The following is a 72,089-nucleotide window of genomic DNA, read 5'->3' on the forward strand; positions in this document are numbered from 1 at the left end:
CGATTCAAAGAGTGGACCTTGTAGCACGTACCTCGAGATCAGAATAGTGAGACTGATGCACTTGCAAACTTAGGCTCTTCAGTCGAGTATGATAAGCTCCAATCGAGGGCAGTCGTACAGCTCACGAGATCGGTAGTAGAGAAAGACTCTACAAGCCTAACTTGGGATTGGAGGAATAAATACATAGAATATTTGAGGACCGATAAAGTACACACAGATCCTAAAGAGTCGAGGGCCCTACGCACAAAGGCAACTCGATTCTGCTTGACTGAAGATAAAACCTTGTTCAGAAGAATGTTCAATGGCCCACTAGCTATATGTATGGGACCGGGAGATACCGAGTACGTTCTGAGGGAAGTCCACGAAGGCACCTCCGGTAACCACTCAGGTGCCGAATCATTGGTTCGAAAGGTAATCAGAGCCGGCTATTACTGGATCGATATGCAAAAAGATGCGAAGGAGTTCATACAAAAATGTGATAAATGTCAAAGGCATGCTCCGATGACTTATCAACCCGGAGAACTATTGCATTTGATCTTGTCGCCATGGCCATTCATGAAGTGGGAATAGACATTGTTGGCCCTCTTCCATGGGCACCAGGTAAAGCTCAATTTATCTTATTTATGACTAACTATTTTTATAAGTGGGTTGAAGCCTAGGCATACGAGAAAGTCATGGAGAAAGAGGTCATTAACTTCATTTGGGACCACATCATATGTCGGTTCGGGATGCCATCCGAAATCATATATGACAACGAGAAATAATTTATTGGCAGCAAAGTGACCAAGTTTCTCGAAGATCGTAAGATCAAAAGGATCTTGTCCACACCATACCACCCCAGTGGGAACGCACAAGCCGAATCGACCAACAAAACCATAATCCAAAACCTTAAGAAAAGGTTGACTGACGCTAAGGGAAAATGGAAAGAGATCCTACCCGAAGTTCTTTCGGCATATCGCACAACTTTGAAGTCCAGTATCGGGGCTACCCTGTTCTCATTGGTTTATGGCACCGATGCTCTAATATCGGTCGAAGTCAGTGAGCCGAGTATTAGATTCCGATATGCAATAAAGTAATCAAATGACGAGGTCATGAATACAAGCCTGGAGCTATCGCATGAAAGGCGTGCTGCCGCCCTTGTTCGATTGGCAGCCCAAAAGCAATGGATCAAGAGGTATTACAATCGAAGGGCCAACCTTCGATACTTCAATGTCGGGGGCTTAGTACTAAGGAAGGTCACACTAAGCACCCGAAACTCAAACGAAGAAAAATTGGGTCCGAACTGGGAAGGACCATACCATATTCTCGAGGTTATAGGGAAAGGATCCTATAAGCTCGAAATGAACATAACTCACCTAAAATGATATTACTGCTAAAGTACGACCCTAATTCATTTATTTTTATTTTTGGACTAACACTTGCTGGTGGTCGACAAGGAGCAGCACAAAGTTTTTAGGTCTGAAAGCACGTGTTGCACTCTTTTTCCCTTGAACCGTTTTTGTCCCAATTGGGTTTTTCTGTAAGGTTTTTAATGAGGCAACAGTGGATTGTGTTAACTTAGAATCAAAGGTCGATCACAAATCGGTGTTGAAGACAACTAACAGTATCCGAGGTTCCTCTACAATCAACCTCGAATACTGGGGGGCATTACCCTAGGATAACGACTTTTGCAAGGAAATTACTTCGTAATAGAAGGGTCTCGATAGGTAAGATTCGTTGTAAGGGCCAAACGGTCAAATGTACCATGCCCACATAGGTTGCTCGAGCCCTGGCATAAAACATGTATTCATGTATAACTGTTTTTCACAAGAATAAAGAGAAGTAGTTTCCTTGCAATTATCTTGTGTCTTAGAAATATTTCCTCCTTACAATTGCATACTTTCTCTCTCTTAAGGAAACGAACTCAAGGGCCGATTATAACCAGAGTTCGAATGATCACTCCCTCACTCGGGGACTGCCGTCAGAAAAATAAACTCGAACAGATCAAACTATTAAACATCAGGGGCATAAGACCTCTAACGCAACCCCCGAATTTTAAAGGCCACGGCCATACCCACTCGGGGACTATTATCTTAGGCAAGGCTGGATAACTCGGGAAAGCAAGCTCACTAGGCTATACCCAAATTAAAAGGCTATGGCAATATTAGGCCTTCGAAATTTTTATAACCAATTTTAAAGGCTACCACAGGCAAACTATAATTTGAGTTACTTACTTAGGAAGAAGGTTCTCGGTAACACCGAACCTCCAAGATGACTCAAAAATAAAAATAATGTAAAGGCAGGGTTTGTTCAAACTTACACAACCTAAGCTATTTTATGCTAAGGCATTTCGACCTTTGTGAATAAAAGTAATAAAGCAGAGGAAAAATTTAAAAGCCAAAAGGGAAAAGAAAGCCTTGTATATATTTACCCAATAATCTTTTTATATAGGACAGAATGGCTTAATTCAAAAATTTACAATAGCCGAAACGGCCTCAAAAATATGTAAAAAAAAGAAAAACATATAAAGGCCTAAGTGGCCTGGTCTTCATCGGAGGCAGCATCTCCGCCCTCGGTATCTTCCCCACCTTTAGACTCATTTAAACTCTCGGAATCTTCCTCAGGAAAGGCTAGCTTCCGGGCCCTGTCTTCTTCTACTTTGGCATTCTCGATTTCAGCCAGTATATCGAAGTCCTGAGCATGAACTCTCTCGAGAGCTTCCCTTCGAGCTTGCCACCTTGCAAGATCTACCATGCTCTTGGCCTACACCTGGATGGCCTCGACGTCGACCTTGAATTGGGACACTTTAGCATTGGCTTTGATATTGGCCACGGCCACCTCAGATTTGGCCACCTCGAGTTCATTGGCTAAGTTTGCCTTATCAGAAATAGACAAGTCCAATTGGGATTGAAGCTCCTCGATTTTCTTAACCTGCACCGAGGCCTTCTCCTTTGCAGCTTGGAGCTGGGTCTCGGCCGACTCCAGTTGTGCTTAGGAAGCTTCCCTTTTCGAGGCTAAGATGTCCATATTTTTCTTGAACTCCTCAGCCTCAGCTTGAATTATATCTACATGTTCCTGAATCTCCTCGATCTGTTCAAGCCTTTGTCAGACCTGTAGGATCGGATCGTTAGTCACTATCTTCAATTCGTCTTCACTATCGTGAAGCACTCAAAATACCTGCTCGGCCATCTCGGTATGCTCATTCCGAGCTGTTACTAAATAGGCCTGAAGCTTCTCACTGAGAAGCTTGTAGGTGTCACTCTTCTCAGTGAGGTCCCGAACCTCAGCCTCGTGGTGAGTTAATTCCTCCCGGTATCGGAGTAAAGTCTCACGATGCAGCACCAAAGCCAGCAAGCATAAGGGAAGGTGTTATTGTTATTTACAACTTTAAATTTAGAATAAATGAGAAAACATATACACAAAGTTACCCGATTTAATGCTTGTTGGGATTCATTGAATAGGCAGGGGGTTCCATCTTGTCCATCACTACCTGATCTTCTTCGGTTACCAAGCACCGAATGTATCTAGCAACCCCCACGGGGGTAGAGAAAACCCGGGCATCCTCGGGGATAGAGAAAGCTATTGACCATCTTCGGTGGAATCGACGCTCGGGGCCAGGAACTGGTTCACCAATTTTGGGCTCGAGGAAGACTCACTGGCTCTCGGCAATGGTACCTTCTTTGGCACCGGCAAGTCTCCAAACCCAGTGACATCCTTGAAGTCAGTGGACTCAAATCCGTCCAAGAACTGGTCGATATCAGTCGCCTCCTAAGGCCCCTCATAAGAACGGCTTTCTAACATACCGGCATCGCGGATCATGGCGTCTTAAATCTAAGGGGACCCGTTAATGTCGATCGACCCAAGCTCGTCTCTCGGGATACCTTCCTCTATTCGAGAAGCGTCGCCCCAGTCGCTCTCTCAACCCCCTTAGATGGGGGCAGAGTGGCCTCAACCCCTTATGGTTCGGGAGCTTCGGCTAAGACTCCCTTATTGACCTCCTCATATTGGGACGGTCTGATTTTGGCATCTTCCAGTTCAGAGGACCCTTGCATCACAACACCTGCTTGCACACGGACCACCAACTAGGATTTCTATTTTTCTTTGAACTCGTCCCTTAATCAACGGATTGAGTCCGAGGATAGAGCGTCGGTGCTTCCCTTAAGATTGCACGACCTCTTCTTCGATTTCTTCTTTTCCGAGTTTGAGGAACTCAGGGCCCTTTTCCTCTTCTTCTCAATAAGAATTCAACTATACGAGGAGGGAATTAAACATTATTACATCAGAAGAGAAAACTTGCCATGATTACGGGCCTCCTATCGACCCTTTGATAATTCCATCCAAGCACGCTCGGAATATGGTCTTTATGACACAAGGCCCTCGACCCATTCCTTGAGTTCAGGAACTACGTCCGGCACCTGGCCCACAGCTGCAACACCAAAAATATCGATAAGGAAGAAGATAAGAGGTGAAACAAGATTGAACATTCAAGGCGAAGTACTTATGATTCGTGTTCCATTTCTCAGTAGATGGCATGTCTTAGGCATGGATCAGGTTCGAAGTCTTTATTCGAACAAATCAGCCTATCCAACCTCGGTCTCGAGCCTCATGTATACTCGAGAACGGGGCCTTGCTGGCCCGGAGAGCAAGTTTGATCAGCTTTCCTCGATAGAGTCGGGGAATGTAGAGGCACATAAGGTGATCGAGGGTAAAGGGACATCCCTCGATTTTGCTTAAGAAAAATCGGAGGAGAATCACTATTCTCAGAAGGAGGGGTGGATCTAACCAAGAGTCACATCATACCTCTTACGAAAGGCAATGATGATAGGGTCTAAGGGACCCAATTGAAGGGATAAGTGTAAACACTTAGAAAACCCTCCACGTGGGTAGTGATCAATTCCTCGGGCGAAGGAACGACCACATGCTTATTGACTCAGTTACATTCCTCTTTAACTTTGGTGAGGAGACCGTCGGTGATTGTGCATATGTACCTCGAGACCGGCTCACATCGGCCCGGTACCGAGGAGGTCACCCTGCCGGAATGAATTCCTCTAGGTGAGGTTCTGTCGCAACTGCCGGCAGGTCATGATGATGAAGCGGCCTCCTTTTGCGGTATGGTGTTAAACGTTTTCACCATTGAAGAACAAAAGAAAAGAGAATTAAGATGGTATGCGGTTAGATGAAAGTTCAAGGAATTTGGGTGCAAGAGTTTCAAAGCAAAGGGATTTTTGAAGAAAAAACTAGAAGATCGTTATGGGTCATGAATCAAACTGTTGTACGAATTCTCCAGTAACAGCAATGTGTTCGTTACCTTAGCCTAAACATCATTGACATGTTTATAGATCTCCTCTTGAAGAGGAAGACATAGTTTCAAATTGGGAACATGAATACCAAATTTGACATGCCAGCAAGATTTGTTTATTCTCTGTGTGATGATCTCGCTAAGAAATAAGGAAATTAAACAACTAAATTGAAGAAGTAAAGGAAAGTTTGGGACAATTTTCTGTTTATATTAATAAAAAGAAGAAGTGGAACTACAATGGAAAACTAAATTTAACTATTTCCTAAATTGGACTCCATAGCTGTAGAAATCTGCAAAATGAAGAAGGAAGAAGAAGAAGAAATTAGAAGAGAATCGAGAGAGAGAGAAAAGAGAGATTGAGTGAGGAAAGAGAAGAGAGAGAAAAAACCCCGAGGATCGCTGCCTTCTCTTTCTGCTGAAGGTGGTTATAACAAACTCCTTCAACTGACGTGGCTCGATCTCGGCCCTTACAGCTCATTAACTCCAATTTAATCTCAGTCATTCGTGTAAAATTCTGTTATTCCTTTTTACATTTTCTGTTATTGCTTAATCTTCAGCTTCTCCATTTCGAACCCAGCTTGCACCATTCATTTGTAATGATTAATGGATCATTACATACCCTACCTCTTCAAATAATCCTTGTCCTCAAGGATTGGAGTCGAAGTATGGAAACTTAGCTTTGATGAACTGATAATCCTCCCAGGTGGCATCTTCTGGAGGTAGATTTCACCATTGCACTAATACTCTCACCACAACAGAATTGTTCCTCTTTATTAGCTGCCTCTGTAGAATTGCCACTGACTTTACCAAGAATTGGCCATCTTCACCAGTGATAGGTAAAGTGGTCTGCACCACCACTCTATTTCCTACCTTCTTCTTCAGTAGAGAGATGTGGAACACAGTGTGGACCTTAGATTTAGGAGGAAGGTCCAATTTGTAAGCCACCATACCAACTCTAGCAAGAACCTTATAGGGCCCATAATACTTAGAGCTCAGCTTTAGGTTCTTTCTCAATGCAAGGGAGGTCTGCCTATAAGGTTGCAGTTTCAAATAGACCATATCACCCACTTGGAACTCCCTATCTGATCTTCTCTTGTCTGCATAGTATTTCATTCTCTCTTGTGCCTTAGTGAGGTTGTCCTTCAACAGTTGTTGTATCTGCTGCCTTCACATCATTGTATCTTCAACAGCTTGCACTACAGTGTCCAATAAGGGCCCTAGGGACAGTTGAGGGGGAGTATAACCATACAAAGCTTCAAAGGGGGTGAATTGCAGGCTGGTGTGGAAGTTGGTGTTGTACCACCATTCTGCAGCAGTCAGCCATTGCTTCCATTATGTTGGTCTACTAGCAGTCATGCATCTGAGATAATTCTCTAAACATCTGTTGACTCTTTTAGTTTAGCCATCACTCTGAGGGTGGTAAGCAGTGTTGTAGTGTAGCTGGGTTCCTAATAGCTTGAATGAGGATTGCCAAAAGTGGCTTAGGAATACCTTATCTCTGTCAGTTACTATAGACTCAGGAGTGCCATGTAAACAATGTATCCTTTTTCAAAAATATCTTAGCTACTGTTGTTGTTGTAAAGGATGTGCAAGTGCTATGAAATGTGCATATTTTGTTATTCTATCAACCACTACAAGGATCACTTCTATGAAATCCGTACTAATATGGCTCCAAACCTGGTTAGGAATGGGCAGGGGCTGCAACAGCCCTGGGTAGACCATGTTGTCATCCTTGGTTTTGAGGCAAACATCACAGCTAGCCACATAATCAATGACCATTTGTTTCATCCTAGGCCAATAGAACACCTGTGATAGTCTTCTAAGAGTCCTAAGCTGTCCTGAGTGTCCACCTATAGGAGAATCATGAAAGGTGGATATCAGTTGAGTTCTGAGCTCACCATTAGTACCAATATAGATTTTTTCCTTTTTCCTGAGTATGCTGGAAGTGTAATGCCAGATGCTAGGTCCTTGTTGAGTCATAACTGCTTGACTGATTACTTCTGCAGCTTTAGGATCTCCTTCATAACTGTGTGTTATCTACTACATCCAAGAAGGAACTGAGACACTGATAGCCTGTAAGGTTCCTTGAGGTTGTCTTTGTGGCATTCGGAATCCTGTTGTTGCCTAGAAAGAGCATCAGCTACCCTATTTTCAGCCCCTTTCTTGTACTGTACTTCATTGTCCAACCCAAGTAATTTGGTCAATCCTTTCTGTTGTATAACAGTAGTCACCCTTTGTTCCAGAAGATATTTCAAGTTGTGGTGTTTAGTTCTTACCACAAAATGCTTGTACTGTAAATAATATCTCCACTTGTCAACTGCATTCAACAATGCCATATACTCCTTCTCATAGATTGACTTACCCTTGTGCCTTTGAGCCAAAACCTTGCTAAAATAAGCTATTGGTCTACCATCCTGCAATAGTATAGCTCCAATGCCAATTTAACTAGCATCTGTCTCAACTATGAACTCCTTAGTGTAGTCAGGTAAGGCCAGCACTGGTGTAGAAGTCATAGCTTTCTTGAGGGCTCTAAAGGCTAGGTCAGCTTCATCATTCCATTTAAAAGCATCCTTTTTTAGTAAGTCAGTTAAAGGTCTATAAATGATTCCATAGTTAGCAACATACTTCCTATAGTACCCAGCCAATCCTAAGAATCCCCTCAGTTCTCTTAGGGAGTTAGGTCTAGACCACTCAACCATAGCTTGTATTTTAGATGGATCAGTAGACACCCCTTCTGCAGTTATGATATGTCCCAAATACTCAACTTTAGATTGACCAAATGAACATTTAGACTTTTTAACAAATAAGGAATATTTTCTTAGGGTATCAAAGACAGCAATCAAATGAGTCATATGATCTCTTTCAGATAAACTGTAAACAAGGATGTCATCAAAGAAGACCAAAACAAACTTTCGAAGGAAAGGTTGAAAAACCTGGATCATCAAAACTTGAAAGGTAGTTGGTGCATTTGTTAATCCAAATGGCATCACCTTGAACTCATAATGGCCCAAATGAGTTCTGAATGTTGTCTTATACACATCTTCTAGCCTCATTCTGATATGATGATAACCAACCCTCAAATCCACCTTGGAAAAAATCACAGATCCACTTAGTTCATCTAAGAGGTCATCCACAATAGGTATAGGATATTTGTCCTTTACTGTGATGTCATTCAACCCTCTATAATCTACACAGAACCTCCAAGTCCTCAGACTGAATGGCATGGCCCCAGGTTTCAAAGGGATGGTGTGATCTAAGGTCCTGATAGGGGGCAGAGTTTTGGGTTCTGCAAACACATCAGAGTATTGATGTAACACCTCCTTAATGTCTTCTCTCAGTGATTCCTGCTCTTCTGTTCCCAAGGAATTCATCATGAACAGATGAGCTATTAGAGATTGGCCCTTTTTCAACATCTTTCCACTGGAGATCATATTCAATTTTTCTTCCTCATAGATGCCTTGTAACACTAACTTGTTGCCCTTCTTGCCAATGGTAACACACATCTTCTCATGGTCAAATTTAGTAGGATTATGCTTCTTCATCTAGTCATTTCCTATTACCATGTCACAGCCCCCAAGTGGAATGATCAGTAAGTTTTCCTAGAAGAGTCTACCTTACATTTTCCACTGGTATCCTGTGCAAATCGAGGTGCACATGACATAATTTCCATCAGCCACTGTTACTCTCACTGGTGGGCAATGCCTAGCTTGGTAACCTGTCTCCTTGACTGTGGTGACATCAATGAAACTATAGGTGCTGCCAAAATCAATTAGCACTGTTAGTTTCCTGTTTCTTATGGTACCTTGAACCAATATGGTATTGACTCCCCTATTGTCACCTGATAGGGCATTCATGCACACAGCTTCTATGACTTCTTGTTCTAATTCTCCTTCAATAATCAAGTCTGCACAGGGTTGTTCTTCTTTTATCTCACTATTCTCAGGAAGGGTTTCTGATGCCCCTATAATGCAATTCAGTTACTTCTTCTTACATTGATGTCCTGGAGTACACTTCTCATCACACTTGTAACATAAGTAGTTGCCCTTCCTGTACTCATAAACCTCAGGACTAACCCTGAATGAGTTTGGTTTAACTGTAGCTGCAGCAGGTACCTTTGCACTAGAAGGATTGCCAGCCATAAAGGATGGCTTGGCTATGACTTTAGTTCTCCTGTGAGCAGCTTCTATTTCTTTCTCCTATAACCTAGCTTGTTCCACAACAAATCGTAGGGTTGTAAGTTTAAACAGTTTCACCCCAAACCTAATCTCTTCCTTTAGAGATCCAATGAAACTGGAGATGAAGTATGACTCATCCAAGTTAGGATTCCTTATCAACATTTGAGCCTTCAAATCTTCAAACTTACCCAGAAATTCATCCACCGACCCTATTTGACTCAACTTATTAAATTCTTCCACTATGTCTCCCATTAACTCTTCCCCAAATCAAATTAGCAATTCCTCTTTGAATTCAGTCTAGCTTACTTCACCCTTACTTAGCACTAGTGAGTCGTACCAAGTATCAGCTAATCCATTCAAATAGAGTGCAGAAGCTTCTACCTTCAGATTGTCTGGGGTTCTATACAGATTGAAGTACCTCTTGCACTTTCGAATCCATACTTTAGGCTCATGACCCTCAAAGTAAGGCAGCTCCCACTTAGGCGAAGGGGCCTGTACAGCTGGAGGCCTGTGTTGCCTTAATTCTTGACCTGGTATGGGTAATAGCCCATCTCCTTGAGGTTTTTAACCTTGATCTCGTTGGGGAACTCTTTCCAAATTGGTCAACCTCTCTAAGATAAGCTCCAAGGTACCATGTATCCCATTTTGAGTACTGCGTAATTCCTCTTGAGTAGTTAGAACTTCATTCAGAACCTCATCGTGCCTTACTAGCTTATCATCCATAACTTTCAGCCTAGTTCCTTCAACCATCACCACGTTCACAGTCGCAGGATCGAGGCTCTGATACCAATTGTAATGATCTCGCTAAGAAATAAGAAAATTAAACAACTAAATTGCAGAAGTAAAGGAAAGATTGGGATAATTTTCTATTTATATTAATAAAAAGAAGAAGTTGAACTACAATGATAAACTGAATTTAACTATTTCCTAAATTGGATTCCATAGCTGTAGAAATCTGCAGAATAAAGAAGGAAGAAGAAGAAGAAGTTAGAAGAGAATCGAGAGAGAGAGAAAACAGAGATTGAGTGAGGAAAGAGAAGAGAGGAAAAAAAACTTGAGGATCGCTGCCTTCTCTTTCTGCTGAAGGTGGTTATAATAAACTCCTTCAGCTGACGTGGCTCGATCTCGGCCCTTGCAGCTCATTAACTCCAATTTAATCTCAGTTGTTCGTTTAAAATTCTGTTATTCATTTTTACATTTTCTGTTATTGCTTAATCTTCAGCTTCTCCATTTCGAACCCAGCTTGCACCATTCATTTGTGATGATTAATGGATCATTACACTCCGTTTAAGTTAGAGACCGAGAGAGAGAACTATAGTTATGTCTAGGAGAAGAGTGAGGAGAATGTGAGGCTAAGGGTTACAGCAACTTGATGTTTCAACAAAAAAAAGATGTAAAAACATGTATTATGGCTAATTAAAGATAGACGAATCATGCATCTACAAATGGACATATTTTTCATGTAAAAAAAAAGTACTCATAATGAATATACGTAAAAATGCAGAAAGTGGAGGAGGATAGGGTACTCATTCCAGAAAATAAATAAATAAATGAGGATGTCAAAATCTAATTGCACTCATGACCTTAGATGATGAAACTAATATAAAGACAGCTCTGCTAATATATCTAGCAAAGTGCTTATTCCCATCTAGTTGTAGTATCTCCATATTTCATGGTATATCCAGACACACTTTTCGATTAAAATAAGAAAAATATTACAAAAGAATCCTGCAGCTTCCTCAAAGTTGCAGTAGTTTCACTATATGAATAATAAAAAAATATGAATTAGTATTATTAGGTACTGATGAATTAGAATCCAGTAATTTGCAGAGAGTATGTTATTAACAACAACAACACCAACAACAACAAACCTAGCTTAATCCCATACGTGGGGTCTGGGGAGGGTAGTGTGTACGTAGCCTTACCCCTTTACTATACAGGCAGAGAGGATGTTTCTGATAGACCCTCGACTTAAGGAACGGTAAAAATAAAGTAACAAGCAATAACAACAGTAATATAATAAGGTAATGGAAGCGAGTGACGTAAAGAATATGTTAGCAACTGATAATATCTGCAACATTCTGGGTGAAGTGGTAGCGTGGGGTGTTCAACATAACTCTTGAAGTATCAAACTGATAACTGAATCAGCTCATTGTAGTCTATATATAAAAAGAATTAAGTGCCTAAACTCTAGAAGAGATTTCCCACAGTGAGGAGATTACTTCAAGACTGAACTTCTACTTGTTCTTGAGTCTATAACCTGGTGTCTAGATAGATAGAAATAACACCTAGAGGATACAGATTAAAAATAATAAAAATTAAAAAAAGGATGCAGAGATGACATATCACTTTTCTAACACCTAGCGGATACAGATTAAAAATAATTCAAATAAAAAAGGATATTGAGATGAGATATATCATGTTTCTATCCTTTGTTATTCTTTATTAAGGCTACTATGAAGAAGTTAAGTAGGAATGGAAGGGAAGAGAACACAAAGCAACCAGAAAGATCGTGACATGTCAAGAGCAGAAAAACTTGGTGTTCGAGTCAGCTCGTGTGCAGCTTGACTAATACAGATATAGGTTACCACCCACTAGTTAGGTACTTTGTACCCATTAAGTTTTAGGGAGATTCGACGAATTCACACGACACCTTCTGTCAGGATTCAGACTTTTACTCCAAAGTTGTACTTCCAAAACTAGTACCACACAACTAGCAAAGGTATAGGGTTGAACAAATAAAATGTGCAAATACAAATAAAAGGCCCGGCGAACAAATCATCACAAAAAGAAATTCAAATACTAACAATTACTAAATAGAACAATCAAAGCTTGATGGTGAAATGAGCACAAGGAAGACAATATCTTATACAGCTCATCCACCTTTTTTTGTAGGTACAACCATACATCACATCCACCTTTACCATATCATTCTCCAGTCTTACACCAAATCAAATGAACTAAAACTAATTATGTAATCTAGTAGGGTCTTCACCTAGCAATGAGCAATTACTGGAATCGAATGTGGGTGAACAATATTCTACAACCACTAGCTCCACAACTAAATCCAAACCTAGTGCAAGAAATGAGAGCACAATGGAATCTCCCTCCCCACTTCAATCTAGTTCCCATACTTCTACAAAACCTAGGATTGGATCTTCCATTCTTTCCACCGGAAGCCCTAACTTCCCTCAACCCTATTCTAATGCAATGGGAGGCACCACACCCAACACCACCTCCCCAACCACAAGCACAAGCACATAACCCAAACATGAAAATGCATATGGAGGAAATGAATCTCAACCCTCCAGCATTTCCAAATGTAGGCAACCTAATGGAAGACGAAATGAGCGAACAAATAGACTTACTAGGATAATAAGTGGTGGAATTATCAAACCTAGACGAGGTAAAAGTGTTCCTATTCAAGGAAACACAAGAGAAGAGGTACATACTTGCATGCCCTCAGAATTTTCTCAAATGCTCGATGGACATACGTCCTCCACAAGATCCAACGGTGGGCAACAGGGCAATGATCATAGTTCCTTCTCTAAGGAGAAACTCAACAACCCCTAGGGATGTGATGGTAAATGGTCATGCACATGCATAAGAGTTTAATATGATTAGTCCCATTAATATCATTATATGGAATATAAGGGGAGGAAATAATGAAGATTTTAGGAGAAACTTTAGAGAGTTAATGATGCAACATATCCCCTGTGTGGTCACACATCTTGAGACCAGAATGCAATCCCATGTTTCACTTCTAAATGAATTTGAATTCTCTGATATGATTGAAGTCCCAACAGATGGTCAAGCTGGTTGTATGGTAATTCTATGGGACCATGCTAAGGTCAATGTTTACAACTTTATCCGTAGAAATCATGAAACCCATGCAACCATTGAGGTACGTCCTACTAAATGCATATGGTTATTTTCATCAATATATGCTAGTACTAATTCTACTACTAGAGACGAAATGTGGAAAAATATTAAAAATATTTCTGATAACTAGCATTTTCCTCATGCTAGTGGGAGGGGACTTTAATGATGTTTTTAAAACAAATAAAAAATTAGGTCTAGTCTCAATTATTAAACCATAGGCGTGTTTTTAAACTTTGGTCTAGTCTCAATTATTGTAATCTACTTGATCTTGGTTATAAAGGTAGTATATACACTTAGTCTAATAATAGATTTAGTAACAACAGTCTAATTATGGAACGACTTGACAAAGTCTTTGGAAATGATCAATGGATCCAAATCTATCCAAATGCTACTGTAACTCACCTCCCAAAAACTCATTCAGACCATAATCCATTACTCATAAACCTCATACCTAAACAGTACCATAATTTTCCAAAACCTTTTCGCCTTGAACCCTTTTGGTGCAAGCACCCTCAATTCAAATAATTAGTTACTAACGCTTGGTCTAACAATCACTATGTAATGTCCTCATCTACCTTTAAAGACCATGTCTCTAACTGGAAAAACAAAACCTTTGGTGATATCTTTAGGAAGAAAAAACGTATTTTAGCTAGGTTCAAAGGTATTCAAACTTCTACTTCTTATCATTCCAGCCCTTTTCTCCAAAATTTGGAAGCTGCCCTAAAAAATAATTTTAATAACATACTAAAAATAGAGGAAGACTACTGGAAACTCTGTTCTAGAATTCAATGGCTCAATGAGGGAGATGCAAATACGAAATTTTACCATATTATGGCTACCAATAGGAAAAGAAGAAACCAAATTGTTTTCTTTAAAGATGATAATAATAATTAGATTGATGATCCAGGGGCCATCCTTAACCATACTACAGAGTATTTTAGTCACATTTTCACAACAACACACACCTCCAGTGATTGAAAAGCTATAAGATATGATTCAAAAAGTCATAACAAGAATGATCTATCCTCACTAGATAATCCCCTCGCAAATGGGGAGATTATTAAAGCCTACTTCTCCTTTAAGCCATACAAAGCTCCAGATCCGGATGGACTTCACCCCTTTTTCTTCCAGAATTATTGGAACATAATTGGTAACTCTGTGATTAATCTCTGTAAAGAAGCCTTCAGCAGTGAAAAAATTCCTGATGGTATAAATGACACTCTTTTATGTCTTATTCCAAAAATTCCCAATGCAAATAACTTAAAAAACTTTAGGCCTATAGGACTTTGTAACACAATTTATAAAATCATTATCAAGGTCATCTCAAATCGATTAAAATCCTTCCTAAACAGCCTCATTAGCCCCTATCAATCAATCTTCATAAAACATAGGAAGGCTAGTGACAATACTATCATTATTCAAGAACTCATGCTCAAAATGAATAAGTATCGTGGTGAAACACACAATATATTCTTAAAAATCGACCTAGAAAAGGCTTTTAATTGTCTTGAATGGTCCTTCATCTGTAGAGCCTTCTCTTTCTTTAATTTCCCCCCAAACATTACGAAGCTTATTATGAACTGTATTTCCTTATCAAAAATTGCAATCCTAGTTAACGGCTCTAGAACTGATTATTTTACACCTACTAGAGGTATCAGGCAAGGGGATCCTATGTCCCCATACCTTTTTATTCTATGTATGGAGATGTTGTCTTCTCTCATCAACCACAAACTAGATATGAGATGCTGGGATCCAATAACCATAGGAAAAAATAACTACCAACTATCGCATTTATTCTTTGCTGATGATCTTACCTTAATGGCCAAGATTAATAATAATTCTATAAAGACTATTAAATATTGCCTTGATCTATATTGTTCAATGTGAGGACAATCCATTAATAGGGTCAAATCAAAAATTATTGTCTCCAAACACTGCCCAAAAAATATGTGCAACAACCTTTCTAGTGTCCTTAATATCAATATAAGTCACACGTTTGGAAAATACTTAGGTTTTTCCATTACAAATTCAAAACCTAGAGCGACTGATTTTCAATTTGTCATTGACAACATGCTAGCAAGACTAGCTACCTGGAAATGAAACTGCCTCACAATGGCAGGTAGGTTCACTCTAGCTAACTCGTGCCTAAATTCTCTCCCTAATCATATTATGCAGTATACCCTCTTGCCCTCAAAGACTCTTAAAACTATTGAAAAAATCCAACGTAACTTCTTATGGGGCAAAAATACTACCTCCAAAAAACTACATCTTATAAAATAGGACACCATCACCAAGCATAAAAAAGAGGGTGGATTAGGGATTCGCACGAAAAAAGCAAAAATTTGGTAAACCTAGCCAACCTTTCTTGGAGACTCCTATCAAATGCTCATTCCCCTTGGGTAAAAACTATTCATGAGCTTCATGGTAATAGAAAAAATATTAAAAATTATTCTTTTATTTGGAATAGCATTATCCAGGAATGGGATATTTGTAGTAAAGGAATTACATGGATACCCCATAGGTTATCATTGAACACTTGTTGGATCCACCAATCCCCACTGTTACGCCAATGCATCAATGGTCCCCTTACCCAAAAAGATAACTTACTAACCATTAAGGACTATGGATTAATAATCAGTGGGACTTATCAAAAATCTCTATGGAGCTTCATCCATCCTTAATAAACACAAAAAAAAAGCCACCACTCCTAATTCCAATAATTGCGACACCCCTATTTGGTCACTAACCACTAATGGTCACTTTACCAGTAAGTCCTGCTATAATCTATTAGACACTCACCCAATCATAACTCAGGACTTTACTTGGATTTGGGAACAGACTTGTACCAACAAAATAAAATTCTTACAATGGAAATGATTTCATAACAAACTCCCTACGAGAACCTACTTAAACCACATTGGTATAAACATTGACCCTATTTGCACCTTTTGTAAGAATGATAAGGAAACAATTACTCACATTTTTATGCATTGCACAGCCGTAAAAGATTTCTGGCTACACTTAGGCATAAACATAATCAGTTGGGATTCATCGAGTAATTGGCTAACAAACATTCATGACCTTAACTCTTTACTAATAAAGGGAACCATTAATTAGAAAGAAATGTTTCCCTATGCTATATGGTCTATTTGGGTTAATTGAAACAATAACATTTTTAATAACACTACTAACAAAGCTTTTATGCAATATGCTTACAAGCTAGCAGTGGAATATAAACTCCTCACAGAAAAAGAAACTATGCCACAGCAAAAAATTCCTATCTCGGCAAAATGGCTTAAACTTACTTGTAACCATATTAAGCTTAACACTGGCAGCTCCTTTAATGAAGAAACATCTACATATGGCTTTGGTGGGATATTCAGGGACAACAATGGTAAATGGGTGCTTGGGTTCCAGGGGTCTCTACCAGGCGCATCTCTCTTGCATGTTGAGCTGATGGCACTAAAGACAGGGCTACATCTTGCAACGGAACACGGATTCACTAACTTAGAAGTGGAATCGGACTATACAGATGTCATTAACTGCTTACAAAATGGTAATACACTGCTTAACAACGTTATTCATGAATGCAAGTTATTGATGCACCAGGCGAGAGTTCAAACGATCGAGCACACCTTCAGAGAGGCCAACAAACCAGCTCACAAGCTGGCTAAGTATGCTCTTCGTGTTAACAATGGCAGGGATCTCGAAACTATGCACTATCCACCACCTTCTGTAACCACCGTCTTATTCAGCGACTATAAAGGTTATATCTACCTAGTTAATAATATTAAGAAAGATGCATGCACTAAGCTTGCATCTCTTATATCACAACCCAAAATCTCACCTGTCGTGATGGCACCTATCTCAATACTAGGCAAGCCAAAAATCCCACGAAACCACCATTTCTTTTAAATTTGAAAACAAAATAATTAAATACAATGGTTCACTAATAAAAACTACTGTCTGAAAGTATAGAACAGTACAATAACTGAAGAAAAGGGAGACAAGGTCAGCGGACGCCAAGCAGATACCTTGATAGTCTCCAACTGATAGTACTCTAAAATCTAACGATCTCCGTGTCCGAAAGCACCTGGATTTGCACACGAGATGCAGAGTGTAGTATGAGTACAACTAACTCAATAAGTAACAAGCCTAACCTCTGGACTGAAAGCAATGATGAGCTCCGCAGGTACAGTTTAGTATAAATAATAGTACAGAAATATAGGCATACTTTCAAGTTCAACAGTTAAACTCAGTACAAGTGAAATAGATCAATACTGCACGATATGCGAAATATGACATCTCAGTGGAAAGACCTCATATAATATTGGTCACAAATCATTCGGTTACTCGGTAGTGTTTATGGCCAATCCAGCCCAGGGTGTTCCAAGCCGTATATGAATACACATCGACTGACAGTCAGTCACCTAGTACTGCATAAGGCCAATCCAGCCCTGGGATAATTTATCCCCAAATATAAATGATACGGATAATATCCATGTCCAGATAAACTCGTTATAATATAAATAAGTAAGGTAAGTCTATGGCCTGGAAAATAATTCATCCTAAATATATATAAGCATTAATAAGGCAAGTCCATGCCCTGGGAAGTCCATCCCGAATATGCATGATCATTTACGCTCACTGGGGTTGTGTACAGACACCGGAGAGGTTCCTTCAGCCCAAGCGCTATAAGTCGACCACGCTCACTATGGGTGTGTGCAGACTCTCGGAAGGGATCCTTCAGCCCAAGCGTGATATAAAGCCAATATGGCCTATTGCAGGAGGGCAGTCCCGATCCGTATAATAATAAAGCCAATAAGGCCTGCTGCAGGCGGGCTGCCCCGATCCATAAAATAGTAATGTATAAAGCCATTATGGCCTGATGCGTCGCGCAGCTCAATCCCAGAAATATCCTCACAATGGAAAAATATTACTGAGTATGAAATGTATATTTTTGAATAATTAATTCAACAGCAACACGACCCCATGGGTCTCAAAATATTGGCACGTAGCCTAAACATGATCTTTAATAGGAGCCTCAACTTAATTTCTCTAACACGTGGAGAATGTTCAGATAATAACATGATTCATTAATCTTACAACTGCACAGGATTTATTCAAGACACAATTTATATGGTACATGTCCACATGCTCGTCACCTATCATGTATGTCACCTCCAAACAATTTATATCATACCAAATTCGGGGATTCATACCCTCAGAACCAAGTTTAGAAGTGTTACTTACCTCAACCCATGTAATTCTTTATTCCGCTATACCCTTGCCATGAGAATTGGTCTCTGAAAGCCTCAAATCTTGATGGAGCTCTTTAGTGCTACGAAAATCATCCACTACTCTTAAAACATCATTCTACATCAACATAATTAAATTGGACCAATATTAGTAAAACATTTCAGATTTTTGGTCGTTTTGGCATTTTATCAAACACCTAGAGTGCATAGCATTCAACTACCTCTAGTAATAGTGTTTCTTCATCCAACAATCCCTCCTTCCCACCAATAAGAGATATTAAACTATCCTTTGTTTACAAATTGCCTTCTTTAGCACCATTGCAATTATCAATGAACTCACATCCCCTCAATTGTTACTAACTAATTCATTAATCTAGTTGAAGTATTTATGGCTTCCAAGCACCATCCAATAAGTGCTAATGCTTATTTCTTGCTCATATATTCACTAACAATCCATGATTATAGGTTTAAGAGTGAAAGATTACCTCTTGAAGATCAAATCTTGAAAGTCAACCTTTGGGGTGTTCTTGAGATTTTGAAGAAATCTTATGAAATCCAATATAGAATCTTATTGTAACTAGTAATTGACAAGTGAAATCATCATAAAAACACTCTTAAAAACACACCTTAAGTGTGTATTGGAAGCCTTGGTCGGATGAGTGATGGAGAGAAAAGCCCTAGTCTTGAAATCCTCTTATTCTTCTCTCTCCCCGCTCATGTATTAATAGGCCCATGTACAGTATTTTTCCACTGGTGCTATCCCTGTGCTATAAGTCTTTAGCTCACTAGTCTACTAAAATTTCACTGGTGCTATCCCTGTGCTATAAGACTTTAGCTCACTGTTTGCTAAAATTTTCAGCTTCCCTCCTGTGCTATGGGGAGATAGCTCACTATATTTTCTTTAGTCTTATTGCTTTGAAATTAACATCCAAGGGACTTTGTTCTATAACCTTTGTACTAATTGATCTACCTCGGCACCACAAAACCTTAATTTCCTTAGCAAAACTTCTCCGGGGTCGTTACACATAATCCAACATCCGGTCAACCTTTTCAACTTAAGTTCTAAACCTTGGAACTAAGTGTTCCAAATCATTCCAAAACCTCACCGGACCCGAATTAATCACTCCCGGCAAGTCACATAACGACTGTAGAGCATAAATTGAGCAGTAAATAGGGGAACGGGGTTATAATACCTAAAATGACTTGTCGGGTCGTTACATTCTCCTCCACTTAAACATACGTTCGTCCTCGAACGTGCCAAAAGTTGCTCCTAACCTTCGAATCTCTATTCCACCTTACCACGCACATACTCGGGGGTGATCCCATGTCACCCAATTTTATATAGGCCTGATAACGCAACATGACTGAAAATCATTAATTTAACATTAGCCCATAAACCTTGGAATACAATTTCCAACATTCAAAAATTTCTTTTCAAGGCCCGAATCTCACATCTACACACTGTTTGAGTCTTAATAAGATGTATTTAGGCCTTAGCCACAATCTCATATATAATCACTTAACATACTACACAACTCGTATGCTCGCAACACCATTTCTGATCACAGTAACTACTCCAAACTAACCCAGTAATAGTATTAAACCACATATCAAGCCAAATCTCATTGCAAAACCTTCGTACACTGATGATATTTAAAGAAACACAAGGAATCTCATAACCACTTATTAGATCAACAAGTCATGGAGCTCTCTCGTCCCAACCAAAACCATAATCACCTTCTAAGCCGACTTTCAATATTATCCTGTTGAATATACTGTATTCAAACCTGAAAGTACCCATTCTAGGTCCAACGACCATATATTATTAAACACAACTATCCCACTAACATGCCATACTAATACAACTCAAGCCACAACTGCTCAACCTTGTACCCAAAATGGAAGATGTCTCAAAGTAGAGAACCGTATTGCAAGTTCAACAAGCACCACCACAATTGCAATGCTATAAGCTCATTATATATAGTAGAACTAAGACACGCAAATTTAATAAGAGTAACCAGCTCTTCTAGAGCTCACATTATCATCACTCGCACGGACAAATCACGTGCCAATAATATCAGTATATGGATCTGCATGGATAACTCACGTGCCAATAATATCAGTATATGGATCCGCACGGACAACTCACGTGACAATAATATCAGTATATGGATCCGCACGGATAACTCACGTGCCAATAATATAATCTGCCTGGCATGGTCACAAGCCTCCAGTCCAAGCATATCATAAAGGAGCAATCAAATAAGTACACATGTATATGATAAATAAAATAAGATTCACATGCTCCTGAACTGGTATAAATAACACGCCATAGCGTAAGCATTTGCAACGTCTGTTATCACCCTTCAAATTGGCAAGTTAACACAAAAATAGTAACTACCCCATTTATTCACGGGAATTAGCCTCTTTGTAACCTGAAATGTAGCCCAGAAGTTTTCAACAAAGGTACAAACACGAGAAACGTTATAACTTTACGCTTAACAGTCAACTCTAGGTATATCATAGCCTAAGCATTCTTTCGAGTATGAGTACTTGCCCCTATGCCCACACATTGGCTCAAACCTCACATATATACGCATTTATAATGCGTAGCTATCACAAATAATTAACGCAACTAGTGCCTCTACTTAGTTAAAATAAAATACTCACCTTAAACAGGTTGTAACCCGAAACAATATACTTCTGAGAACTCCCAGTCTCCAAATTCATCAAACACATGAATCACTGTAACTGATCCCAACTCCACCACTAGAATGACTAACACATCTTCCATTCACGATCTTCCCATGATGAATACTTTCATAATTCTTTTGTGCCACATAGAAATAATTTGAATATTAACAGTCTATCAATCAGGTGAGTACTGCAATACCAATGACATCCGTAAATCAAAATACAATGCGTCTTTTGAAATGCGCACCCTTCTCTGGGATTATCGAGTAGTTATAACATTCATCTAAATATCTAAAACTGACCATTCTGTCCAAAATTCGTGATTTTCCTTCTAGGAGAAAATCACAATACACAATACATTTCCCACACCAGTAGAAAATATCAGGTTCAAACCATAGTAGAAACCATCCAGAACACTTTGAAATCTATCTGCACATAACCAAGCTATTAAAACTAAATTCCTCTAACTCGACCCAACCACGTAGGTCACCAAAATCCAAGAATATTGCCACCAAAACATCTGTAGAGTCTCACCACATCATAATTATCCCTATAAATACCACAACCAAAATACACACTCTGAAAATACCTTATTTGAGTCTAAGGCCGTTTTATTTACCTTCCTGATACCAAAATATAAAACCCATAATGATATACAAAAATGCCACAAGTCTCGACACCATCCAACTTAAATATCAGATTTTTGCCATAAACAAATCCGCCAAAAATTCTCAATTGTTACATTTTAATCTCGAATCCATTAGAACTTTATCGAGAGTCACCCCCTTTGTTTAAATCAATATTACACCGCCCAAATGGGCCAAAAGACATGTGCCCCATTAGCACAACAACACTCAAAGAAGTAACTCTACTTTAATACCACCTATCAAATTCATACTCTGTGCGCACTACTTCATTCACAAATAACAACTCACTCATCCCACGATTTTCATATACTCATAAAGCGCAATATAACCTGTATCAAGAAATTTTCTTACTCGAGTCACTCTCGAACTCCACCTCTGCAGGTTATCACTGATTCCCAGTATACTTCAGACCAAAACAAAATTTTGACACATAACCATGAATTGAATTGTCAATAGCAGGCTCCTCCTCTTGGCTCAAAGCCATAGATTAAAATACTTGATAACTCACAATACCCATACTCTATTACTGCCATAATACTGCAGTCAGTTCAACGAAAATTATTCACAAGCTCAGGTAACACCAACCATAAAATACCTCAATTCAACTGCTAAGCTCGCCTTCATTCTCGTGACAGTCAAGTCAATTTTCTCTACCCGATTCAAATTCAAATCTCAACACATACACTCCGTTGGTAGAAATAAAACTCTCCACTCAACATTATAAGGAGCACGCCTACATAGATTACTCTGCAGGAGATAACCCACCTACTTAGCCTCAAATTGGCATCTTGTTATACCCTTTCGCAACCACAATTATTACACAATCACCTACTCTTTATGAGTCCAAACTCATTAACAAGACATGAGAATTTAATTTGTCCCATAATTTAACAACGTGAAAAATCCTTCAATATACTCACAACTCAAGACTATACGTCAAATCAAGATAGAAATTAAGTACCCAATAGCAAACTCTTAAGTCAGAAGTAAACTTTATTCGTCACATTCAACCCATCTGAACACATCGCATAATCACATCATACTTATCATATAGCCATGCAACCGCTCATCGAGCCATAAATTCCACTCATAGGGACACTACCGGACATATGAATCCAAATGCACAAGTTCACACAACTGAAGCTACCGAACTTAAGCTGCAGTCTAACCTTGGCCTCAAGTCCTCCAGACTGGCCTCCATCACCACAACACAAAATACATATCACGAATCTCGTTCATGGAATCACAAGCCGGTGATGCACAACTAATATCGAGCGCTCACATGCGCACGCAAATGGGTGAAAGGAATTCAAAGAGTTATGTTTCAAGCTGAATCAATTCCGCATGATAGAATACAAGAAAGTAAAATTTTCCTAAGGGTTCGGTAGCCTCTCAAAGATAAGTATAAATATCTCCGTACCGATCCGCAAGACTCTACTAAACCTGCTCATGACTCGTGAGACCTATGTTATCTAGAGATCTGATATCAACTTGTCACGGCCTAAAATCTCACCTATCGTGATGGCACCTATCTCAATATTAGGCAAGCCAAAAATCCTAATAAACCACCATTTCTTTTAAATTTGAAAATAAAATAATTAAATTCAATGGAAGAAATCTCACAATTTCAAATATAACACTCCTAAAACCCGGTGTCACTAAGTGCATGAGCATCTAATCTGAATACAATGTTTGACTGATAAAAACTAATGTCTGAAAGTATAGAACAGTATAATAACTGAAGGAAAGGGAGATAAGGTCAGCGGACGCCAAGCAGCTACCTTGATAGTCTTCAACTGATAGTACTCTGAAATCTAACGATCTCCGTGTCCGAAAGTACATGGATCTGCACACGAGGTGCAGAGTGTAGTATGAGTACAACTAACTCAATAAGTAACAAGACTAACCTTTGGGCTAAAAGCAATGATGAGCTCTGTAGGTACAGTCCAGTATAAATAATGGTACAGAAATGTAGGCATGCTTTCAAGTTCAACAGTTAAACTCAGTATAAGTAAAATAGATCAATACTACACGATATGCGAAATATGACATCTCATTGGAAAGACCTCATGTAATAATGGTCATAAATCATTCGATCACTCGGTTCTTTTTATGGCCAATCCAGCCCAGGGTGTTCCAACCCGTATATGAATACACATCGACTGACAGTCAGTCATCCAGTACCGTATAAGGGCAATCCAGCCCTGGGATAATTTATCTCCAAATATAAATGATACTGACAAGATTCATGTCCAGATAAACTCGTTATAATACAAATAAGTAAGGCAAGTCCATGCCCTGGAAAAAATCCATCCCAAATATATATATAAGCAGTAGTAAGGCAAGTCCATGCCCAGGAAAGTCCATCCCGAATATGTATGATCATCTACGCTCACTGGGGGTGTGTACAGACTACGGAGGGGCTCTTTCAGCCCAAGCGTGATATAAAATCAATATGGCCTACTGCAGGCGGACAGTCCCGATCCGTATAATAATAAAGCCAATGAGGCCTACTGCAGGAGGGTAGCCCCGATCCATTTAATAATAAAGGCAATAAGGTCGCCCTAATCCATAAAATAGTAATGTATAAAGCCATTATGTCCTGCTGCGTCGCACAGCTCAATCCCATAAATATCCTCACAATGGATAAATATTACTAAGTGTGAAATGTATATTTTTGAACAATTAATTCAATAGCAACACGACCCCATGGGTCTCAAAATATTGGCACGTAGCCTAAACATGATCTTTAATAGGAGCCTCAACTTAATTTCTCTAACACGTGGAGAATGTTCAGATAATAACATGATTAATTAATCTTATAACTGCATAGGATTTATTCAAGATATAATTTATATGGTGCACGTCTACATGCTCGTCACCTATCGTGTATGTCACCTCCAAACAATTTATATCATACCAAATTCGGGGATTCATACCCTGAGAACCAAGTTTAGAAGTGTTACTTACCTCAACCCGTGTAATTCTTTATTCTGCTATGCCCTTGCCACGAGAATTAGTCTTCGAAAGTCTCGAATCTTGATGGAGCTCTTTAGTGCTACTAAAACCACCCACTACTCTTAAAACATCATTATACATCAACATAATTCAATTAGACCAATATTAGTAAAATTTTCGAGGTTTTTTGTCGTTTTTACATTTCATTAAACACCTAGGGTGCATAGCATTCAACTACCTCTAGTAATGGTGTTTCTTCATCCAACAATCCCTCCTTCCCATTAATAAGAGATACTAAACTATCCTTTATCTACAAATTACCTTCTTTAGCACCATTTCAATCATCAATGAACTCACATCCCCCAAATTGTTACTAATTAATTTATTACAAAAATCTCTACAACACCCAATAATCTAGTTGAAGTATTTATGGCTTCCAAGCACCATCCAATAAGTGCTAATGCTTATTTCTTGCTCATATATTCACTAACAATCCATGATTATAGGTTTAAGAGTGAAAGATTACCTCTTGAAGATCAAATCTTGAAAGTCAACCTTTGGGGTGTTCTTGAGATTTTGAAGAAATCCTATGGAATCCATACAAAATCTTATTGTAACTAGTAATTGAAAAGTGAAATCATCATAAAAACACTCTTAAAAACTCACCTTAAGTGTGTATTGGAAGCCTTGGTCGGATGGGTGATGGAGAGAAAAGCCCTAGTCTTGAAATCCTCTTATTCTTCTCTCTCCCCGCTCATGTATTAATAGGCCCAGGTACAGTATTTTTCCAATGGTGCTATCCCTGTGCTATAAGTCTTTAGCTCACTGATTTGCTAAAATTCCACCGGTGCTATCCCTGTGCTATAAGGCTTTAGCTCACTGGTTTGCTAAAATTTTTAGCTTCCCTCGTGTGCTATGGGGAGATAGCTCACTGTATTTTCTTTAGTCTTATTGCTTTGAAATTAACATCCAAGGGATAAAGTTCTACAACCTTTGTACTAATTGATCTACCTCTGCACTACAAAACCTTAATTTTCTTAGCAAAAATTCTCCGGGGTCGTTACACATAATCCAACATCCGGTCAACCTTTTCAACTTAAGTTCTAAACCTTGGAACTAAGTGTTCCAAATCATTCCAAAACCTCACCGGACCCGAACTAATCACTCCTGGCAAGTCACATAATAACTGTAAAGCATAAATTGAGCAGTAAATGAGGAATGAGGTTGTAATACCTAAAACGATTGGTCGGGTCGTTACATCTTGAAAACAAAAATGTCCTATGTGACATTACTATGTTATGTAATAGCCAAGTAGGTAATGTCCCTTTGGGGAATGTTGACTACGTAAACTCTGTTTTATGATTTTAATATAATAGATCCCTGCTTATCAAAAAAAAAAAGAATGAAGCACTACAAATATCGCCAAGGAAACTCTATAGCTCTCCTTTTGTTCATAAGAAACGTCAATGCAGGAATATGTAAACCTCCCAAACTAAAGTAGGGTCATTTTTCCCATTTAGTCAGACATGCACAACAAAATTTTTCTTTTTGCTTTTGGCAAGAATAGTCCAGTAGACTTGTAGCCTCAATTGAAGGATAAAGACACAAAATCATAGGAAGCAAAATATTTTGATGCTTAATTTATTTCACCAATTGCATTAGCAGTGTATCTCAAAGTTGTAAGTACAATATTTGCATATCCCGCAAGTTTCATTCTGAGCGTCCCATGTCCACGAAGCAACCGCATGCCATCTGCAATACACAAGTAACAAAAAGTAATATAAAGTAAGCACATCATGTAGTCTTAAGTACGAAAACTATTAATATCACATGCCATGAAGAGGACATACTCTATTCACGATTCCAGCAAAACATCCAACAGAACAGGTTAAGGGAAATTTATGATGTAGTCCATCACAAAGAAATATGCCAATAACGCATCTAATGAACTCGCAATATAAAGCTACCCTCATAAAAATGTGAAATATTTGACAGAAATTAAACTAAAGTAGATTTTCAGAGCAAAAAACTAAAGGACTAGTAAAAATGCTTCTTTGTAATATTCGCAGTTAAATGGCTGCACATCGTGCAAGAAAATCAGAAATTAATAATATTAAACTCCCAAGATTACAAGTATAAGTCATATCCAATCATAACTACATATTTAGACAGAAAATGTTTTCTCATATCAGAAATGATTCAGTAACAGTTGCTATAATTCACTGCACTTATTATATGCTCCAATAAAATATATATTCCGTAGCCTTCATTTAAATATTTCAAATCAGCGAAATAATCGTAAAAGGATACGCAAAATCTTGACTTTCATTGGCTCGCTCTCAGCAATTTCAAGACTACAAAAAGGGAATTCGCAAATTCTACACTGAAATGAAAATTGAAAAAACTCGACTGTAAACTAATAAAAATTAATGTATTAGAAGAGAAATCAACATTTTCCGAAGATAAAATTGACGCGTTAATCTACGATTTCTGCGTGAATTTTGAACTGAAATGGTTGTCGTTTTAGGGCTTTATACGAACTTTTTAAAAGTGGCGGAAAAATTATTGAAAAATATGTTTTGGTCCTACCTTGGTAGCAACAGGTTTCTTGGGCTAAGCTGTTGTCACATGGCCCGTAATCCAACGAGGGAGTCTGGCCCAGTTTATGTATGGCTAACTTTATTTGTAGCCATCCGGGAAAAATTAATGACAATAGCTAGCCACAAAATAAATCATACAATTAACAGCCTAAAACTAATTAAAAGACTAGCCCAAGACCACTACCACTCAAAACACTAACTTCCTTCTCTCAGCGATCATACGCATTTTCCTCAGCCGAAGAAGCCGTTGTTGTCCCAAATATCCATTTGTATTACTCCCATTTTGACGGGTACCATTTGAGCCCGAACCCGAACCCAAATTGATATTTTGATTCCTTGCAAATTCATTTAACTACAAATTGGACCCATTATTATCCGTATTCAAAGCTTCCACCAAAGCCCCAAATTACGGCCCGTTTGACTCCAACAACGAACTGAATTGCCCATTAGTCATACCAATCACTCTACTACAGTTCTGATCAAAAGCTGAAATTGCAGGTATACCAAATGGCTCTAGTTTTGAATTTGTTATCTGATAAGGTTTTGAAGATGAAAGACGACGTCGTTGAGGAGGAAATTTTCTTATTGGATGAAGAAGAACGTTTTGTGTTCTTACGAGAACCACCACTAACTGGAATATTCCTAAGAGTACCACCTTTGGTCCAATACCTACGACAACTCTTACAAAAGCAATGTGGCTGAGAAAGATTATAATTGTTGTAATAACAGAATTTTGTGTTTGGTGAATCACATTTTGGACATTTCAAGTGTTCTTGCTCGAAAATTGTGGCTTTATTTGTGTACAAATTGATGGATCTTGCATATTTAATTTTCTCTTTAGCCTATAAAAATTTAGTCTTTTTGAAATAAACCAAGTGAATTAGTAGTATTGAAACCAAAAAATTTGGTTCTTAGTAGTATTGAAACAAAAATTTGTATAGTGAATATATACAAAAATAGATTGTCATTATACAAAAAATATACTTAATAGTATTGAAACAAAAATTATACAAAAATAGACTATCACTATACAATAGACTGTCACTATACAAAATATGTACAAAATAGACTGTCACTATACAAAATATGTACTAAATAGACTGTCACTATACAAAAATATACTAAATAGACTGTCACTATATAATTTATATACAATAGACTATCACTATACAAAATATATACAAAATAAACTGTCACTATACAAAATATATACTAAATAGACTGTCACTATACAAAACAATATACAAAATATACTGTCACAATATAAAATAGACTGTCACTATACAACAAATATATAAAATAGACTGTCACTATACAAAAAATATACAAAATAGACATTGCGGGTTATTAGATGTAATATGTTTGGGTCGAAGGGATATTTTGTGTCAATGAGCAAAAATATGGGCTATTAAAATTTTGAGGGGTTATAGAGGGTAGTTTTCTCTAAGAAATAGTTCACAGAAAGATAGCCTAGACTGAACTAGCCCATGCCGCGTTGTCACTTGGCCAGTAAATGATTTTAGAGAAATTTTCAGAAATCACTATTGTTTAGTGGCTATTAACTTTCTATAACTACCATATATATAATTACTTCCTATAACTACTATTCAGTTGTTATGGTAGTATATTCACTGTATTCGCGCTGCTGTATTCATGAATACAACAGTAAAAAGCGCCTAAAATCAGCGCAGCTGTATGCGCATGTATTCACATATATTCGCGCCATTTATTCATGAATACAGTAACGGCAATGACCTTAAAAATAAGTATGTCCAGCTGTTTAAGAGAGAAGAAAAACATAAATAGCGTATTTCATGCGTCAATGGTAGTATATACCATAAATACTTATTTTGCTATAAAATATAAAAGGTAGCTATAAAAAATAATATTTTAAAATAATTTTGATTTATAATAAATAGGGTGTATACCTTTGGTACAGGAGGTAAAATTTCCTTGATCTTACTACCTTACAAGGGAGCCTGGCCCAGTCTAAATTAGTAGTAGTTCTTTCTTGAACTTCAACCAATTCATCCTGTTATGTAAGATTGTATGTAAGAATTCGAGATGCTTTATATATAAGTTTGTAATGTAAAAGCAATTCAACTATTTATGTCCCAACATTTAGCACCCTATGGCAAGTGTATTTACAGCATAAACAAAAGGTGAAGCATATTTTCTCCTCCGTTTTGACTGATAAAAGGAAATAGGAAGAACATAACATCTTGAGATTTTATTAGTAACAAATGATTATTTTGGTTGGTTAATTGGTCATGTTTAGGAAAAATTCAAGAGATCACCCTTCACACTTATTTTCGTATAACATACCTCTCTTGTGTTTTGACATGTTACGGCCAAACGTTTTTTTTTTTTTTTTTTTGTGGGCAAGGGCAAAGGTTTCTAATAAAATCTGTATAGTATTCAAATTGCTCTTTTGTAGCCTTAATTATTCGATGCTAAGTTTTTTCACAACTTTATATGTGTATGCACACTTAATTTTTTTTTTTTTTTTGGGGGGGGTGGGAGGGGGGTTAAAAGTAGTTGTTACTACCACTGTATTTTATTATATATTATGGTATTTGATTGAGTACGAAATTTAAGATGTTAATTTGACTTTTAGTATGCACCAGTAATGATAAAAAAGAGTGACAGTTGAAAAGAGAGAAATGCTCACATCATATAGTTAAATTGTAAATAAGTTAATGAATTTAAATTATTGACATTTGTGAAAGTTGAGTAGAAATAGAATGGTGTCAAATATTTTGAAGAACTAAAAACGCAAGAAGTATTATATAAATTGGAACGGGTGAGTACTTAGTAGTAGTATTTAAGTTTTTCCCGATTTTACGTTTTAATCAGTTTTCAGCATGTGATTCATGGATGTCTTGGTTAGTTTGCACATTAATTATAATTTATTGTGGGCTCTAATGAGAAAGAAATGTAGTGTCTATAACGTATGATTTATCTATTAATTTCCAAATTGATTGAGTACATTTTTATCCATGTATCTAATGACTACATGAGATCACATAGAATAACAGTTATAATTTGATCTTAAATTTCACCAAAGTTACCTTTTATATGGCTTGTGTATTAAAATGTTTACATGCGCCGTAGGATCCATAAGATGTATGAAAGTTATATACATCGCACCTTTTGTTGATCATATTAAAGCCTGTGGATAAGTCAAAGACAAATTTCATCTTGCAAATTTTGTTATTATTAGTCGTATTTTGTTGTAGAACTATTATGAAGATTTTCTTGATATTTCAAGGGTAGAAAAAACCTCTTTTTTTGGTATTAAATACTGCAGATTATTTTTGTCCGTTAATAAAAAGATGTATTATTAGTTGGTTAAATATAATGGTAAAAAACTACGCACTTACTGGCTAAGGAAGGATAATCAATTTTGTACCTCTTCCTATGTTTTCGCATTGAAAGCATTAAAGGCAAACAAAATTAGGAATATTTTTAATAGGATTATGCCGCTATAATTCGGACAGTAGTGGTAGTATGAACATCAGGGCTATCAATGGCTCTTACTTTTGTAATGATGCATATTAATTATATATAATATAGTACTAGCTCTTTTTAACCCCCCAAAAAAGATTAATCAAATTCTGGTACAAAGTATGTATTACAGTAGTTCAACAAACCCCCAAGTTACTCAATCTTTTATGTTTCTGTACAAACTTAGCTAGCTTATAATATTACGACTTGGTTGATAAAATATCATATATGATTACCGAAAAATTCTTGCCAATATTATTTATTTATAAGTTTAATTTTTTTCTTCTTGAAAACACATATATGAGTAGTAATCAGGAAAAACAAAATTGCATTGCTCTAGTTAAATGAAATGTAATCAATGTAAATATTTGGTAGTACTAAATTCTTTCCAAATATCTTGGGTCTCCAATGCCTCCTTCCAGCTATGCAAACAAATGCAATATCTTCCATATTAATTAGAGAACATCTTCACTTTTGTATATAACATTGCCATTCCAAGCAACAAAGAGCACATATCTACCAAATACTTTCACCTTATTTGCAAATTTGTTGAGGGAAAAAAATGACAAGGAAGAAGGTGAAGTTAGCTTTCATAACTAATGACTCGGCAAGAAAAGCAACATTTAAGAAAAGGAAGAAGGGTCTGATGAAGAAGGTGAGTGAATTGAGCACCCTTTGTGGAATCGATGCTTGTGCTATTATTTATAGCCCTTATGAAAACCAACCTGAGGTATGGCCAAACACCATGGGAGCTCAACACGTGCTCGCGGAGTTCAAGAGAATGCCAGAGATGGAACAGAGCAAGAAAATGGTGAATCAAGAGAGTTTTATCAGACAAAGGATTGCAAAAGCGAGCGAGCAACTGAAGAAACAAAGCAAAGAGAACAGAGAGAAGGAGATGACTGAAGTTATGTACCAGTGTTTGGCTGGAAAAGGGCTGCAAAATTTAAACTTGGGCGATTTGAATGATCTTGGTTGGGTTGTTGATCAAAATTTGAAGGAGATTAATAAGAGGATTGAAGCATTTAAAAAAGGGGCTTCCACTTCTTCTTCTGCTGCTGTTGTTTCACTGGCTGTTGCTCCTCCACCAGTGGTGGAATTAGGGTTGGAGGGGATGCAGAGGACACAGACTGAGTGGTTTAATGATTGGATGAATAACAACACAAGTGAACAGCAAATTGGATTTGGACATGGAGATGAGATGATTATGCATAATTTTAGTGATAACCACAACACTAATGTGTGGCCTAATGCTTTCTTTCCTTAGATTTATTTTTCATGTTATGTGATTCCTTTTGCATGGAGTTTATTTCTGGAATTTTTCCTTTTTTCCTTTTTTAAATCCTTGTTATTTTCTGAAACATATTCAATTCATAATGGGTTTTTATCCTCTAATTAATCCTTATTTTTTGCTTTGTCCATTTGGTATTTGAAACCAAGCCATTCCTCCCGCAATACTTTTCATTAACAATCGGGGACGACTCAATGGCCTAAAGCCAAACTTTAAAGAGAGGTCTTAAAATTTCTTAGAAGAAATAACATATATACTTTTGAGATGCAAAATTATTGCTAATAATAATATTTTGTAATAGATTTATAGAAACATGTTTTTTCCTAGTTGATAATATAGTCAACCCGTTTAATCTCTCTTGAAATACTATTGATTTAACGGAATATTGTATCAACTTTAATTTTAAAAACTTCTTTCCACTTAAACAACTATTATCGAAACTGTTAACAATATTTTATAAATAATATAGTCATTTAAAAAAGAATAAAAAAATTTAATAAATAGATTCATACTTTCTAATTGATAACCTCTAACATCTTCAATATACATGTCGGAGAAAAAGAACAACAAAATTACGAACTTTTGGAGAAAACTAAAAAGGAAGCACTATATTGTAGGAGTCTTTTATAATTTCCAATTTTAGCTTAAATTGTCACATTAATCAAAGTCATATACTCCACTCTTGAAAGTGGACTGGTCTATTTCTACCCGCAAGAGACTACGTATAAGTCTACTTCTTTTTCTTTTAAAAAAAAAAAACCTATATTGTATTATTGGCAAAAATTGGGGTTGCCTCAGTTGCTTCACCCTCCAGCCGCCTCTTGTAACAATCAGAAATTTATTCCTTCCTTTTGATTGTTTAGAATTTATGATTTTAGTAAAAAAGGAATAAATTAAGCTAATGTGGTTAATTGAAATTGGCAGTACTCCTTGTGCAAGCACGTAACACGAGAGAAATCCAAGAGTTGCTCTTTCATATCAAAGTGCTAATGTGAGAAGAAGAAATGGGATGTGGATTTCGTTTCCGTTGATATCACATATGAAGTTACTATTGCTTGTTTTATGAATTATGTACGTGATTGGAATTTAAAAACTTATAGTGTTACAATACAATATATAACATTCTACAAAATATATAATCCGACCATGAATTTCTTGTATTATTGTGAAATTTAGGAGATAATGATGAATGGTACAAAATATTTTTGATAATGAACTCAATCTGCCCATTAATTTCAACTTTATTTCTAACTTAGTATATGCACCACAGGAAATAAGATTTTCGGTGGCGATATTTTGTTGCGACCTCTTTAGTCGCCACCAAAAGTAGTATGATATGTCGCGGAACATTTGTTTACTTTTAGTGGCGAGTTTAGTCGCTAAAAAAGCTAATACTAGCTACACGAGCGGATGCAAATTCAAACTGCTCCAAGCCTTGGTTGAAAAACTTCTAAAATAAAAATAAAAATGGTCTCAATTAGCCAATATTTTTTATGGGAAAAATAATACTTTGAAGAATAATCTACTTGACTTCAACAACTCACTCTATGTTTGTTACTATTAGAGCACTACATGAAATAAAATTTTCATTAATGTCGTTTTGTGGCGATTTATCTAAACTTTATTTCATGATGTATTTGCTTACTTTTTGTGGCGAGATTAATCGCTACAAAATCTAATCATAAAAATAATATAGCACCACTCTTGGTGCTGACTTAAGTGATCACCACGTAATATCGTCACTGAAAACTTTATTCCTTGTAGTGTTATCTGTCATATCTCAATCTTTGAAAACCACATTTTAAGTGAGCTGTCACATCATGTATACAACACAAACATCGCCATTGACCTTGAACGAGGGCGATTTACGGGTTATGTATGAGAAACGGGATGGATCGACGGAGAAAATTGGGTTCGGGTCGTAAATCGGCGTCGAAAATTACGACGTACTCGCAATCTTTGACATAATTATGCTTTAATCCTTCTTTAAGAGCTCCAGCTTTGTAACCACCGCAGGATTCTCTTATTTGGTACGTTATGTTAAGTCCTTTGCTTGCCCACCTTAGGCATTCTGTCTCAACCATATCTTATCATAATAATAAATGTTTAATTAAGGAAAAATACATCAATATTAATCGTTATTAATTGAGTTACATATCTAGTGTAAGGAGAAATTTAAGGGAAATAATGTCGGTTTTGGTAGGTGAATAATGTGTCATAAAAGGTCGACATTTTCAATTAAAGCTAAATTAAAGAGGAAAAACATAATTGTGCAATATTTTAAAAAACTTTTACAACGTCATAGCAGTAGCACTTAATTAACATTTCTAGCAATTACATATTTACATTCATAATAAAAATTCGTAACAGCTCCTACCCATGTTACTAAATTTTAGGAAATTGCTATATATTTACAATGCTCGATTGATTTCACGCTCTACTCATAAATGACTTTTCCTTGTCTTTTATCTCTATTCAAGAATGATTATGAATGTGCTTTTAGTTTTTCTCTCTTCCAACTATGCTTGGATAAAGATGTATACTTGGATAAATAGTTGGAATATTGACATTATAGCTATCACATACCGTATGTGTAAGTGGAATATGCATATTAAACAATTATTTTATTAAGTATATATTAAAATATTATTGGATAAATAATATTATTTGAACATTTTATACTAGAAATATATATGGTATATAAAGCTACATTGTTACTTTTGCTTTGTGTCTTTCATATTCAAAACTCTATGAGGTGCTAATTATACCCTATGTATACATCACATATGTTTGAATTGAAATAAATATATATTGATCCAAATCACATGTTATATAAATCTAAATACTGAATCCTGCAATGTAAAAATACACTATATGGATCTAGGGTACAATCACTTTATAACCCGTATAAAACATGCATAAATATAAGAAACTTACACAGATAAAACCTTCTAATTTTGAAAAATACACACAAATATTCCAATAATATATTTTGAATATAGCATGTACGGTAAAATAAGTTACCACCGAATGGTATTCAGAGACACAGAAATATACCAATAATATATTGTATATATAACATATATGTTATAATTCATAATTTATACAAGTGCCTTATTTTCTCGCCAAAAGCTTTGCGAGAAAGCTTCTGCCGTTTCTCACTTATTATTTTATTTTGGTGAACCTAACTACCGTCATGGAAAAAGGATGGTGGTGCCTAGAAAGAGTGGGGAGAGACCTAGAGAGAATTTGATAGAATATTAAAAGTAAGAGATATGGATGAATAATAAAAAGAAAACAAAAATTGTTAGTGGTGATGAGAGAGAAGGTATACATTGATCCCTTAATTTGTGGTTGAGTAAATTTTAAATTGTTTTAGTTATTTAATGTCTAAATCTTTAATGTGCTAGACTTGTAAATGAATTTGCTATTTTTATAATAAATCAAAAGTGATGTTATTTAAACAAATAATTTTAAATAAGTGACTTAGTGTGTAAAAATCTCTAATTAGGTGCTTCACAAAAGAAGGGTCAAAATTCAACAATTGTACTCCAAGTTAGAAGGTCGAAATATATAGGAAGAAGTGTAAACATTAAGTAAAGGGCCAAAACTCCAGATCTTATATAATGATTACATTACAAAGATCAAGGTACCAAACTTGAAATCCAAGCATTTTCTTAAAAAGGCCGTGATTAAATAATATTTATCAAAGTACGATGTTAAATGTAGTACCATGTGCATTGTTGTTTGTATTTCGCAATGATTATGATTTAAATTGTAAAAAAAAGATTCTTATATAATTACATTGGAAATGCAATTTTAAAGAACTGTTTGGATTACCTTAATGATATGATCAATAAAATCATCAAGAACTTGAATCACGAGACGATCCGACGGCCAGGAAAGGTTACACGCAGCTCCAATAGAGATCTTATACACCTAAACCAAAGAAGCCATAAGTATTTCAACAACAAAAACTAAACACAAATTAAACAAATCTCTACGTATTTTTAAGCAAATCGAGAAATTAAACACACATAATGATGAATTTAGTTCCCTCTCTTTCATTAAACATGGGGATTTGAACAAGAACCTTAGGAAATCTAGCACTACTAATTAGAGAACATGTTCATATTTGTATATAACATTGCCATTCCAAGCAACAAAAAACATCCCAACATCTCTTGTCAAAACTAACACATATCTACCAAATACTTCCACCTTGTTTGCATATCTGTTGCATCCAAGGAAGAAAGAAAATGACAAGGAAGAAGGTGAAGTTAGCTTTCATAACTAATGACTCGGCAAGAAAAGCAACATTCAAGAAAAGGAAGAAGGGTCTAATGAAGAAGGTGAGTGAATTGAGCACACTTTGTGGAATTGATGCTTGTGCTATTATTTATAACCCTTATGAAAACCAACCTGAGGTATGGCCAAACACCATGGGAGTTCAATGTATGCTCGCGGAGTTCAAGAGAATGCCAGAGATGGAACAAAGCAAGAAGATGGTGAATCAAGAGAGTTTTATTAGACAAAGGATTGCAAAAGCGAGCGAGCAGCAGAAGAAACAAAGCAAAGAGAACAGAGAGAAGGAGATGACTGAAGTTATGTAACAGGGTTTGGCTAGAAAAGGACTGCAGAATTTGAACTTGGGAGAATTGAATGATCTTGGTTGAGTTGTTGATCAGCATTTGAAGGAGATTAATAAGAGGATTGAAGCATTTAAAAAAGAGGCTTCCACTTCTTCTTCTACTGCTGATGTTTCACAGGTAGCTGCTCCTCCACCAGTGGAGCAAAAGCCAGTGGTGGAATTAGGGTTGGAAGGGATGCAGAGGACACAAACAGAGTGGTTTAATGATTGTATGAATAATAATATAAGTGAACAACAGATTGGATTTGGACATGGAGATGAGATGATTATGCCTAATTTTAGTGATAACCACAACACTGGTGTGTAGCCTAATACTTTCTTTCTTTAGATTTATTTTTCATGTTATGTGATCCCTTCTGCATGGAGTTTTTTTTCTGGATTTTTTCTTTTGCCTTTTTTTTTTTGTCTGTGTTAATTTCTGAACTAGATTCATGTTATTTTTTGCTTTGTCCATTCGGTATTTGATTGTTTAGAATTCATGGAATCAGTAAAAGAAGAAGTGATAAATGATGCTAATGTGGTTAATTGAAATTGACAGTACTCCTTGTGCAAGCACGTAACACGAGAGAAATCCAAGAGTTGCTCTTTCATGTGAAAGTACTTATAAGAGAAGAAATGGGATGTGGATTTCGTTTCTGTTGTGATATCACATAATTCAAACATGACATTACTATGGCTTGTTTTATGAAATATAGATGTGATTGGAATTTGGAAACTTATAAAGTGTTACAATATATATCGTTCTACAGGGATAATGATGAATAGTAAAGAATATTTTTGATAATGAACCCGATCTGCCCATTAATTTCAACTTTATTTCCAACTTAGAATATGTACTACAGGAAATAAGATTTTCAGTGACGATATTTTGTTGCGACCTCTTTAGTCGCCACTAAAAGTAGTACGATAAGTAGCTCTTTGGAGTAACGACCTGCCTAAAATATATTATGTAGCACATTTGTTTTTACTTTTAGTGGCGAGTTTAGTCACTATAAAAGCTAATAATAAAATAATAAGAACAATGATCACGCCTAACTCTAGTCCTTAATAGGATAAGCGGTCGTTGCACATATAATCATGTCTAAAAGTTTGGAGTCGAATCCCACAGAGAACTAAGACTTAGCTACAATTGTTCGGTATTGCTAAGAAATACAAGTTCAAATAATTTTCTAGTTATAAAGATTGTAATTTTTATTTTAAACTAATTAATTAACAAATACTAAAAGCAGTAAAATTATCAACTAACAAGACTAAGGGTTAGAGACAAGATTAAGGAGGTTTAGAGTTATAATTTTCTTAATTGTCGGAATCCTTCCCGCTACGCCGTTTATAATTTCGCCTAAGTATTCTCCACCGATCTTGAGTACTTTGGGTGTCGTAATTCTCGTCCGAGCAAGTACCAAACTTTACTAGACATATTCATCCAAACTACACTAGATGACACTAATTCACCGATCATTAAGATTGCACCAAGGTTTTATTATTCCTAATCCCACCTTTAAACCCTTTATATTGATTCCTCACATACGTTAGGAGTAATGTTGTTCGACAACTACCTAAATATGTACCCTTTTCTAAGCAACACATACTAAATAAGTACAGAAAATTGATGTCCATTTAATCAACAATAATAAACACATAGTTGAACACGTAGAGAAATCCAACGACTCAATTATATAAAAACGTAATAAGACTTCATCCTACAAAAGATTTCATCAAAACCCTAGATAACAAGTTAGCTATTCATAATAGTATGCAAAACTACAATACTAGAATTCATTACCAATAATGAAAATAGGAACAATAATGAAAATAGGAAGAAGGAAGTGAAAAACTCGTTGAAGAATTCTCCGCCTTGCTCCTTGTGTGTTATTCCCTTCTTAGGTCGAATCCCCTCTCAAAAAACGTTCTCCCTCTTAGACATGTTTAGGGAGTATTTATAGGCTAGGGTTGAAGTCTTCCAGTCCAAATCCGGGTCCGAGTCTTTTAATTCATGCACTTTTGATCACCGGGATATAGACCTCGCGGGGCTAGGCTTATAGCGCGGTCAGCTTGGCTACAGAGCTGACTACGCCTGGCCTGTACCGCGGTCGAGCTGGCTACGCTTGGCTTGTAGCACGGTTTAGGTACTTGGCATTTTTGTGCTCTTTTTTTGTATTTTTGTCCTCTTTTTGTGCAACCTTCACTCATCTTTGTCTTGCGATACCCCTACACATAAAATAACATAATTTAGCTCAACGGTCGCACAATTAATTACTAAACTAACACCATATAATGCGAGTAATGTACTACAAATATAGCATTTTGGCCAAACATCACTACCTCACACTTAAACGTTGCTCGTCCTCGAGTCAACTACCAATTCACACTAACCTTGAGCACTTTATTTTCTTTTAGCACATCCAAAGAACACCATACCTATGACTATTGTTGATAGCAACAGATAAACTTTAGCATATTCCTTCAACACACACTTCCCTTTAATTAATGCCATAATTCAAAATTTTATTCAACAACAAGACAACATGCTCACAACAATCCTAGCCTCACAAACCGACTAAATATCACAATGCATTCGTGGCTTGTCACGATCCAAAAATCACACATGTCATGATGGTGACTATCCCAATACAAGGGAAGCTGACAACCTTGATAACCCACAATTTCTTTTAAATATTGAAAACATAATAATTATTAAGGGAAAAATCCCAAAAATACCGAATATAAATATACTCCCAAAACTTGGTGTCACTGAGTACATGAGCATCTATACATTACAAGTCTGGAAAACACGGTCTATAATAATCTCAGACCAAATACGATAAACAAAAGGATAGGGAAGGAGAGACAAGGTATGCGAAACATGGCAGCTACTTCTGAATCTCCGAAAAATTGACTGTGGGAAAGAATCAACACCCACTGTGTCCGGGATCACCTGGATCTGCACACGAAGTGCAGGGTGTAGTATGAGTACAACCAACTCAGCAAGTAACAATAATAAATAAAGAATTGAAAGTAGTGATGAGCTTTACAACTAAGTCCATGTACAATACTTTCCAACATAAAAAGGTAGGCATGCTTTCAAGTTCGACATTTAAAACTCCACAGCAATTTCATATCAAATTTGACTGAAACGGAAATAATGTCTTTCAAAGTTTTCCAAAACTGTGAAATATGACAACTAAAATGCAGCAATAATGGAATCAATGCATCCTCTCAGGGTAACACTAAGTCCATGTACAATACTTTCCAACATAAAAAGGTAGGCATGCTTTCAAGTTCGACATTTAAAACTCCACAGCAATTTCATATCAAATTTGACTGAAACGGAAATAATGTCTTTCAAAGTTTTCCAAAACTGTGAAATATGACAACTAAAATGCAGCAATAATATATAATGATATATGACATCTGAAATGCAGCAAATAATGAAATCAATGCATCCTCTCAGAGTAACAGTCACTAAGTCCTCCCATTCACTCCAACCTCACAGTCACTCTTTCCTCACAATCACTCATTCCTCTCAGTCACTCAGCACTCGGCACTCGCACTCAGTAGGTACCTGCGCTCACTGGGATGTGTATAGATTTCGGAGGGGCTCATTCATCCCAAGCGCTATATCAAGCCAATCATGGCATATAACAATGAAACATGCTGTGGTGCGCAACTCAATCCCATAAATATCCTCACAATTAAGCCCTCGGCCTCACTCAGTCATCAACCTCTCTAGTCTCTCGGGCTCAGGATGCCATGAAAATCAGCCCAAAAATAATAATATGGTGTATCAATAAATAGCAACAGAAACTGAGACATGATATCAAATGAATGAACATGACTGAGTGTGAAATTACAATTTGAACATATAATTCAACGATAGAAATGACCCCAGTGGGTACCAACAATAACAACATATGTCTAAGCATGATTTTTAATACGAATCTCAGCTCAATTTTCTCTAACACGTAGAGAATGCATGGATATCAATATATTATTCAACTATATAGTTCCATGGAATTTGACCAAGTCACAATTCCTACGGTGCATGCCCACACGCCCGTAATCTAACATGTGCGTCACCTCAAAACCAATCACATAACACATAATCCAGGGTTTCATACCCTCAGGACCAAATTTAAAACTCTTACTTACCTCAAACCGTGTAATTCTTTATTCCGCAATGCCTTTGCCTCGTGAATTGGCCTCCAAACGCCTCAAATCTAGCCACAAATAATTCGATTCAGTCAATAAAATTTATTGGAATTAATTCTATAAGAAAATACTAATTTTTTAACAAAATCCGAAATTTAGTTTAAAAATCACCCATGGGGTCCACAGCTCAGAACTAGACAAAATTTACAAAATCCGAAAGTCCATTCAACCATGAGTCTAACCATACCAATTTTACCAAAATCTGACCATAACTCGACCTCCAAATCTTCAAATCTTATTTTCAAATCCCTAAGTTCAAATCCCCGATTTACACCTCAAAAACATGTAATCTAGTCGGATTTTTCGATTATAATTCAATACTAAGGAGTAGAAATGATCACAAGGGACTTACCTCAAGTTTTTCCGTGAAATCCACACTCAAATATCGCCCAACCCGAGCTTGAAATGCCCCAAAATGGCAAAAACTCGGACCCCCTCTATTTTTTGTACTGCCCAAGGGTTTTCACTTGTGCGAAATTTTTAACCGCACCTACGATCTCGCAGATGCGAGAATTCCTTCGCTTCTGCGGCTTCATCGCTTCTGCACACAAGAAGTCCGCTTCTGCGGAGTCGCACATGCAACATTTTCTTTGCTTCTGCGAAGCCATCTCCCTTACCCTTTTCCGCTTCTGCGTGCATTGCTTCGCACCTGCGACCTCACAGGTGCGGAAATTTCTTCGCCCCTGCGACCACTGCCCCTTTTCACACCTGGACGCTTCTGCGTTTGGCCGGTGCGCACATGCGGCTTCGAACCTGCGATCAGATCTACGCAGGTGCGAGAAAACCAAAAGCAAAATTTCCAGCAGTGGTTTTAAGTCTGAATTTATTCGTTAGCCATCCAAAACTGACCCGAGACCCTCGGGAAATTGACCAAGTATAAAATAAGTCCTAAAACACCACACGAACTTAGTTGAGCATTCAAATCACATCAAACAATAAAACCACAAATCATACCTCAATTCAAGCCTAAAGAACTTTAAAACTTCCAATTTCTACAAACAACGCCGGAACCTATCAAATCACGTCTGATTGACCTCAAATTTTTCACACAAGTCATAAATGAAATAATAGATCTATTCAATTTTCCAGAATCGGATGCCAACCCCGATATCAAAAAGTCAATACCCTGGTCAAACTTTCCAAAAATGCAACTTTCGCCATTTCAAGCCTAATTCCACTACGGACCTCCAAATAATTTTTCGGACGTGCTCCTAAGTCCAAAATCACCATAAGGAGATATTGGAATTATTAGAATTCACATCCGAGGTCGTTTATACATAAGTCAACATCCGGTCAACTTTTCCAACCTAAGTTTTCAATTATGAGACTAAGTGTCTCATTTCACTTCGAAATCCTTCCGGACCCGAACCAACTAGCCTGGTGAGTCATAAAACAATTGTAAAGCATAAATTGAGCAGTAAATGGGGGAACAAGGTTATAATACTCAAAACAACCGACCGGGTCGTTACATTCTCCCCCTCTTAAATAAACGTTTGTCCCCGAGCGAATTTAGAATCATACCTGCAGTCTCAAAAAGGTGTGGATATTTGCTCCGAATCTCCTGCTCAAACTTCCAAGTAGCTTCTCCAACTGACTGGCCTCTCTACTAAACCTTCACTGATGCTTTGTTCTTTGACCTCAGCTTTCGAACCTGCGGGTCTAAAATAGCCACCGACTCCACATCATAACTCAATTACCGTCCAGTTGCACTGTACTGAAATCCAAAATATGAGACGGATCCCCAACATACTTTCGGAGCATGGATACACGGAACACTGAATGAACACCTGATAGACTAGGTGGCAAAGCAAGTTCATAAGCCACCTCTTCAATCTTCTTAAGTACCTCAAAAAGCCCAATATACCGAGGACTCAACTTGCTCTTCTTCTCGAACCTCAACATACCTTTCATGGGTGAAATATTGAGCAGAACCTTCTCCCTAACCATGTAAGCAACATCACAGACCTTTCGGTCAGCATAACTCTTCTATCTAGAATGCGCCGTGCGAAGCCACTCCTAAATCAATTTAACCTTCTCCAAAGCATCCTGAACCAAGTCAGTACCCAATAGTCTATCCTCACCCGACTCAAACCAACCCACCGGAGACTGATACCGTCTCCCATATAAAGACTCATACGGAGCCATCTGAATGCTCGATTGGGAGTCGTTATTGTAAGCAAACTCCGCGAGTGGTAGAAACTGATCCCAAGAACCCCCAAAATCAATGACACAAGCGCATAGCATATCCTCCAATATCTGGATAGTGCGCTCGGGCTGTCCGTCCGTTTGAGGGTGAAATTTTGTACTCAACTGAATCTGTGTGCCTAATCCTCGCTGCACTGCTCTCCAAAACTGTGATGTAAACTGCGTCCCTCGATCTGAAATGATGGACACTTGCACACCGTGTAGGCGAACAATCTCGGGGATATATATCTCAGCCAACCGCTCCGAATAATAATTAGTACCAACTAGAATAAAATGCGCAGATTTGGTCAACCGATCCACAATCACCCAAACAACGTCAGACGTCCTCAAGGTCCGTGGAAGCCCTACTACAAAATCCATGGTAATACGCTCCCATTTCCACTCCAAAATTTCAAGTCTCTTAAGAAATCCTCCTGGTCTCTGATGCTCGTACTTTATCTGTTGACAATTTAAACACCGAGCTACAAACTCAACTATATCTTTCTTCATTCGCCTCCAACAATAGTGCTGCCTCAAATCCTGATACATTTTCGCGGTACCTGGATGAATGGAGTACCGCGAACTGTGAGCTTCCTGGAGAATCAACTCACGCAAACCATCTACATTAGGCACACATAGACTCCCTGTATCCGTAATACACCGTCATCCTCAATAGTGACTTCATTGGCATCATTGTGTTGAACCATGTCCTTAAGGACAAACAGATGGGGGTCATCATACTAACTTTCTCTGATACGATCATTAAGAGATGACTGAGAAACCACACAAGCCAAAACTCGATTTGGCTCCGAAACATCCAATCTAAAAAACTGGTTAGCCAAGGCCTGAACATCCAAGGCTAAAGGCCTCTTCGCTACTGGTAAGTATGCTAAGCTGCCCAAACTCTCTGCCTTATGACTCAAGGCTTTCCAGGATGATAGAGAATGATGATATCATAATCCATAAGCAACTCCAACCACTTCCGTTGCCGCAAATTAAGATCATTCTGTTTAAACATATGCTGTAGACTCTGATGATCTGTATAAACCTCACAATGGACACCGTACAAATAATGCCGCCAAATCTTCAAGGTGTGAGCAATAGCTGCTAACTCAAGGTAGTAGACCAGATAATTCTTCTCATGTACCTTTAACTGTTTGGACGTAAAGGAAATCACCCTACCGTCTTGCATCAGCATTGTGCCAAGACCAATACGTGATGCATCACAATACACAGTATAAGACTCTGAACATGTAGACAACACCAATACTGGGGCTGTAGTCAAATCTGTCTTGAGCTTCTGAAAACTATCTTCACACTTATCTGACCACCTGAACGGAGCACCTTTCTGGGTCAATTTAGTTAAAGGCAATGAAATAGATGAGAACCCTCCACAAAGCGACAATAATAACCGGCCAAGCCGAGAAAACTATGAATCTCAGTAGCTGAAGATGGCATGGGCCAACTCTGAACTACCTCTATTTTCTTCGGATCCACCTTAATTCCTTCACTAGACACTATGTGTCCCAAGAATGCCACTGAACTAAGCCAGAAGTCACACTTAGAGAATTTGGCATAAAGTCTCTCCTCTCTCAGCCTCTGTAATACAATACCCAAGGGTTGTTCATGCTCCTCCTGGCTATGCGAATACACCAGGATATCATCAATAAATACCACGACAAGCGAATCAAGATACGGCTGGAATACGCTATTCATGAAGTGCATAAATATTGCTAGGGCGTTGGTCAGCCCAAATAACATCACAAGAAATTCATAGTGACCATAACGAGTCCTAAATGTTGTCTTTAGAATATCCGAATCCTGAATTTTCAACTGGTGATACCCCGATCTCAAATCAATTTTGGAGAATACCTTCGCTCCTTGTAGCTGGTCAAATAAATCATCAATACGCGACAAAGGATAATTATTCTTGATTGTAACTTTGTTCAGTTGCCTGTAATCGATACACATCCGCATAGTACCATCTTCCTTTTTCACAAACAGAACCAGTGCACCCCAAGGTGACACACTAGGCATAATAAACCCCTTATCAAAGAGTTCCTGAAGTTGCTCTTTCAACTCTTTTAACTCAACTGGTGCCATACGATACGGAGGAATAGAAATGGCCTGAGTGCCCAGCACCAAGTCAATACCAAAATCAATATCCTTGTCGGGTGGCATACCCGACAGGTCTATAGAAAATACATCCAGAAAGTCTTGCACGACCGGTACCGAATCAATAGTAGGAGTATCTGCATCAACATCTCTCACAGAGGCCAAATATGACAAACACCCCTTCCCAACCATACGTTGGCCATTCAAATAAGAAATTACCCTACTAGGAACATAATCTAGAGAACCTCTCCATTCGACCTTCGGCAACCCCGACATCGCCAACATCACAGTTTTTGCATGACAGTCCAGAATAGCATGACATGAAGATAACTAATCCATACCCAGAATTATATCGAAATCAACCATATTAAGCAATAAAAGATCGGTACACACGACCGGTACACACAGTCCACAATAATAGTATCGCCCACCAGCATAGATACACAAATAGGTGAAACTAAGGACTCATGGGGCATATCCAGATAATGAGTAAAATGCGATGAAACATACGAATAAGTGGAACCAGGGTCAAATAATATAAAAGCCTCCCTGTGGCACACTGAAACAATACATGTGATCACTGCATCTGAAGCAACAACATCTGGCCAGGCAGGAAAAGCATAGAATCGGGCCTGACCGCCACCTGATCGGCCTCCCCCTCTTGGGCAACCCCTAGCTGACTGACCCCCACCTCGAGCTGGCTGGGCGGGTGGCAAAGTAAATGGTGTTGAAGTCGTAGTCTGACTCCTATGCTGCACTGGACTTCCCGAGCGATGAGGAAACTATCTCCACATATGCCTAAATTCCCCGTACTCAAAGCAGCTCCTCGGTACTAGTGGTGGTGCAGACTAAATCGGGCCCCGAGAACTAGAATAACTGCTAGAAGCAGTGCAAATGAACCCTGAACTGAAGGGGAAGGGGACGAAATCTGGGTTGGAAGAGCACTGAGAGATGACTAGCCTTGATGAGAACTATATAAACCATGGTCGGATGACGCACCACGGTGAACTAGGTGACCCGTCTGAGCTTGTCTGTAAGAACGAACCCTACCGCGGTAAAACTGACCCCCTGAAGGAACACCGCTGAAATCACCTGGACCATGAGGCCTCTTGGCCTCCCTCTCTCCATGTTCCTAACTACGGACCATCTCTATTTGATGAGAAATGTCAACAACCTCATCAAAAGTAGCACCAGATACTCTCTCCCGAGTCATAAGTAACCGTAGCTGATATGTGAGGTCATCAATGAAACTCCTAATCCTTTCCCTATCAGTAGGAACCAACTAAATTGCGTGATGAGTCAACTCAGAAAATCTCATCTCGTACTGCATCAAACACATGCCATCCTGATGTAACTGCTCAAACTGTCTGCGCAGCTCCTCTCTGCGAGACTGCGGCACAAATTTCTCCAAAAAGAGAACGGAGAACTCCTGCCATGTAAGTGGTATTGCACCGACCGGCCTGCATCTCTCATAAGCCTCCCACCAACTGAAGGGTGCCCCAAAAAACTAAAAAGTAGTGAACGAGAGCCCACTAGTCTCCAGAATACCCGCTGTCCGAAGCATTCGCTGGCACTTATCCAGATAAACCTGAGCATCCTCTGACTCAGTATCGCTAAATGATGGAGGTCGAAGCCTCCCAAATCTCTCAAGTCTCCTATGCTCATCATCTTCCATAACAGGAACTACCGGGGCCTGAGCAGCTATAGCCGACTGGGCTGGTAGTGCCCCTAGTATCTGAAGTCCCTGTACTACATGATCTAGAGTACGGGCAATAGGGGTATGAGTACCTCCCCCGACCTGTGTAGTGGTAGGTGCGCCCTGAGCCGAAACCACCTGAACAAGGCCAGTGCAAACTGTCAATATCTGGGCCAAAGTCTCTTGAAGGCCTGGAATCATAATAGGTGCGGCTGGTGCCTGAGACTATATCCGGAATATGTTACTGAGCTAGAGGAACTGGTAGTGTTACAAGTGCTACTCAAACTGTTGTACGAGCTACACCTCGACCTCTACCTCGACCCCGGCCTCTACCACGACCTTGGCCTCTCGCGACCCTAACTGGTGGCTGACCGTCCGATCCAATGGTACATGTCCTCACCATCTACGAGAGAATAGAATAACATAAATTTAGTTTCCAGAATCAACAAATTCGCATGACAGAATACTAGGAGGCGAAATTTTTCTAAGGGTTCGGCAACCTCTCGAAGATAAGTACATGCGTCTCTGTACTGATCTGCAAGACTTTACTAAACCTGATCATGACTCGTGAGACCTATGTAACCTAGGCTCTGATACTAACTTGTCACGACCAAAAGATCAGACTTGTCATGATGGCACCTATCCGAATACTAGGCAAGATGACAACCTTTAAAACCCATAATTTCTTTTAAATATTGAAAACATAATAATTAATTTCTAAGGGAAAAATCCCACAAATACCGAATATAAATATACTCCCAAAACCTGGTGTCACTAAGTATATGGGCATATATACATTACAAGTCTAGAAAACACAGTCTATAATAATCTGAGAGCAAATACGATAAACAAAAGAATAGGGAAGGAGAGACAAGGTATGCGAACAGCTACCTCTGAATCTCCAAAAAATTGACTGTGGGAAAGAATCAACACACACTGTATCCGGGATTACCTGGATCTGCACACGAAGTGCATGGTGTAGTATGAGCACAACCAACTCAATGAGTAACAATAATAAATAAATAACTAAAAGTAGTGACGAGCTTCACAACTAAGTCAAAATACAATACTTTCCATCACAATAGGTAGGCATGCTTTCAAGTTCAACATTTAAAACTCCACAGTAATTTCATATCAAATTTGACTGAAACTGAAATAATGTTTTTTAGATTTTTCCAAAACAATGATATATATATGACATTTGAAATGCGATAATAATGGAATCAATGCATCCTCTCAGAGTAACAGTCACTAAGTCTTCCCATTCACTCCAACCTCACAGTCACTCTTTCCTCATAATCACTCATTCCTCTTAGTCACTCAGCACTCGGCACTCGCACTCAGTAGGTACCTGCGCTCACTGGGGTTATGTATAGACTCCGGAGGGGATCCTTCATCCTAAGCTCTATATCAAGCCAATCATGTCATATAACAATGAAACATGTTGTGGCGTGCAACTCGATCTCACAAATATCCTCACAATTAGGCCCTCAGCCTCACTCAGTCATCAACCTCTCTAGTCTTTCGGTCTCAGGATTTCATGAAAATATTCCCAAAAATGATAATATGATGTATCAATATATAGCAACAGAGGCTGAGACATGATATCAAACGAATGAACATGACTGAGTGTGAAATTACAATTTGAAAATATAATTCAATCACAAAAATGACCCCAGTGGGTACGAACAATAACAACATATGTCTAAACATATTTTTTAATACGAGTCTCAGCTCAATTTTCTCTAACACGTAGAGAATGCACGGATATCAACCGATTATTCAACTATAAAATTCCATGGAATTTGACCAAGTCACAATTCCTACGGTGCATGCCCACACGCCCGTCACCTAGCATGTGCGTCACCTCAAAACCAATCACATAACACATAATCCGAGGTTTCATACCCTAAAGACCAAATTTAGAACTGTTACTTACCTCAAACCGTGTAATTCTTTATTCCTCTATTCCTTTTCCTCGTGAATTGGCCTCCAAACACCTCGAATTTAGCCACAAATAATTTGATTCAGTTAATAAAATTTATTGGAATTAATCCCATAAGAAAATACTAATTTTCCAACAAAATCCAAAATTTTGCTAAACAATCGCCGTGGGGCCCATATATCGATACCCAACAAAAGTTAAAAAATCTGAAATACCATTCAACCACGAGTCTAACCATACCAAATTTACCAAAATCCGATCTCAACTCGACCTCCAAATCTTCAAATCTTATTTTCAAATCCCTAAGTTCAAATCCCTGATTTACAGCTCAAAAACATGTAATCTAGTCGGATTATTCGTTGATAATTTAGTATTAAGGAGTAGAAATGATCACAAGGGCCTTACCTCATGTTTTTCTATTAAAACCTTGCTCAAAAATCGCCCAACCCGAGCTTGAAATGCCCAAAAATGGTAAAATATCACATTTATTTGAGGCTCCAGGAATAATTCTAAACCCGTTCGAGGATGAATGTTTGTTTAAGAGGGGGAGAATGTAACGACCCGACCAGTCGTTTTGAGTATTACAACCTCTTTTCCCAATTTACTACTCAAATTTTGCTTTTACAATTATTATGTGACTCACCGGGATGATTGGTTTGGGTCCGTTGAGGTTTTGGAATGAATTGGGACACTTTGTTCGAAGATTTAAAGCATAGGTTAAAATAGTGAACGTATGTCGACTTATATGTAAATGACCACGGAATAGAGTTTTGATTATTCCAATAGCTCAGTGTGGTGATTTTGGACTTAAGAGCGTGTCCGGAAAAGTATTTGGAAGCCCGTAGCTAAATAAGGCTTGATATGACTAAAATAGAAATTTAAGTTTGGAAGTTTGACAGGGGAGTTGAATTTTTGATATCGGGGTCGGAATCCAATTCTGAAATTGGAATACCTCCATTATATCATTTATGACATGTGTGCAAAATTTGAGGTCAATTGGACTTGATTTGATAGGTTTCGGTGTCGAATGTAGAAGCTGGAATTTTTTTAGCTTCATTAAGCTTGAATCAGGGTATTATTCGTGGTTTTAGCATTTTTTGAGGTGATTTGAGGATTCGACTAAGTTCGTGTGATGATTTGGGACTTGATTGTATGTTTGGTTGAGGTCCCGGGGGCCTCGGGTGAGTTTCAGATGGTTAACAAAATGAATTTTGAACTTGAAACTTGGCTGGAATTTTTTGATGCCTGTGTCTGGTTTACTTCTTTGCGTTCACGAGCGGGTGAGAGGGGTATCGAGTTCGCGAAGAGGATCTGGGGGTAGGCGAGGTTGCTCATCGCATTCGCGATTTGGTATCGCGTCGAAAGGGAAAATAACGGGTGTGGATTTTTGCCTCGCGTTCGCGAAGGTTCGCCCAGTAAATCATCGCATTTGGGAGCTGTGTATCGCATTCGCGAAGAGCAATGTTTGGTTAGCACAATTTTGTGCTTCGCGAACGCGATGGACCTGTCGCGTTCGCGAAGAAGGATAGCCTTGACAAAATGTTTAAGTTCTGATTTTCCATTTTTGACGGATTGGAGCTCGGGAAGAGGCGAATTTTGGGAGATTTTCAAGAAAAACAACGGGGTAAGTGTTCTTAACTCATTATTGGTCAAATTATCTGAATCCATGGTTGTTTTTAACATTTAATGGGTGAATTAAGTTGGAAAGTTTAGAAAATACTCTTGGTTTAATTTGAATATTTGAGGGTCGGGTTGATGTCGGAATTAGGTAAAATTGGTATGGTTAGACTCGTGGTTGAATGGGCTTTCGGATTTTGTAACATTTGTCGGGTTCCGAGATGTGGGCCCCATATGCTATTTTTGGGTGAAATGTCAGATTTTGATGGAAAGTTTGTATTTTTTTACGGAATTAATTTCTATAATTTTTATTGACTGAATCGCATTATTTGTGGCTAGTTTCGAGGTGTTTGGAGGCCGATTCGCTAGGCAAAGGCATTGAAAAATAAAGAATTACAATGTTTGAGGCAATTAACAATTCTAAATTTGGTCCTGAGGGTTTGAAACCCTGGATTAGGTGTTATGTTATTGGTTTTGAGGTGACGCACATGCTAGGTGACGGGCATGTGGGCGTGCACCGTAGGAATTTTAACTTGGTCAATTCCATGGAACTGCGTGGCTGAATAATCTGTTGATATCCGTACATTTTTCCACGTATTAGAGAAATTGAACTATAAATCATGTTTAAACTATGTGTTGATACTGTTGGGACCCACAGAGGTCGTGTACATGTTGAATTATCTGTTAAATTACTATTTTGTACTCAGTCACGGTTTTACTTGCATATTACATCTCGGTCTCTCTCTCGTTCATTATTGATGCATCATATCATTATGGTTGGGCTGCTTATTATGATTTCTGAGACCTCGAGAGACTCGGGAGGTTGATGACTGAGTGAGGCCGAGGGCCTAATTGTGAGGATATTTATGGGATCGGGATGCATGTCGCAACATGTTTAATTAATTTATGCCATGATTGGCTTGTTATAGCGCTTGGGCTGAAGGAGCCCCTCCGGAGTCTGTACACACCCCTAGTGAGTGCAGGTACCTACTGAGTGCGAGTGCCGAGTGCCTAGTGCTGAGTGATTGAGAAGAATGAGTGACTGTGAGTAATGAATGACTGCGAGGGAAGAGTGACAGTGAGGTTGGAGTGAATAGGAGGACTGAGTGACTATTACTCTGAGAGGGTGCATTGATTTCATTATTGCTGCATTTCAGCTGTCATATTTCACTGTTTTGGATATTTCTGAAAGACATTATCTTTTGTTTCAGTCGAAGTTGATATGAAATTACTGTGGAATTTTAAATGTTGAACTTGAAAGCATGCTTACCCTTTTATGGTAAAAATTACTGTATTGGACTTAGATGTGAAGCTCGTCAATACTTTCAGTTCTTATTTATTATTGTTACTTACTGAGTTGGTTGTACTCATACTATACCCTGCACTTCATGTGCAGATCCAGGTGATCCCAGACACAATGGGTGTTGATTCTTTCGCACAGTTGATTTTTCAGAGATTCAGAGGTAGCTGCCGTGTTTCGTAGACCTTGTCTCTCCTTCCCTATCTCCTTGTTTACTTTATTTGGTCTCAGACTATTATAGACCGTGTTTTCCAGACTTGTAATGTATAAAAGCTCATGTACTCAGTGACACCGCGTTTTGAGAGTGTATTTGTATTTGTAATTGCGAGGTCTTTTATTAAATTCAAATTATTATGTTTTTAAACTTAAAAGAAAAATGTGGGTTATTGATGTTGTCGGCTTGCCTAGTACTGAGATAGGCGCCATCACGACATATGTGATTTTGGGTCATGACACTAAAGCTATTGACTAATGACAATCGCAACAAAGGTAAGCGAGGAAGTTATCAATGGAAGAGGATATGGTTTTGATATAATAAGTGCAAGATAATTGTCTGGGATTTAACTCTAGATAATTCATTTCGAATGTTCAAGCGAGTCTCTCAAATTCACTCTATTATTAGTTCAAACGTTCAGCAAAAACTCCTCGTTCGATTAAGTCTTAACCTCACGAGATAAACCAATTTAAGCACTATGAAGATATGCAAGAATGCGTAGTGTATTTACCTTTAGGAAAACCACTTTTGATTATTCTACTAACTAGATTTAGTCAATAATTCAACTAGCCTCTTTCGATTACTTAGAAGAATCTATGAACTCAACAAATAATATAATGCAAAGATATCACAAGTTATGCCTCTTTCGATTACAAGAACAAGTGAATATAGATGCAACAATTAATTCTTCCAAAAACGATTCAAATACATAAAAATAGAGTTATAATCCACAAGTAATTATCAATACACCAAATCCATCAAAATCCCAAAAGGATATACTCCATAGACATAGAGAAGTTCTTCACAAATGTAACTAAAGTATAGGAAAACATAAATTCAATCAAAACCCGGATCTTGAGTGAGGAAGGAATGATGAAATCCTTATGCTTGTGTTCCTCCAACTTATCCTTAGCCTCCTTGGCCTCCTTAGGTCGCAATTGTATCAAAAGTCCTGAAAATGGTGTTTTCCCGTGTATTTAAGCCACCCCAAATAATCCCCAGATGAAATTACCCTTTTTCGCTGATTTGGGAAGTCACTATAACATTGTGGTGCTACTGCGCCGCATGCCGCCCCGCCCCATGCAGCGCGCTTGTGGAGAATTCTAGAACGATTTGAAAATCAACTTCTGGGCATAATATGCACTGCCGCGCAGTCCCATTCAGCGCCCCATGCAGCGTAGCTATGCATGTTTCTTAGAGTAGTTCGTTTCTCCAATTTTTGACATCTGGGCTTGGTCCTCAACCTCCGAACGCGATCCCGATTTAATCCCTTGGGCTTCTACTCAGACTTTAAAGCTCCAAATAGCTCGAATTTCTCTGCAACATCTAAATTACTCGGAATCACTCCTACACGGCATAAAACACATAATAAGTGCAAAACACTACTAATTAAAGCTCAACATAAGTAAAGTGCTGTGAATTAGAGTGAAATAAGCTACTAAAATACGAGTTTTGAGCCTACCATCAACACCCCACATTTAAACCATTGCTCGTCCTCGAGCAATCAAACTATATTTCACATAGACATGACCTTTTTAAACAACTCTCCTAACTCGTCACACCAAGAATAATAAAATAGATTAAGCACAATACCGTAACATCCTCCCTCAAGATTTGACTCAAAAGCACCACGCATGTTTCACAACCTGCTCACTTACTCTAACACAGAGGTCAGTGACATTACCTTTCCTTCGTGAATTAAGTTCCCTCACACATCAATAGAGAGTAGTTCCAAAAATACTAAAGTTTAAGAACAATTAAGAAGTCAAGATAGAAAGACTTTTCTCACTCTCAGAAGTATTATTCATGTGCTACAAAAGACATACCATAAGCTTGCCCGTAATGTATTACTCTAGTAAGTGAGCGCATTTAGTCAAGGATCAAGTAGGACTTTGTTTGGTTGTAATGTAGGCTGCGGGATGGGTAGTATACATTTGGATATAGTGACTACACATCCCTAAGCACTTTAATACATACAATTTAACCATTTAAAACTCCATACTTATGTCAAACCATAACTCTACCTTCACGTCAATATATGTCAACTCCCTACTTCTTTACGCACAATTACATCAAGAAATACCACTATCAAGGAATCATTTTTCAAAACATCCAACTATTCTTTTTATTTTCTTTTTCAATTCAAGTGGCTCTTATTTTTGTTTTTCAAAACAGTGCACCTTTCTCCTTATTTCAATAGTTCCACTCAAAAGCCAAACCAACACCCCACACTTTAACTTTTTTCAAAATTAATAAATATTTCAAATGGTCGTGAGAGGTAAGAAGGTTCAAATAGATGGTCAATTCAAACAATTAGGTAGGGTTTGTAATATGGTTGCCAAAGAAACAAGATTACCGTCTCAAAGGGGTCAACTAGTATACATAACAATTAGGTGGACAACAACATATAACCGGCTCAATAAAGAAACTTCTATATCACTTCCAAGACTGAATAAAACTACTATTTCGCTTTGTAAACAGATGGGGCAAGTTGTAGACATCAAATGCAATGCACAGAATACATGAAACCTCACACACACATAGCACATAACTCACTTAGGATCGGACTCATCGAGACACTCTAGTCAAAACAATTAAGCAAAGTTAAGATCATACAATTTAAGGTATTTATACAAGATTCAAAAATTGAGCATAAGCGTCACAACTAAAGCACTTACTATTCTCAAGGCATAATAAAGTCAAGAGATATTGCTTTCATTTTAAATCATAGCACAAGATCTCCAACTCCTAAAAACAATAAAACTAACTACACCCGGTTCACAAAAAACCTTTGAAAAAGAACCGCGACACAAAGAAAAACCAAGAGGGAATTCAGACGCTATCTAAAAAAAATCGTTTGTCTTATTCTTTCGACTTAATACCTCAAGAACCCTATCGAATGACATCCTTCATCGGGAAAGATCAAAAGTTTTCAAATTTTCAATCAAATGAATTTCAAAAACACACATAGACATTTATACATTCTATACATATATACATCCCCACCCTACACTTTAAATTGTGTCATGTCCCTATGACACACAAATAAAAATTAAAAGGTAAGGACAACTTCCCTGAACATCTAGTCAGTGTTTGAGTCGAAGTTGGGCTCCATCCCTCACGCCCGAACTAGTGAACTCATCCATACAGATAGCTTCTTCTCAGCCTTCTTGGGGTACACACTACACTTATCCTTTTCACTAATTGTAGCCTTCTCTTTCACGCCTTCACTTTCTTCACAATACTAGCAGCTAGCTTTTCCCTTTTTACCCCCGTTTCTATATCTATCTCAAAAGTCACAGTCTCCTCGCCCACTCTAAGCATGCGTTTTCTCTCATGTATATCTAACTTGGCATAAGCCGACATTTGTGAGAGCACATATGTGAATGGTAGGTTTACATGAACCTGTTTCAGCATATCTAGAAATCACTCGAACTGCTTGTCCAGCTTTTCTCAACTAAGCTTTTGGGGAAAAGGAAGCGCAGGCATATTCTTGCTCTTATCATGTTCCTCCCTTCTTGATTTGTCTTCCATTAATTTCTCAGTTTTCATCGGGCCTTTATTCTTTTTATCAACATCATCCTTCAACTACGTCCCACTTTCTTTTTCAAGGTTCACATCCTTTTGGATCAGGGTGGGATCTTTCTATACTTGCCCACTTCTCAGAGTTACAACATTCACCGTTTCTTTGGGATTTTTCTCAGTATCAGTGGGGAGAGTTCTTGGAATCCTCTCAGACAATAGAGTCGTTAGCTACCCAACCTGTCTTTCGATATTTCAAAAACTAGTGCCCAGTTCTTTGATAGATGCTCCATGTTCTCGTATAGCTGTGCTATACGTTTCAAGCCTCTCATCAGTTTTTAGAATGAAGAACTTAGTGAAATCTTCTATGCCAGATTGAGTCGACTGTGGAGATTGATATTGCTCCCTCTATTGATTTTGAAAACTTGGAGCTCCTTGTTCCTGTAATCTGGGGTTGTTTTGTTGCCATGCATTTGCAGTACCCCCAGGTGAACTCCATGAAAAATTGGGGTGCCTATAACCCATTGCATTAAAATTATAGTTTCCTACAACATTCACTTTCTCAGTTGAAGCTACAGTTAGCTTTCGTATTTCTTTAGCTATAGAATCAAGATGTACTTGCGCAAATATAGTAGCATCAACTTGGTGAACACCAATTGATTTTGTTCTTTCCACACTATTAGAGGGCCATTGATTAGCATCTTCGGATAACTCATCAAGAATTGTAACTATTTCCTCTGGAGTCTTCTTCATAAAGGGGCCTCCAACTGCATTGCTCAATGTTCTACGTGAGGACAGTGTCAATCCATCCCAAAAATCCTGGAGTTGTATCCAAAGTTCAATTCCGCTACGTTGACACCTCCTAACTATCTCCTTAAACCTCTCCCATGCTTCAAAAAAAATTTCATTCTCTTTCTAGCAAAAGTTATGGATTTCTCTTCTAATCTTTCCCGTCTTAGCTGAGGAGAAATATTTATCAAGAAATTTTCTGGTCATTTGTTCTAATTGATCCATTTGGCAAGCTTCGAATCCTCTGCTTCGCATCATCTTTAAGTAAAAAGGGGAATGCCCTTAAATACACTACATCTTGTGCCACCCCTTTGTATTTAAAGGTGTTTATAATCTCCCCGAAGTCCATCAGATGTGTGTTTGGATCTTCGTTCATCGTCCCTCTGAAAACGTAACTGTTTTGAATAGTTTGAAGCAAACCTTGCTTCAACTCAAAATTATTGGCTACAATTAGAGGTGGTCTAACACTTGAAAATCCTTGAGGGTAGACTGGTATGTAATAGACACCCAATGTTCTACCAAGCCTTGATACCGCATTCTCGAACTGGTCTTCAATCAAGGGTCTATTTAGATTGAATCTTCGACCGCTATTGTCTTCGACAGTTTCCTCAGCAGCTCTATGGGCTGCCTCAGCAGCTTCCTCTACCTCATTGTCATCGTTATTAGCCATGTGTTCTTGGGTTGAAGGTTGTCTCAAGAACCTTACGGTGAACTCTTTCTCCTTCCTCACTTGCCGCAGGTGTTTTTTTAATTCCGGGTTGTAGGGTATTACTTCTTTACAAGAAGATCACGTTACACACTACGGACTTAACCTGTTGCCCTGCACACGGAGGAGTAACCCATGAAGAACAAAATAGTAATCAGATAATTAACGAACCATTTAGTCAAATTGAATCTGGAAATTGGCCAAATTCTTCACTGATAGAAAGCAAAATGAAGGATTTGACTGATAGAACAAGTACAATCAAAAATCAAATAGAAAGAATTACAAAAGAGAAAAAGAAAGTAACTCCAGAAATAGACATTAGTCCTAATAAAAGTCCTAATAAAACAAATAATATTAAAAAATTCGAATCGCCAAAAAATATTTTCCAAATATTAAAAAGAAGAAATACTCGATTAATATGGAAATTCCACTATTTTCTAAAAATTTTCATTCAAATAAAAGTAAAAAAAAATAACTTCCTAAATTAGCACTACAAACTATTTCAAACACTATTGATTGCCAATCCCCGACAACGGTGCCAAAATTTGACGAGCGCAAAACATACTTAATCTGTGCCCGCTAGTCAAAGGTATTATAGTATAATATCGTTCCATAGGGATTGGAGTTAAATAGTATTATCATAGTTTGTAGCTAGACTGCTATCCAAGATGATCAACAATTTAGATTTATGCGGTTAATACTAAAATTAATTAAGAATCTAGAGCTAATTGACTAATGACCATCGAAGCACGGACTAAGCAAAAGAAGATATCAGTGGGAGAAAATGGGATTTTGATAGGATAGGTGCAAGATAATTGTCTAGGATTTAACTCTAGATAATTCACTTCCAATGTTCAAGTGAGTCTCTCGAATTCACTCTATTATTAGTTCAAACGCTTAGCAAAAACTCCTCTTTCAATTAAGTCTTAACCTCACGAGATAAACCAATTTAAGCACTGTGAATATATGCAAGAATGCATAGTGTATTGGCCTATTGGAAAACCTCTTTTGATTATTCTCCTAACTAGATTTAATCAATGATTCAACTAAACTCTTTTGATTACTTAGAAAAATCTATGAACTCAACCAACAATATAATGTAAAGATATCACAAGTTATGCCTTTTTCGATTACAAGAACAAGTGAATATAGATGCAACAATTAAATCTTCCAAAAATGATTCAAATACATAAAAATAGAGTTATAATCTACAAAAAATCATCAATACACCAAATTCATCAAAACCCAAAAGGATCTACTCCATCGACATGAAGAAGTTCTTCCCAAATGTAGCTAAAGTATAGAAAAACATAATTTCAATCCAAACCCAGATGTTGAGTGAGGAAGGAATGATGAAATCCTTGTGCTTGTGTTCCTCCAACTCCTCCTTAGCCTCCTTGACCTCCTTATGTCGAAATTGTATTAGAAGTCCCTAAATTTGTGTTTTCCCGTGTATTAAAGCCATCCCCCAATAATTCCTAGACGAAATTACCCCCTTTTTTTAGTGGAATTGGGAAGTCACTATAACATGTTTAAGCTTCTGCCCCGCCCCATGCGGAGCGCAAGTAGGAAATTCTAGAACGTACCAAAATATGATTTCTGGCCACTATTTGCACTAGCGCCCCGCGGGGCATGCGGCAGGGTGGTAGTGCAAATTGTGGACATAATTTAGTTTTTCAAAGTTTTGACATACAGACTTGATTTTCGACTCCCGAACATGATCCCAGCTTAATCTCTTGGGCTTTTACATAGACTTCAAAGCTCCAAACTGCTCGAATTCACTTCACAACATCTACATCACTCGAAATCACTCCTACAAAGCATAAAATACACAATAAGTGCAAAACACTACCAATTAAAGCTCAAACACAAATAAAGTGCAGTGAATTAGAGTGCAATAAGTGACTAAAACATGAGATTATAGCCTACTATCAAAAGTGAAAATTGAAGATTTGAATTTAAATCCAATCCCTGTGGACACGATATTATACTATACTATCTTTGACTAGCGAGTACAATTTAAGTGTGTGTTTTGCGCTCGTCAAATTTTGGCACCGTTGCTGAAGATTGGCAATCAATACTATTTGAGATAGTTTGTAGTACTAATTCAGGAATTTATTTCTATTTTTACTTTTATTTTTTTCTTCACGGGTTTCTCCTCCATGTGTATGCAACAAGATAAGTATGTGGTGTATGCCACGATCTTCTTATAAAGAAGTAATACCCTACAACCCGGAGAAAGAGTTCTTGGGACAACCTTCAACCCAAGAACACATGGCTAATAAAAATGACTATGAGGTAGAGGCAGCTACAAGGGAGGTAGCACAACATAGAGAAGAAGCCACAAGGATAACAGCCGAGGCAGCCCGTAGAGCTGCTGAGGAAACTGTCGAATACAATAGGGGTCGAAGATTCAATCTAAATAGACCCTTAATTAAAGACCAGTTCGAGAATGCGGTACCCAGTCCTGGTAGAGCACTGAGTGACTATGCCAAACCAGTCTACAATTAAGGATTGTCAAGTGTTAGACCACCTCCAATGGCAGCCAATAATTTCGAGTTGAAGCAAGGTTTATTTCAAACCATTCAAAACAGTTGCTTTTTTAGATGGAAGATGAACGAAGACCCAAAGATAAATGTGATGGACTTCTAGGAGATTATAAACACCTTTCAATATAATGGGGTATCGCAAGATGCAGTGTATTTAAGAGCTACCCCTTTTCAGTTAAAGATGATGCGAAGCAGTGGCTTCAAAACTTTCCAAATGGATCAATTAGAACATGGGAAGAAATGAGCAGAAAATTTCTCCTCAGCTAAGACTGGAAAGTATAGAAGATAAATCCATAACTTCTGCCAGAAAGAGAATGAAACTATTTTTGATGCATGCGAGAGGCTTAAGGAGATAGTTAGGAGGTATCAACATAGCGGGATTGAACTATGGATGCAACTACAGGATTTTTGGTATGGATTGACACCGACCTCACGTAGAACATTAAGCAATGCAGTTGGAGGCCCTTTTATGAAGAAGACTCCAGAGGAGATAGTTACAATTCTTGAGGAGTTATCCGAAGATGCTAATCAGAGTCCCTCTGAGAGTGTGGAAAGAAGAAAATCAACTGGTTTTCACCAAGTTGATGCTACTACATCTGTATAAGTATAGCTTGATGCTATGGCTAAAGAAATACAAAAGCTAAATATAGCTTCGATGCGAAATATACACTATGCAGTTTGTGATATATGTGGAAGAGGACATCCTACTCATGGGTGTCAAGCCTCAACTGGGGAAGTGAATGTTGTAGGAAACTATAATGCAATAAGCCAGAGGCATCCCAATGTTTCATGGAGTTCACCTGGGGGTACTGCAAATGCATGGCAACAAAACAACCCCAGATTCCAGGAACAAGGTGCTCCAGTTTTTCAAAATCAGCACATGCAACAATATCAATCTCCACAGTCGAATAAATCCAGCATGGAAGATCTTATGAAGACCTTCATTATCAAGACAGATGAGAGGCTTGATGCCCATGATGAATCTATCAATGAATTGGGTACATCTTTTCGAAGTTGGAAAAATAGGTTTGGCACTTAGCTACTCTAATGTCTGAGAGAGCCCAGGAACACTCTCGACTGATACAGAAAGAAATCCCAAAGAGACGGTAAATTCTCTAACTTTGAAAAGTGAGCAAGAGTTGAAAGATCTCACCCCAATCCAAAAAAATATGATACATGAAAAAGAAAGCGGGGAGCAACTGAAGAATGGTGTCGAAAAGAAGAAAGAAGGAAAATCGAGAAGGGATGAACCTGAGGCGAGCAAGCATATGCCTGCCCTACCTATTCCCCAAAAGCTAAGTAGAGAAAAGCTGGACAAGCAGTTCTAGTTATTTCTAGATATGCTGAAACAGGTTCATGTAAACCTACCATTCACATATGTGCTCTCACAAATGTCGGCTTATGCCAAGTTCTTGAAGGAGATCCTGACAAAGAAGAGTAAAATAGAGGAAACCTCAATGGTCAAGCTCACAAAGCTTTGCAGTGCAATATTGCAAAACAAACTCCCACAAAAGTGTGGATATCTAGGGAGTTTTACCATACCTTGCTCTTTAGGCACTACTAATTTTGATAAGTCTCTATGTGATTATGTTGCCTAAGTTAATCTAATGCCTCTATCTATTTATAGGAGACTGGAGAAGGATATTGGAGAGATAAGGTCTGCACTAATATCTTTGTAGCTGGCAGACCAAACGACTCTAATACCCAAGGGAATAGTTAAAGATGTCTTAGTTTGGGTAGATAAGTATGTATTTCCTATAGATTTTATAGTGGTAAAGATGGAGGAGAACAAGGAGGTCCCTCTCATCCTAGGAAGACCATTCCTAGCAACTGGTAGAGTAATATTCGATATACATGAGAGAAGACTCATGCTTAGAGCGGGTAAGAAGACTGTGACTTTTGAGATAAATGTAGAAACAGAGGTGAAAAGGGAAAAGCTAGCTGCTAGTGTTGTGTGGAAAGTGAAGGGCGTGGAAGAGAAGGATGCAGTCAGTGAGAAAGATAAGTGTGGGGTGTCCCCTAAGAAGGCTGAGAAGAAGTTATTTGCATGGATGTGTACACTAGTTCGGGCGTGAGGTATAGAGCCGAACTTCGACTCAAACCCCGACTAGATGTTCACGGAAGTTTTTCTTACCTCTTGCTTTTTATTTGTGTGTCATAGGGACATGACACAATTTAAAGTGTGGGGTGGGATGTATATATGTATAGAATGTATAAATGTCTATGTGTGTTTTTGTAATTGAACAATTTTGACCTTTCCCGACGATGGAATTCCTCGGTTGTCTTATTAAGCGATTAAAGTTGAAGAAAATTCCCCTTGGGGTTTTCTTTGTGCCGCGGTTCTTTTCCAAGGGTTTTGTTTGAACCTGATGTAGTTAGTTTTATTGTTTAGGAGTAGGAAACCTTGTGCTGTGATTTAAAATGAAAGCAATATCTCTTGACTGTATTATGCTTTGAGAATAATAAGTCCTTTAGTTGTGACGCTTAGGCTCAATTTTTTGACTCTTGTATAAGTACCTTAAATTGTATGATCTTAACTTTTCTTAACTGCTTTGACTAGAGTGTCTCGTTGAGTCTGATCTTGAGTGAGTTATGTGCCATGTGTGTGTGAGGTTTTTGTGTATTCTATGCATTGCATTTGATGTTTAGAACTTGCCCCGTGTGTTTGCAAAGCGAAATAGCAGTTTTATTCAGTCTTGGAAGTGATATAGGCGTTTCTTTGTTGAATCAGTTATATGTTGTTACCTACCTAATTGTTATGTATACTAGTTTACCCCCTTTGAGCCTGTAATCCTATTTATTTGGAAACCACATTACAAGCCTTACCCAATTGTTTGAATTGATCATCTATTCGAACTTTCTTACCTATCATGAGCACTTAAAATTGTTATGAACTTTGTAAAAGTTAAAGTGTGGGGTGTTGGTTGGGATTTTGAGTGGAACTATTGAAACAAGGAGAAACTTGCACTATTTTGAAATAAAATAAGAGCCACTTGAATTGAAAAAGAAAATGAAAAAAATAGTTGGATGGTTGCAAAAAAATGATTCCTTGATAGTAGTAATTCTTGATGTAATTGTGCGTAAATAAGTAGGGAGTTGACATATATTGACGTGAAGGTGGAGTTATGGTTTGACTTAAGTGTGTGTTTTGAATGGTTAAATTTTATGTATTAAAGTGCTTAGGGAAGTGTAGTCATGCATATATCTTAATTTATCTTACCCATCCCGCAACTTACATTACAACCAAATAAAGTCCTACTTGATCCTTGACTGAATGAGCTCAATTAGTAGAGTAGTACATTACAGGCATGCTTATGGTACGTCTTTTGTGGCACATGAATGTTACTTCTGAGAGTGAGTGAATTCTTTCTATCTCGAGTTCCTAATTTTTCTTACACTTTATTATGTGTGGAACTACTCAATATTGTTATGTGAGGGCACTTGATTCATTAAGAAAATGTAATGTCATTAACCTTTGTGTTAGATCAAGTGAGCGGGTTGTAAAAAATGCGTGGTGCTGTTGAGTCAAACCTTGAGGCTAGTATGTTACACTATTATGCTTAATCTATTTTAAATATTCTTTGTGTGATGAGTTGTGAGAGTTGTGTAATGGGGTCGTGTCTATATAAAGTGTAGTTTGATTGAGGACAAGTAATGGTTTAAGTGTGGGTGTTGATGGTAGGCTAAAATTGCGTGTCTTAGTCTCTTATTGCACTCTAATTTACTGTACTTTAATTGGGTTTGATCTTTAATCGCTAGTGTTTTGTACAAATTATGCGTTTTATGCCTTGTAGGAGTGATTCCAAGTGATGTAAATGTTATGGAATGAATTCAAGCTATTATGGAGCTTTGTAGTGTGAGTAAAAGCCCAAGGATTAGGTTGAGATCGTGTTCGGGGATCAATTGACAATAGTGCACTTAACGAGAGAAACGAAGAATTGAGCAGGAAGCCACCCAGGTGCACGGTCGCACACTGGTCTAGTCACGCACTGGGCGCGCATGTAGAGCAGTACACTGTCTAAAGTGTGTGGACAGTGCGGGAGCACACCTCCAGGTGCACGGCCGTGCACATCCAACTCCGGAAACTCCTCCTAGGCCTATTTTTGTAATTTTGTAGATGACTCTTTTGGGTCTATATGAAGCCCAGCTCGCCTAAAAACTGGGTATCTGAACTTTGAAGAGAGAATTTTGGACCTAAGGAGACTAAGTAGGAGTTGGAAGAATACAAGCACAAGGATTTCATCATTCCTTCCTCACTCAAGATCCATGTTTGGATTGCATTTATGTTTTCCTATACTTTAGTTCCAATTGTGAAGAACTTCTCCATATCTATGGAGTAGATCCCTTTGGGTTTTGACTAGATTTTGTGTATTGATGATTTTTTGTGGATCATAACTCTATTTTCATGTATTTGTATCATTCATGGAAGATTTAATTGCTGCATCTATATTCCCTTGCTCTTGTAATCGAAAGAGGCATAACATGTTATATCTTTGCATTATATTATTGGTTGAGTTAATAGTTTCTTCTAAGTAATCGAAAGAAGCTGGTTAAATCATTGACTAAACCTAGTTGGGAAAATAATTGAAAGAGGTGTTTCCTAAAGACCGATCCACTACGCATTCTTGCGTATCTTCACTGTGCTTAGTTTGGTTCATCGTGTGAGGTTAAGATTTAATAGAAAGAGGAGTTTTTGCTGAACGTTTGAACTAATAATAGAGTGAATTCGAGAGATTCACTTGGTCATTGAAAGTGAATTATCTAGAGTTAGATCCCGAATAATTATCTTGCACGTGTCTTGTCAAGACCCTATTTTCTCCCACTGATAACCTTGGTTGTTTATTCTTTGTTTCGATAGTCACTAGTCAATAGCCTTAAATTTGATCCTTAGGCATATAAATCTCAATTTTTGATCCTACTGGATAGCAATCAAGCTGGAAACTATGAGAATATTGTTTAAATCCAATCCCTGTGGACACGATATTATATTATACTATACTATCTTTGACTAGAGAGCACAATTTAAGTTTGTGTTTTGAGCTCGTCATGGATCATATCAAAAAGGGGACAAAGGTGACCAAAGTATGTAACCTAAAAGTGAGGTTTGATCAGCATACGCTCAACGTGTACTTGGGATTTGAAGATGTTGAGCTGAAGGAGTATTTGGATAAGTGTGCACTGGGGGACGAGGTTCGACCTTGGTTAGCGGAGATTCTAGCACCACCAGGGCCACCACCATTATGGATTGCTGTTGGGGTTCCCATCCACCATGGCACGTTGAGCTTTGAGACAAATGGGTGGCAGACATTTGTATGTAGCAGGTTGGATCCATGCCAGAATGAGATTAACCTTCCGATTCCTCGGGTAGTTCTGGTTGCTTCTATTATGGCCGGGTACCCAATCAATGTGGGTGCCATGGTGTCGGCCAACATCTCAGTGATCGCTCGGCAAGATGACTCGACCTACCCATATCCCAACACCATTACAGAATATCTCACTGATGCAAAGGTAGAACAGAGGGATTATGATACAAAGGTGAAGCCGTAGAAGGCTTTTACATGGTACTCACTGATGCATGCAAGCAACCTGAAAAGGAAAGTTCAGCCTCTTACCACTATAGGCCAGTCTGATGAGCCAGTAGTGGTAGATCTTGAGACACTTGTTGTTCCATCCACTTTGGCTAAGCCTTCCTCTAGTGCCGCAGCTATGCCTCCACCATCATCTACATCCCATACTGCAACTCCTTCCATAGCTCTCACCTCGACTTTTACGTCAGTGCCCGTGTTTACTCACCCACTATCTACACTGCGAGTCTCCCAAACATTGGCGAGTCTTAATAACTAGATGCAGACAACCACTGTAAACTAACTGACTTGTCCAGTACTATTGCAGCGCAGTCCACCTCACAGGTTCCTTCTAACATTGAGGAGACATTGAAGAAAATTTTGGAGAATTAGAAGACTATCATGGACACCTTGGTACAACATGGATCAGTGATTGAAGAGCTCGGAAAGGAAGTAAAGAAGATGAGGAAGTCCCAAGCCAACAAGAAGTCGGTGGACAAGCTCCGGAGAGTGGTGATGAGGATTGCTATTGCCGGAGATCTCCCCTTTGATATGCTACTTGACCCACACCATTCCGCCCAGATCCTTCAGCACCATCTGCACCGGTGGCACTAGCTGGCCAGTCTAAAGAGTAGACCTTACTACCGACACTACTGAGGTAGTGCGTCAGATGTTCGTCAACCCAGTCACACCTAGAGTTGAGGATGATGAGATTCAGTTGGCTGATCGTGAGGGCGATGACATGCATGGGGACACAGAGATGTCCAAGGAGCCATAAGGAGTTTTCTTCACTCTTCCCTCCTTTACTCTTATTTTGATAAGCATTGGGGATAATGCTTACTTTTATTCGGGAGGGGGGGGGTGGAGTTTATTTGACACATTTGGTACTTTGATATATTTGGCTTGTAATAATTTGATGATATTCTCTCTTTTGTATTTGTATGTATATAGCTTCTCTCTCTCTCTCTCTCTTACTATGTATATTCATTCTATTTTTATCTTTGTTTTTGCTAATTAGATTCTTTTTATGTTTTAGTAGCGTATTACCTCTTGTTTTGTTTAGTAGCTTCTTTTTATGTTTAGTAGATAATAAGATTTTGGTTTTCTTAATTCCACAGTTCTTTCAAAAGGTAGTTGTTGTGTGAACCGGGTGACTCGTCCCAACAATGTATGGCGTAACAACCTTCTTAAGGGAATGAGTCCGTTTTTGTGTTTAGGTAATAATAATAGTAGTAATGAATAAAAAGACCTAATTAAGTTAGGCTTGATTATTAAACCATGCTTCAATTGACACCACCACACTTAACTAAGTGCTTATGGTTAGAGACAAGTTTTTTGAAAGAAATAGCTCTAGTAGTGACTTTGTGACTCTTGTATTGACTTTGTCAATCATCGAGTGGTTTAGTTGGACCATAGTGATCTTTAAACTTGAAAGAGGTCATTGTGGGCCCTTGACTTTGTCCTCTTTTACAATCTGGTTGCGTGAGGGGTGAGATGAATTGTTGCTAGCCCAAGTATCCCTGTGAAGGGTCTAGAACTTGCCCCGAATGTGTTTCAAGGCAAAATCCTAAGTTTTACTTGGTTAGCAAAGTGATTGTAGGCTCTCCTTGGCCCGTTTGAATTTTCTATTACCAACCAATGTCATTATCCCTAGTCCACCCCTTTGAAAATCTAGCCTTTCTCATTTGATATCCATATTACAAGCCTTTACCCGTTTTGTCATGACCCTCTCTTGGCACCCGCACTTTCATTAACACTCTTGTGAAACAAATGGCTTAAGATGTAAGTTTGAGGGAGAGATGAGAAACTTGAAAAAGGTATCAAGTCACAAAAAGAGAAATGAAATGATCTCTATGAGAAGAGAAGGCAAGAAAATAAAAGAACAAAAAAAAAATGCAAAAAGTAAATAAGTAGAAGGGTTGAATGGATTCAAAATAAACAAAAGAGGTAATGATCCCAAACATGGAGAAATCAAAAAGGGAGAAAAAGAATCAAATGATCAATAAAGAGTGATGCTAAGTCTCTCTAGTCCCCAATGAAAAGAAAGTGCCTCTAAGAATTGGTAGAGTATGAACCGAAATATGAAAGATGGAGTACTTAAGGAAAGGTGTAACCACTTACCCATAAGGTATCCTACCCTAACCCAAAAGCTTTCATTACATCCCGAAAGTCCCACTTGATTTAAAACCGAGTGAGCTTACATTAGTGGCGATCTACGTGAGGGGAAAGCCTATGGTACTTGACGCCGCACTTGTGACATTCTCTTGAGAGAGATGAGTGAACCTTTCATAAATCTTTGGATTGAGTGCTAAATTTCTTAAGTGAGCTTGGCAAAAGGAAAGTAGAGGAGGAAGAGTTTGGAGTCCACAATGGCCTACTTGATAGAGCAAGAATCCTTGAAGAGTAATGTAATGACCCGACCGATCGTTTTGAGTATTATTACCCCATTCCCCTATTTACTGATCAAGTTATGCTTTACATTTGTTTTATGACTTACCGGGTTAGTTGGTTCAGGTCCGAAAAGATTTCGGAGTGAATTGAGACACTTAGTCTCATAATTGAAAACTTAAGTTGAAAAAGTTGACCGGATATTGACTTATGTGTAAAGGACCTTGGATTCGAATTCTGATGATTCCAGTAGCTCCGTGTGGTGATTTTGGACTTAGGAGCGTGTCCAAATTTATTTTGGAGGTCCGTAGTGGAATTAGGCTTGAAATGGCGAAAGTTGAATTTTTGGAAAGTTTGACCGGGTAGTTGGCTTTTTCATATAGGGGTCGGAATCCAATTTTGAAAATTGGAATAGGTCCGTTATGTCATTTATGACTTGTGTGCAAAATTTGAGGTCAATCGGACGTGAATTGATAGGTTTCGGCATTGAATGTAGAAGTTGGAATTTCTTAGTTTCATTAAGCTTGAATTGATGTATGATTCGTGGTTCTAGCGTTGTTTGACGTAATTTGAAGTTTCGCCAAAGTTCATTTTAAGACTTGTTGGTATGATTTGACGGGTCCCGAGGGGATTGGGTGTATTTTTGGATCATTGGTTGAGAGACTAGTAAAGTTAAGAAATTTGGGAGTTTGACCATATTCAATATCGGGTCAAGACGACCTCTTTTCAGTGTTTTGAGTGTGCGAGCAGGTCCGTAGTGTGTTTTATGATTGAAATTCATATATGGTTTGTGCCCGGGAGGTTCCGGATGAGTTTCAGGGTGGTTTCGGTTCATTTCAAAGAAGTTTGAGTTTGCTGGTTTCTGGTGAGGTACTGTTCATTCGCCATTGCGAATAATTTATCACAATTGCGAACACTGTTCATTGGATATTACTGTTCACTCGCAATTGCGAACAATTTGTCGCAATTGCGAACAATTTATCGCAATTGTGAACACTGTTCATTGGAGGTACTGTTCATTCGCAAATGCGAACCTGGACATAATTATTTTTCCATTTTTACCGATTTGGAGCTCGGATAGAGGCGATTTTTGGGAGATTTTCAGAAAAAACAACGGGGTAAGTGTTCTTAACTCAATATTGGTTAAATTACCCGAATCCATGGTTGTTTTTAACATTTAATGGGTGAATTAAATTGGAAAATTTTGAAAACCTTCTTTGTTTAATTTGAAGATTTGAGGGTCGAGTTGAGGTCGGATTTTTGTAAAATTGGTATGGTTAGACTCGTGGTTGAATGGTTTTTTGGATTATGTAATTTTGTCGGGTTCCGAGACGTGGGTCCCATTGGCAATATTTATGTTAAATTTCGTATTTTATTGGAAAATTAGTACTTTCTTATGTAATTAATTCCAATAATTTGTATTGACTGAAACAATTTAATTGTGACTAGATACGAGGCTTTCGGAGACCAATTGTCGAGGCAAGGGCATAGCGGAGTGAGGAATTTCACGGTTTGATGTAAGTAACACTTCTAAACTTGGTTCTAAGGGTATGAATCCCCGAATTCGCGTTATATAAATTGTTTTAAGGTGACGCACACGATAGTTGACAAGCGTGTGGACGTGTACCATTGGAATTGTGACTTGAATAAATTCTGTGAAAGTAGTAAAAATTAAAAGAGTCATGTTATTATCTGAACATTTCTCACGTATTAGAGGAATCGAGTTGAGGCTCTTATTAAAAGATCATGTTTAGGCTACGTGCCGATATTTTGGGCACCCATGGGGTCGTGTTGCTGTTAAATTAATTATTTTAAAAAATGTACTTTTCACACTCAGTCATATTCATCCATTATGAGGATATTTATGGGATCGAGTTGCGCGCCGCAGCATGCCATATTGGCTTTATATAATTATTATTTTTACATGGATCGGGGCTGCCCGCCAGCAGCAGGCCTTATAGGCTTTATTATTATTATGGGATCGGACTGCACGCCGCAATAGGCCATATTGACTTTATATAATGCTTGGGCTGAAGGAACCCCTCCGGAGTCTGTACACACCCCTAGTGAGCGTAGATGATTATATATATTCGGGATGGACTTCCTAGGGCATGGACTTGCCTTACTTATTTATATATTGTGATGAATTTTCCATGGACATGGATCTTGTCCATATCAATTACATTAGGGATAAATTACCCCAAGGCTGGATTGGCCTTATACGGTACTGAGTGACCGACTATCAGTCGATGTGTATATATATACGAGATGGAATGTCCCTAGGCCGTATTGGCCATAAACAGTACCGAGTGGCCGAATGATTTGTGACCAGATTTATATGAGGTCTTTCCACCTGTGGTACCACCAGTTGCTCTAGCTCGGGAGCAGATTCCGAATATAGTTGAGCCGGCGGGACCAACTCAAGCACCAGCTGCACCTATTGTAATTCCAGGTCTTCAGGAAGCTCTAGCTCAAATATTGACAGTTTGCACTGGTCTTGCTCAGGTGTTTTCGGCTCAGGTCGCACCTTCCACTTCTCAGGACGGGGGAGGTACTCATACCCCTGTTGCCCGTACTCCAGATCAGGTAGTGCAGGGACTTCATATACCGGGGACACTACTAGTCTAGCCAGTTGTAGCTGCTGAGGCCCGTGTAGTCCCCGTTAAGGAAGATGATGAGCAGAGGAGACTTGAGAGATTTGGGAGGCTACGACCTCCATCATTTAGCGGTGCTGAGTTAGAGGATGCTCAGGGTTTTCTAGATAAGTTCTAGGGGATGCTTCAGACAGCGGGTATTCTAGAGACCAGTGGGGTCTCGTTCACTACTTTTCAGTTTTCTGGGGCTGCCTTCAGATGGTGGGAGGCTTATGAGAGGTGCAGGCCGGTCAGTGCAGCACCACTTATATGGCAGGAATTCTTAGTTCTCTCTTTGGAGAAGTTTGTACCGCAGTCTCGCAAAAGGAGTTGCGCAGACAGTTTGAGCAGTTATGTCAGGATGGCATGTCTGTGATGCAGTATGAGATGAGATTTTCTGAATTGGCTCATCAAGCAGTTTGCTTGGTTTCCATTGATAGGGAGAAGATTAGGAGGTTCATTGATGGCCTCACGTATCAGTTGCGATTTCTTATGACTAGGGCGAGGGTATCTGGTGCCACATTTGATGAGGTGGTTGACATTTCTCGGCAGATAGAGGTGGTCTGTATCTAGGAGTGGTGAGAGTGAGGCCAAGAGGCCTCGAGGTTTGGGCAGTTCTGGTGGGGTACCTTCTGGAGGGCAGTCCTACCGCAGCAGGGATCGTCTTTTCAGACATGCTCATACGGGTCATCCAGTTCACCGTGGTGCATCATCTAGCCATGGTTCATACGGTTCTCATCAGGGTCGGTCATCTCTCAGTGCCCTTCTAGCCCAGAATATGCCCCGTGCTCCTTCATTTCAGGGATCATCCGTACCAGGTTCTTCTAGTAGTTATTCTAGTTCTCGAGGTCTGCCATAGAACTCGCCACCATTCTTCGAGAGGGAGTGCTATGAGGGTGAAGAGCTGGGTCATATGAGGAAATTTTGTCCCCGCCTTACTCGAGGTCCAACTCAGCAGAGGAGTCAGGCTACTACTTCTACACCAGTTTCTCCACCACCCGCTCAACCAGCTCGGGGTGGGTCTTAGTCAGCTAGGAGTCTCCCAAGAGGGGGAGGCCAATCAGGTGGTAATCAGGCCCAATTCTATGCTTTTGCTACCAGGCTAGATGTTGTTGCTTGAGATGCAGTGATCACAGATATTGTTTTAGTGTTCCACAGGGAGGCTTCTATATTATTTGACCATGGTTTCACTTATTCATATGTATCATCGTATTTTACCGATTATATGGATATGCCTCGTGAATTCTTAGTTTCACATATTCGTGTATGTATGCCAGTGGATGATACTATTATTGTGGAACCGTGTGTATCAGTCGTGTGTGATAACTATTGGGTGACTGGAGACTAGATTTGATTTCTTATTGCTCTGTATGGTTGATTTCGATGTAATCATGGGTATGGATTGAAAAGGTTCTCTAGATCATATTCCCAGTAGGGTAATTTCTTGTTTGAAATCCCAACGTATGGTTTGGAAGAGGTGTTTGTCATATTTAGCTTTTGTGAGAGATGTTGATGCAGATACTCCTACTATTGATTCTGTACCGGTAGTGAGAGACTATCCAGATGTATTTCCTGCAGACCTGCCAGGTATGCCACCCAACAGGGATATTGATTTCAGTATTAAATTGGTGCCGCGCACTCAGCCCATTTCTATTCCTCCGTAGCGTATGGCACCAACCGAGTTAAAAAGAATTAAAAGATCAACTTCAGGAACTCC

General features: G+C 38.4%; 1 protein-coding gene, 1 non-coding gene and 2 pseudogenes across 2 annotated transcripts; 3 read left to right on the forward strand and 1 right to left on the reverse strand.

The window, feature by feature from the left end:
• Positions 1–26,528: 26,528 nt before the first annotated feature.
• Positions 26,529–28,315, reverse strand: LOC142180114 (dof zinc finger protein PBF-like; annotated as a pseudogene).
• Positions 28,316–31,531: 3,216 nt separating this feature from the next.
• LOC107787426 (agamous-like MADS-box protein AGL80) lies at positions 31,532–32,298 on the forward strand. Its single transcript, XM_016608997.2, has one exon. The coding sequence runs from the start codon at positions 31,562–31,564 to the stop codon at positions 32,264–32,266; it is 705 nt and encodes a 234-aa protein (XP_016464483.2). The 5' UTR covers positions 31,532–31,561; the 3' UTR covers positions 32,267–32,298.
• A 3,308-nt stretch (positions 32,299–35,606) lies between these two features.
• Positions 35,607–37,269, forward strand: LOC107787418 (agamous-like MADS-box protein AGL80; annotated as a pseudogene).
• A 19,318-nt stretch (positions 37,270–56,587) lies between these two features.
• On the forward strand, positions 56,588–56,691 carry LOC142180466 (small nucleolar RNA R71). Its single transcript, XR_012709089.1, has one exon. It is a non-coding gene; the product is annotated as a small nucleolar RNA R71 (small nucleolar RNA).
• The last annotated feature ends 15,398 nt before the right edge of the window (positions 56,692–72,089 follow it).

The sequence above is a fragment of the Nicotiana tabacum genome, chromosome 4 (genome assembly GCF_000715075.1).
Source record: "Nicotiana tabacum cultivar K326 chromosome 4, ASM71507v2, whole genome shotgun sequence".
In the NCBI taxonomy this organism is placed as follows: domain Eukaryota; kingdom Viridiplantae; phylum Streptophyta; class Magnoliopsida; order Solanales; family Solanaceae; genus Nicotiana; species Nicotiana tabacum.

Bases quoted from the DNA above. Each gene is read 5' to 3' on its own strand.
- LOC107787426 (XM_016608997.2), top strand. From the start codon at position 31,562: ATGACAAGGAAGAAGGTGAAGTTAGCTTTCATAACTAATGACTCGGCA.